This window comes from Girardinichthys multiradiatus, chromosome 23, assembly GCF_021462225.1.
Source record: "Girardinichthys multiradiatus isolate DD_20200921_A chromosome 23, DD_fGirMul_XY1, whole genome shotgun sequence".
Taxonomy (NCBI): Eukaryota; Metazoa; Chordata; class Actinopteri; order Cyprinodontiformes; family Goodeidae; genus Girardinichthys; species Girardinichthys multiradiatus.
The window spans coordinates 33,889,191-33,961,279 of NC_061815.1; the positions used below are offsets into that span (position 1 = coordinate 33,889,191).

Consider the following 72,089-nt stretch of genomic DNA (forward strand, 5'->3'; position numbering starts at 1 on the left):
CAATACACCTGAAATGGGTTCTACAGAATCTGGCTAATGACCCAATCATTAAACTGCAGAGACACAAGCTGACTGATCAACAATTGAAAAATCTTGTGGAAAAAATAAGAACATCCCAAAAATTCTAGATACATACATACAAAGTAAGTGAAAATATAGGATCTAAAAGGGGTTTACTTTCTTTTTACAATGACTGTATTTATTGCTAGGCAGAATATAGTCAAATCACATGTTGGAATACTTTTAGGGATTTTTACCACAAGTGTTTAGTGAATAGATTCTAATGTAAGGGATTTAACTTGATCAGATGAACTGGCACTTTAGTGTTCAATAAACATGATGGTAGTAACTTTCTGGTGCATTTGAAGTGTTATGGTTTACCATTGTACATGAACTTAGTTAAAACTGGGTCCCCAGGTATCAGTTCTTAGAGGGGCCCTTGATCTTCAACGCTCAGGGGCCCCTATGGGTTTTAAATCCTTATCTGAAATTAGGCTGACATTTCAGTTTGTAAAAATATTTTCTTTCCTTGGTTTTATGCAACATTATGATGTTTTGAGAAACTGATTTTAAGGATTTTATTAACTTTAAGTCATAATTATCAAAATTAACAGAAATGAACACGTAAAATACATAAATCTGTGTGTAATGAATGTATGTAAGAGTTTCACTTTTGAATTCTAAGTACTGGTATAAATTCACTTTTTAGTGATATTATTATATTGAGATCAACCTGTTTTTCAAGCTGCAAGGATTTTTCTAGCAATCAGTTGTCCTTTTTCGTCAAAACAAAACTGGAGCTGAAAACAAAGAAGTCTAAAGGTTCTGAGGCCCACACTGGTCCGAGGTACACGACTCAAACTAATTGATGTCTCTACCTATTCCCTGTTTTGTGATAATGTGAACATGGAAGCAACACTTTTCCATATAATTTCACCTAATTCTTCTTTTCTGAACATACACTGAACATCTTCAGGGTTTTCTCTTTTTCTTTTTGCTAAACTGAGCACAAATCAGAAGCTGCAGTGTCCCGTTGTTGCGACATGCCTGTGTGTCTGTTTGCTCTGCCTAATCTGAACAAACACGTTGTCTGACATTTGCATCTCAATTAGGAGTCAAGTTGCAGACTAAAATTTAAAGGCTCGTCAACAAACATAATGAAGAACTGCAGAAACTTGTGTGGATTCTCTTCTGGAGTTCTGGTTCTGGATCCTGTTTTAATCTGATTTTACTGAGGTGTTCTACTGGCTTTCATTTCTGCACCAGAAACAAGAAGGGTTCTGATATAATTATGGGACCTCAGAGGGAAGGTTTTATGTGTGAAACCTTTCAAAATTTTAGTTTTTTGAGTTTAAGATTAACATAATTTGTCTTTAAGAAAGATGTTTAGAGAAGATGAATCAGCAGATGTACGTCCACTTTTATTGTCCGCTTTTATGCAAATGAACAAAAACCCGAAAGCTGTGGAGTCTGTTTCCTCATCATCTGTATTGATGGAAAATAAATCCAGTGGAGCTCCAGACATGATTTCTTTTAAATGTTATAAATTAGATCTGCAGCCAGCATCTCAATCTGAGACATGGTTGGCAAAAAGTTCAAAAGTCCAGAAAATTAAAAGCCTCTGGTGAAAAGACAGAGAAGGAAATCAGTTGCAAAGTCAGCTTTTTTTTTTTGCAGTTTTTTGTCAAATAAATATTTTTGGCATTTTGAATTGTTTTTTAACCAAATGTTTTGGTTTAAGCCGACTTTCTGATGTACAAACCTCAAATGAAAAACATTTCAACCAGGTTCAGCTTTGCCGACTCAAGCTATCTGAAAACATGCTCTTTAAATGCTAATTGACTTTATTTCCATGCAGGTCATTTCTGCATTTTTCCATTTCGGTTTGTGTGATTTTACTGAGGTGTTAAAGTGAGTTTCACCTCTGGAACAAACACGAAGCTCATTTGTTTATGAGACGAAGTGGTTGAAAAGTACGAGCGACAGCGACGTTGAAACGGTTTCTCTTTGTGTCTTCGCTCCAAACTGACGCGCAGCTTCTGCTTTTATTTTTCCTGACCGTGTATTGAAATCGCACGTAAAACTGTCAGTACATTTTTACATAAAAACAAATATGTGCTTGGGTTCTTTTTAGCCGGCTGAAAAGAAGCCGTGGCCACCGTCACGTCTACGCAAAAGAGCGGGCTGAGCGACAATGACGACCGGCAGACAGCCGGCATAATCTAGGCACCTTTTATTTGGCGTTAGCCACCTTTTTCACATGCAAATTCAGAGTCGTCACTGATGGCTGTCATGGTTTGCAAATATTTCTGTTCAGTGTCAAATGATACTTTAATGTAACAACTGCTCTAGTCAAAAAAATGTATACGATAGGCTGCAGAATTTAATAGCTAGCTTCCTCCTCGTCTTCCAGTTTTACTCTAATCAAAGCGGTTAAAATGGAACTGGAGACGTTTGAAGGGTTTTAGGTTCATGGCCAGTTGAGGCTAACTGTGCAGCGGCTAATCGTTGCAGTTAAGGGACATTTTGATTTTGATATGGAAATGGAGTGAAAAATCAGATCAGAACTAGAAATCCAAAAGAGTGGGAATGACTTTGAGGATTCAGAAACATTTAAAGATGATCCGATGTACAGCACAAAGGGCAAACAGTTAAATTGGGTTTTAGATCGATTTTTGTTGGAAAAAGCAAAGCATTAAGCTCCCTGTAGAAGATTCCTCGGTATGCCTTCTTGAATTAAGCAAACCGGGAGGCCATGAAACTTGATACTCAGTTGGATCTGAATTGAGCTTCACAGATTCAGAACATAAGGATAAGAATCAGCAGACAGTCAGAGACCAACAAGGCATCTCTGCATCAGAATGAAAACACTTCAGGAGAAATTTCTAGGGAATTAACTTTATTGCCATTTATATTCTTTAGCTTAATAGTTTACAGCACATTTGCTCTTCATCTTGGAAGCTTTAACAATAACCCCAGGACCCCTACAATTTGTTGATGCATTGTGTTGATCAAATAAAGCAGTTGATCTGGCTGCATACTAAACCCTGCTGCATTTTAACAGCCTGCAGGACAGGAAGCAGGTGCTTCTGGCCTTTTCACAAATAAGTTCTCACAGTAATCACCAGGTTCATGTCTCATCAATGACTTCTGTCTTTAACGTAGTAAAATATTATCTGTAATAGTTCTGACACAAAATTTAAACATTTGCCTTTCTGTACAGCTTAAGATGCAGAAGATGAAAATGGAGCGCAGAGTGGGGAAAGCCAAAACCTTCATAACTAAATCCGACCTGTTTGCCTTTGAGCTTTATGCACACTTAAGGCAATTAAACTAAAACTGTTACAATGAAACATACTTTTGATTACATTTTTCTGACATGTTTACTGTTATCTTAATAAAAGTATAAGTTATTGAACAAAAACAATCACCCAGAGATCAGAATTGGACCAAATTTTCCTTCCTTCTGCTGATCAGAAGGTCAAGTAGCAAAATATCTGATTTCTTTTCAGTTTGTAAAATGCCTAAAAACTAAGCACTCCATAACATAGAGTTTAGGGACAAAACATATGCTCTGACGCATATCTTGTATTTGCTTAATTTAGATTTGAAACTTCTACCTCTATTAAATAACCTACAGCCTGTTTCTATTCTCTGCTTTAAGTGTTATAGTCATTGAAATTGACTAAATCAGTATTGACAGGTGAGACCCCAAAGAAACTGGTAGATCAGTATTGGTCAAAAACGCCTTATCTGTCCTCATTTAAAACCTTAATTCTTAGTTGGAGCAGACAAATTAAGCAGTTGTAGCAATGATTTAGCAACAAACAACATAAAATCAAGCTTTGGTACATTGACTCTGTCATCATGGGTTATCTGCAAAAACTCATCCATGCATTTATCTTTAGCTGAATTGATTACTGCAACAGTGACTTCGTAGGTCTTCCTAAAAAGTCAGACAGCTGCAGCTGATCCAGAACACCCGCATCCTCACATCACCTCAGTACTAAAATCCTTACAGTAGCTCCCTATGCCTCAGAGAATAGACTTTAAAATACTTCTGTTAGTTTATAAATCACTGAGTGGCTTAGCACCAAAATACATAAAAAATGTGTTGTTGTATCAACCTTCCAGAATACTCAGGGCTTTTGGTTTGAGTCTACTGTGCATCCAGAATCAGAACCAAACATGGAGAAGCAGCATTCAGTTCTTATGCTCTGCTAATCTGGGACAAACTTCCAGAAAACCACAAAAATGGTGAATCCTTGAGTTCTTTTAAATCAAGGTAAAAACCCATTTGTTTAGATTTGCCTTGTTCTATTTAAACTGTTAACTAAAACATCATTAGTCTCAGTCTGTAGTCCAATCTTTCATTAATATCCTTTTTTTTATGCCACTGCAATGTACTTTTTTCTACATGTTTTGTCTTTTTATGTTTGCATTATGTAAAGCACATTTAATAGTGTTGTAGCTGAAATGTGCCATTCAAATAAACTTGCCCTGCCTTGCCGAACTTCATTTAACAATGAATATTACTGTAGTTTTCTTTGCATTAAAGGCACACAATAGGGCCAATTTCCTAAAACAAACACAACTATGGCTGTTTATGCATTGCTTACAATTACAATGCAACTTTTATTTCCTTGAAGGTACTTTCTAAAGTTATCATTATCCTTATGTTCTAGCATCCAAACCCAAAGGCACTTTTCTCTAAAACCACAAGCAAAACGGATAAAGTGAGCTATTTAAAGCGGTTTACCAGATTGTAAATAAAATCTGACAAAATATCTTGAAAATGTAGGAAGGTATAACTGATCCTCACTAAACAACATGACATCACACATCCTACATTATTTTTTGGGAAAAACTGATTTAAAATGTAGAAGCTGTAAGTGCTGCTTCCATATGATTCAAGAGGGAAAATAGCAGCCAGGTGCTGCTGGTCAAATGCATTTATTAGCTGACCATAAACAGAATTATCAAGGGTTTTAGGCAGTTTGCTGCTTTCTAGCACACAGAAGTGAGCTAACATAATGTGAAAACAGAAAGATATCATCTATGGCCTTAGAGAAGCAACTCTATCCATCAAACTGGTAATAAGAGTATTAAGACCATTTCTTAACAATTTGAAGTCCATCAATCAATAACAAAATACACAAGAGCTTCATCTCAGACTCTGCAGGTCTAAGTTAGCATGTTAAATGTTAAAACTCATGACAGGGCAAGTCAATTAGTAAAGACTAAAAGTGAATCAACTGTTAGGCACGGCAGTGGAAGGGTAATGATTTGGGCTTGTTTTGCAACCACAGGACCTGGGCATCTTGCAGTCATTAACCTAAAAGTGAACTCCTCTGTATATCAAATATGAGGCTTCCTGTCTGACAGCTAATGCTCCTTCCAAACTGAGTCAACAACAGGACAATGGTGTAAAACACAGCAGCAAACTACAAGAGAAAGAAAAGAATCAAAGCCCCACAAAGCTGTGCAAAGATCAATGAACTGAAACAATGCTGGAAAGAAGACAGGGACAAAATTCCTGCAAAACCATGTGAATGCCAGATAGTCATTTAGAAGATGAATCCATAGACTTATTGCTGTAAAGGTGGTTTTATCATGTTTAGATGATGAGAGGGGTGAATTTCTACACATTGATTTTCTATTTTGATTTAGTTTCTGCTAAATAAAAGCTGTAGTATGTCACGTGATTTTATATTTAGTGACTGTTTCATATCAAACAGAAACAAAGACAAGGACATTTAATCGGTTCCCAGTGATAAGTTGGAGCCACAGAGACAGGAGCTGCAGAAGTGAGGCTGTCAACTGCCACCACATAGTGAAGAAAAATGTGTCTGCATGAGAGGAGGTGCAGCAGACAAAGGAAGAGGAGGAGAATAAAGAAGGGTTAACACGACTACCTGAGTGGGACCGAGACAGGTAACAGAAACTCCTCAAGCTGACAGCTGAGAACAGCTTTATTTCTGCTGAAGGTAGTTTTTGGCTGTCATTACAGATCGATCCCTCATCAGTCAAACGTGTTGCAAAGCTCAAGTTAACAGACTACATATCTGATATATTTTACTGTGAGACAAATATATTATACAGTACAAATGTTAAAGGAAACAGAAAAGCTATAGTCCCTTCATAAATTTTAATATCTGCCTGCCTATACTTTTAAAACACCTAAAATGATAATGTAAACTTACTAATCATCTTCAACTTCTTTAAAATATTTGAAAATTCCTATTGAAAAAATAAACTTTTCAATTCAGATTTGATAAGCAACAGATCCTCGGAAAGTGTTAACTTTACAAAGACCTTTCAAAAAATCTTCTAAAAAAAGGTGAAAAAAATTACTAAATTGACTCAATCTTTTATGTGAGTATGTTGCAGCCTGACATACCAGAATTTATTCATTTTAACAGCTAAAAAAAGGCTGATGACATAAAAGATCATTTTCTGTATGCTTGCTTTATATAGGCCGCCAAAAAAAAAAAAAAAAAACACAAAATTGATGTCTTTTGTTTCAAATAAAATATTAAATATATTATTATTAAAATTTAAAGAGTATTTATAAATATTTCCAAAATGCATTCATTTAAAATCTGATATTTTATTTGTGTTGTGTCTTCACTAGGTGAATGACTGCTTTTTGAAATGTATACATATTTACCAATCTTGCTTTTTATATCTTATTATTAAACTCCAAATTTTTTTAAAGAAAACAAAACAGTACATTCACTTTAAAATGTGGCAACTTTACTAAGAATTGCTTTTAGAATAAAATCATAGATTGCTTTCATAAAAATTTAATTTTAACAGAGAAGCAATTTGAATAACAACTTAATTGTGGTATAATAAACTGCTCGTATATATATATATATATATATATATATATATATATATATATATATATATATATATATATATATATATATATATATATATATATATATGGCAGGTGTTTGTTTTCTTCAAGTAGATTTAAGTTTTGATTTATTTGCTCTGACATTCTGTCTAAGCATTCTAAGCATTTTACACGAATATATGTGCCAGAGTTCTTCACATGTTATTAAAAAAAAATCACTTCAAAATTTTTGAATTAAAAAAGTTCATCAAAAACAGAAAAGCTGCCTCCTCATAAACAAACAATAACAATCAACAACACGACGCAGGTGTGAGATGGGTTCACGGCATGTCAGGAAATTTTGTTCAAACTCTTATGATTTTAAAGCGACAGCTGAAGAGAATTCAGTCCTGTCGTGATTTTCATTTACTTGTTTTTTTTTTTTTCTAAAACGAAAACTCGTAAAGAAAAAATTCTGTATAAACTTATCAAATTGATTCTTATGTACAATACTATCAAATCGATCACATTTTATTTTTAGAAAAGAATTTGAAAAACTTTTTGAATTTAATTCAAATAAGATGTATTTACTTTTCCTTTTGTTTGCTGTTTTTGTTTCTTAGTTTTGTGGTTTCGTGTGTTTTCTTTTTTCTAATATTCGAAATTAACTTTTTTATTATTTTAAGATCTGTATAAACCAACAAATCAAGGCATTTGCCTTCATTTTAGCAGTTTTATCTTGAATTATATCAATCCATTGTTTTACGTAAATAATTATGTTAGCTGTTTTATAATATTTCTTAATTTGTGTTGTTTTAAGGTTAAAACGTATTGATTGTTTAGATTTTTAATAAAATGCATTTAAATCGTCATTTGGTGAAAATCTTATCTTATTCTGAACTTCTGAGCTGCTGCACTTCACCACTCTGAAAGTGTTCACGCTGCTTTCGACCACAAACAACAAAGAAATTATTTGAATGAAAAAAACAAAACCATCTCCAATAAAATAAATATTAATAACAATAACGGATGGTGCAGCTGTAATGGTGAACGCCATTCACATTCATTCTTTACAATAAAGCCAAGAAAACACTCCAGTTTAGGAAAGAAGAGAGAGACGTTTAATTCTGTGGGAAAGAGAACATTTTTTTATAAATTGTAGAATATGAAACGCAACAAACTTAGCTTTAATCTGCGCACATGAAATGTTAAAGCGCGCAAATGACAGCCTGCAAGGAAAGTTTATTTTAGTGAGTGGATAAATCTTAAAATATCAACAGCGATAAAGCATTGACAAACTCAATATGAAGGAGGAAAAGTTGTGAGAGGCAGCAGCGGGTCGCCCTCGGCTCACCTTGGAAGCGGTGTCCTAGGAAGCGGCTCCGCAGCACCCAGGGGTAGAAGCTGAGCGCGTCCCGATGCTGCGGGCTGAAGAAGCTCTGCGGGGGGATCTGCAGCGGGTGCAGCGGCAGCCCGCCGGGGCTCTGCGTATGCGTCCCGGTCTCCTGCAGCATCATGTCCGGCCCGGCAGAGAACAATGTCCTCCTGCTGCCCCCATGGAAGCAGGAACCGAAGACCCCGGTGGCTGAAGCCGGGTGCAGAGAGTCCGGGAAGCGGAGCGCAGTGGGACGGATGGGTTCATCCCCGGAGCTGCCGCCGCCGCTGCTGTGACTGCTCGCCTCTTTCCCCACCAGAGACTCTATGGTGAAGCATTTCTTGTTACTGCTGTGCTGGAACATGGTGAGCACCTGAAGCTGAGAGGATGAAGAAGATATTTAAATATTCGCGTCCAGTTAGTCCAGTCTCTCGGACTATTGGGGTTCAGATTCCCAGTTCCCCCATAACTCTTCCAGACAGTTGGCCTGTGCGCACCAGCTGTGCGTAAATTCCAGATTGGAGCTCCTGCGGGAGCGGCTGAAGTTTCCTGTCTCCTCCGCCTCAGCGCGTAAACAAAAATCACAAAGTTTGATCCGGATCCGATTCTGGCACCGCTCGGAGTCTCCGAGCTGCTGCGGACGAGTCTGACCGTCGAGCGTCGGTAAAGTAACCTCGGATCAGTGGGTGTCTCCACGAACCTGCTGCCTCCTCATGCTGGAGTCTGATTAACCGGGAGAGTCCGTACAAGCGCACATACCTGCCGGAGGTGTGTTGTGAGCATGCGCAGAGGCAGCCGCTGCCACAGCCATTTTGTTAATGGGGTGGATGAGGAGGAGGGGGATGTCAAAGGTGATGATGATAATGACTGACAGTGATGATGAGGATGATTAATATGAGGTCATAACAAATATTATTAATAGACACGCTAATTAAAACCCATCAGCAATCATCAGTGTCGCTTTACATTTTAAAGAGAGCTGAAAAATATCGTTTGTTTCTAAAAGAACAAAAATGTGCAGGTTTGCGTTTTTGCCAGCCTAAGATCTAGCTTTGATTTTCACTTTCATTTCTTTTTAGTGAAGTTCTTTAGGTTCTTTGTGTAATTTTTGACCGCAGGATATATTAAGCACCAGCTTAGTCTCCTTTGTGTACCTTTGCATTTTTTGAGCTTTCATTTTTTTACTGTTTCGTTTTTGTTAAATTTCTTGGTGCATTCGATCTTTTGTGGTCAACAAATTTTTTTACATTTACAATTTTTATACGACATATAAATCGCGTGGGTTCTCACCGGGTACTCCGGCTTCCTCCCACAGTCCAAAAACATGCCTGTTAGGTTAATTGGTCTCTCTAAATTGCCCTTAGGTGTATGAATGAGTGTGTGCTTGGTTGTTTGTGTGTTGCCCTGTGATGGACTGGCAACCTGTCCAGGGTGTACCCTGCCTCTCGCCCATAGACTGCTGGAGATAGGCACCAGCTCCCCCGCGACCCACTATGGAATAAGCGGTATAGAAAATGACTGACTGACGACATAAAGCTCTTTTTATTTATTTTGCATCTTCGTTAGTTTTCTTCTTCTCAGTAGTTCTTTTATACCCATTTTTCTTTTTGTTTTATTATTTTTTTATGCCTTTTGGTCATTTTGTTGTTTCTAATATTTTCTTTCTTTGCAATTTGTTTTCCCTCTTTTGTAATTTTGTTTTTCTTTGAGGTTAATTTTCTGTGCCTCTTTGAAGGGTTTTATTTCAGTATCATATTTAAGTGGTCATATGTTTGCATATTTTTGTTCCTTTGTACTTTGTTGCTCCTCTCTGCCTCTCTGTGAGACCTCTCTCTTTCTTTTGGTCGTTTTATACTTTCACAGTATTTTGTGTCATTGCTGTAAAATTTAGTTGCCGTCTTCGCCTCCATTTGTAATAGGTTTAATCAATTTTCTCTCTCCTTGTTTTTGTCCTTTTGTTTGTTTCTCTGTATCTGAAAAAAAACCTAATAATTCAAGTAAAATAATTGTCAACACTTTGACAATAGCTGGGCTGTTTGCGGACCTATCACAACTTAGAAGGCATTATTATTATTATACTTTTTACAGTTTTGTGTGGTTCTGCTTCTATTTTTTTCTGTTCTCCTGCTTCGTGACTGGAGCTGTGGTTGGGCATCATGTTTTTATCCTGTTCATTTGTCACTTACAAACTAAAATTTGTTGAACTCAGACATCCATGCCAATCATTACATTTTAGTTAAAAGGCACTGTAATGCAGATTTAAAGTTGGATGTAAAGAGACAGCAGGAAAACTCTGAGCATGTCTGTGCATCCCTCAGTGACCCTGTAGGTCAAAGGTCAGATCCATTTCCTCCTCCAGTTCTTGTTTTCTTGTTAGATTCTTGTGTTGTGGCTAATGTCGACAAATTAACTTCACATCAGTCAAAATTGACAACAGCCAACTCGGCTGGAAGTTATCCAATCCTTCGATCAAAAAATTATAAAAGACATTAAAAGAAAAGAACAAAGTGAACTAAATTTAAAACTTAGATATTCTTTAATTGATTAAAAAAATCCGATAAATGTAATAAAATAAAACAGAAAACGAATCCAATAAAAACATAAAATGATACAAAAAAGCAGAGGAAGAGTCTTGAACCAGATCTAAGCCCCATAAAAACATATTTGAGTCTTCAGCTGGTTTAGATTTATAACTCCCAGTAGAGCTTTTCTGCCCTTGAAAATATGTCCCACAACCTAAGTCGGTGCTTCAAGAACGAGTACCAAACAGACAATTTATTAAAATAAATTTAATTTTATCCACATAAATTGTTAAAACTGATGTGGCTTTTACTGATTTTTGTTTAAAAACTTTGCATCACATTTTTGCAGTGTGTAACAGCAACTGAGTACTATAAACCAAAATCACATTACAATACATAAAGCTCCAGGTAAAAATAATAAGCAAAAATTATAACACATGAAAAATGTGATTTATTAAAAGTAAAATGAAAAAAAAATCAGATGGCAGAGGAAGTCCTGAAAGAGATTCATTTAAAGAAAAAAAAAAAAAACACAATATCATATTTTGGGTCTTCAGCTTGGATTTATGTATTTAGACCATCCAGCAGAACTTTTCTGTCCCAGCTAGAAAAAAATGCTCCACAAACTAGGTCCCAGGTTGTCAGAGCGACTAGCCGCCTTTATTAGAATACAGTAGAGCTAATTCTATCCTCTGAAGTTGTGAAAAGTTCCCTAAAGTGTTCTCAAGACGAGGAGGAGTTTTACGTAAAAACTTGAAAAAAGGGAAGATCTTTATAAGCAGGTGGAGCTGCGGGTTTTTCTTTTAAAACTTTAATCTTTCTTTAGTGTCAATTGTTACTGAGATCTGTATATGTTAGTTTAAATGACCCTCTAATAGATATCTGAAAAGCCTAATTTATAGAATAAAGATTATTTATGCGAGCTGCTTTCTAATAAGAGGAATTTCAGGTTTTGCATGTTGTTTTGAGGGGCAGGGGAAGAATGCAGTTCTCAGAAATAAACACTGATGAGTCAAACAGGGTGCCTTAAAAATGGATGTGTCTGATGAAACTTGTAGTTTTGGTTATGCTGGTGCACAGACACTAGGGGCGCTACGCTAAGGAGTGATTTAACAGTTTGTGCTTCTGAAGTTTTATTTTTAGCAGTAAAACAATTTAAATGTTGACTTTCTGTCAGAACAGATATGGAGCTCTTATTTGGTCATGAATGTGAACACCTTTGGTTCATTCAGCCTGGATTCAAACATTACGCCAAGTTTTGACATATTCATGAAGTTCAACGTTATTGATCCCTAATTCAGCCCGTGCAGCCCAGACCCAGATGTTTGTTTCAGCCCATGTAGCCCAGACCATGCCTCGACTTGGCCCGGACCTGTCTCTTCCTCTGCAGCTTTGGGACCTGCAGGACAAATGCCAGCCCATTCAGGAGCCGCTAATTGTGGCCCGGGAAGCCCCTCAAAGGCCCCCTGCCTCCAGTCTGAATGGGCTGCCCTGCAGAGGCCCGTGTGAACCACAGTGCCCCTTTTGCCTTCCCATCCTGCTTCTCCTAACTCTCCCGCCCGCTCTACATGTTAATTAATAGGCCTTACTGGCATATTTGGATCCTGCTCTGCTTTAGTGGAAGGCAACCATTAGCATCTATTAATTTTGCCTCTGGCGTTCCACAGATAGCTCTGAAAGGGAGAATTAAGCAGTGTGAGTCATTGTGAGGCTGAGTTAAAGTGTGATTATTGTCCTGCAGCCTGGAGCTGTTGCTAACTGCTGCTAAGCCCTCTTGAAAGTGAAGGCGACTCCTCCTCATTAGTGCCCAACAACGGAAAGATATTAACAGGAAATAGCTGCAAATTTCTTTCTTCCACTTTTTAATCCTTCCTCTGGTGCGTCTTTGTGTAAAGGGCACTTAAAAATGTGAAGATGTAAACTGGAGCACAAGTGCTGAGGGAAAACTGCTGCTGTGATGATATTGGTGTCCAGCTGATGGATGTCAGATTGCAGCTTTGATTATGCTTGCTGATCCCAGTTTCTTCAGTTCTGGTCAGAAGTTTTCATAAACCCATCAAGGCCATTGTTCTCATATTAACTTTGGACTTTTAAATATTTATTGGTTGGAAGGCTTATACCACAAACAACTACAATGAATTTTCAAAACAAGGGTGGACAAGTTTGAATTAAACTTATTTTTTCTTCTTTTTCAAATCCACCGTGGTTCATTAAATTCAAGCAAAATGAAGCCATACGTTTCAATACTAAACCAAGGTCTGTAAGAAGACCCTGACTGTCCCACTCTGATGAACTGAAACTGGTTAGAATTGGAACAACCACCAACGGCATGAACTGGAAACAGCTGCAACACCAGTGTCACAATGATGACACTTTGACTCCATGGTGTGAGAGGATGCCAACCAAGAAAGAAGCCCCTGTACAGGACTGCCCTTCTGCAGAAGGTTTTGTAACCAGGCAAGAGCTACAAAAATGTTCCAACTGTCAAGCATAGTGGTGGTGGCATCATGCTGTGGGGCTGTTTAACTACCAGTGGGACTGGGGCACGGTGCAATGTGGATGAAACAATAAACGTTACATTGACCTTGTAATTCTGCAGCTTCACCTTAGATCAACAGCTAGATGCTTAGAACCTGGACACAACTGAATGCTCCAGCAGGACAGTGATCCCAAACACACACCCAAGGTGGGTCTGCAATGGATAAAATAGGGCTAACATTAAGTTTCTGAAGTGGCCTTCTCAATGTCCCAACCTAAACCCTTTTGAAGATCAGTGGACCATCCCTAAAAGTGGACTATCTTAACTAGAATCAATCAAACTAAATGAATTTAACCAATCCTGACTTGAAGAGTGGTCAAATATCCATCCAGAATTAAGCCAAAAGTTTGTTGATGTTTACAGAAAGGGTGTAGTTAAAGTTCACCTTGGTAAGAGCCATTTAATCACATTTTAGAGGGAGTTTATGTATACATTTGAGCCTGTAAGCACAATATTGTCCCCCTGTGGACTAGAGAAACTCTACAATAAATTCAAACCTGTGCACTTAATTCTTGTTTTGCAAAATGTTGAAATTGTATCATCATTCAACATTGGAAAAAGAATAGTTAGAACATATCCTCAAAAGCCCAAAGTTAATGTGAGGATCATGCTCATCATTAGTGGATTAACACTTCTGACCAGAAATGTTTGGACCCAGACTGAAGAAGGTTTTACCAGTTTGATGTATGTCTACTTCAACTCCAGTTCTAAGGCTTTAGAGGTCCAGCAGTTTATGGTCCGGATTTACAGAACCAGCAATCCTGGATGTAAATCTGACTGTATGTTAGGAGCTTATATATCTCATAAATGCTTACCGGGAAGATGGTAGAAAAGATAATATTTACGAGTGTTACGTTTTGAAGGATTTATTTTTCATGATGTTTTTAAGCACAGATAAAAAGTCTGTTTAGTCTAAATGAGCTTTTGAGCACTAAAATACACAATACAATTCCAGATTGTTGTAACAATTGATCTGCTTCTGATTCTGATTATAATAAAGCGTCCAACACAAACAATTTCACTGGATTAATACAGATGAACTAAAAAGAAGGTTGTGTGGGTCTCAGTTTCTTTGTCTCATCTGAGCGACTCGTCTGTCCTCCCCTTTTCAGCTCTTCAGGCGTTTCCAGGTGGCTGTGAGGTGTCATGGGAAAGCTGTGACATAACAGCAGAGGCTTTGACCCATAGCTACAAAAACACAAACACTTCAGTGGACAATATATTAACTTCCTGCTGACTTTTCAGTCCAAGCAGTCCAAACCTTTTATTCAGCTGCATTTCCACACCCAGGTGCATCACAATAAATCAGGATAACATCCAAAAGTTTAATTGTTTCAGAAATTTAATTAAAAAAGTAAAATGACATATCGTATAGATAGATTACATGTATATTTTAGGTGTTTATTTCTGTTAATTGTGATATTTATGACATAAAGCTAAAGAAAACCCAAAATGTTGTTTCTTACATTTAATAAGAAACGCTTTTGACTTATGGCCTACACTGTCATGTAGGCTGCGTCCACTAGATAGTCATCGACTATAGATCGACTATAGAAACAGCGCAGAGCACTGTATCTATAGTCTATAGCCCTGTATCTGAGCATAAGGAAAGTTTGGTGGAAGGAAAAGGTGTGGCAGAAAAACGGTGCACAAGCAACAGGGATAACCGCAGTCTTAAGAGAATTGTGAAGCAAAGCCCATTCAAGCCCATTAAAGTCCTCTCATAAGATTAACTTTTGTATTTTATTCGGAAATCATCTTGAGGTAAACTGGAGAGCTACATAGTGTTAGCTGTTTGCGTCCATTGTGAAGTTTCCACAATCAGTAATGATTTGGTGAGGTCTGTTTTTGTTTGCCCACTGTTTTATCAAGTCTAAATTCAGCACAGATGTTGACCAGGAAATTATATGGGACTTAATGCTTCCCTGCTGACAACCTTTACGATGACACTGATTTAATGTTCAACTAGACCTTGGCTTCTACTCACACAGATCAAAAGTATCAACACTTAGTTTAATCACCAACAATGAAAGTGAGCTCAAAGCCACTATCAAAGCAGCCTGGGCTTCCTTAAGACTTCATCAGAACCACAGGCTGATTGCCACCATGATGCTTTACTGATGCTGTAATTCATTCAAAAAGAGCATAGACCAAGTACTGATTCCAAACACTGTCCAGTGCATGGACATACTTTTTAAAGACCTAACATTTTTGTTTTATAAGTCTTTATTATCAAATGGTTATGGTCAATCTGGCAGAGAGAGGTATCCCAATCGTTGTGGTTTTTAGTAGAACAATGGCCATCACTGGGCTCTAGATGGACAAACTGTCTACTTTTAAGGCTAGGCTCTAAACTTTCCTTTTTGATAAAGCTTACAGTTAGAGTGGCTATCATGAGCTATCTGTGTAGTTATGCTGCTATAGGCTTAGGCTGCTGGAGGACATAAAGACCACTTTCACCCTCTTCGCTATATTCTCACACTACTCTCCAATTTTGCATTATTTGCTGTTATTTCAGCTTTTAACTTTGTTCTCTCTCTTTTCTCTTCCTAGAAGCTACACCTGGCCTGACTCTGTGTCTACCTGTGACACCTTTCTGGAGAGGGGCATCATCCAAGCTTCTGCTGGCAACAACTTAATGCTCACCCTCTACCGATGATCCACATGGCCCTGTCTTTCAGTTTTTAACCCTTTCTCTCTCCTAGACATGGAAATTGACTGAGCTTTTACTGTGACTAACTCTATGTGCTCTCTTTCAGACTCTAACCTTGAAAACTGGCTCAGAGTTTATCTGTTCTTTCTTTCTAGATGAAACGACTAAAGGAGTTACATCCATTAACATTTACTTTTCCTTCCCATAGAAAGTACTCCTGGATCAGTGCTTCTTTGTTCTTTTTGTGTCTCTGCTCTGTTCTCTCAAACCCCCAGTCGGTCGTGGCAGATGGCTGCTCACACTGAGCCTGGTTCTGCTGGAGGTTTCTTCCTGTTAAAAGGGAGTTTTTCCTCTCTACTGTCGCTACATGCATGCTCAGTATGAGGGATTGCTGCAAAGTCAACGCCAGTGACTTTCCACTGTCTCTACATGCTCATCCAGGAGGAGTGAATGCTGTAAGTCTCTGACTGGATGCAATCTGCTGGATTTCCTTTGACAGAAAAACTTTTTATCCAATTTGAATAAACAACTGAATCTGACTGCACTGTTCAATGGTTAGGATTAATTGGAATGTATAAACCTGACTTTTGTGAAGTGCCTTGAGATGACATGTGTTGTGATTGACGCTATATAAATAAACTGAATGGAATTGAATTTATTATTGGTCTAATGTAATTTTTTAATTTTCTGGATGACAGAAGGTTTTGTTTTTATTAGCTGTGAGTCATAATCATCAAAATTTACAAAATATGCTATAAATAGACTTTTCCCTGATCTTCATATTTATTAAGGTGCTCCTGTGTATGTGCTGGTTCCTTCTAAACGGAATACACTCTAGGGTTTAGTTCTTTCTGCGGGGGTCAGGTTTGGTCACATCACAGGGTAGGATCTAAACCAATCAGAGCTTCAGCTGTAGCCCCCTACAACCTGTGTGATGTCATAAGAGGGAAAAGAACAAACAGTCTTAGTAGTTTTATGCCTCAGGATGTTGAAATAACCTGCTGGCGGCATGCAGCACCCCTTGGAGGCAAAATTAAACTAATTTCTAACCAAAAATTATCAGCACGAGTCAACATTTTTCCACTTTGGATTCATTTCCAACTGTAAAGACAGGATATAATTACCTGGTTTAAAAATGCGTCTTCTAATTTATACACTTTGCAAGCAAAGCCATCCTCCATTATGTTACTCTGACTCACAGACAGACACAACATAGAGAGCACGGCTTCATGCACTGTTTTCCTTTTTAAGGAAGACAACACTTGCACAGTTCCTGTGAGGCTGCAGGATCTGTCTTTTTACCACAGCTGCTGGGAAACAGAGAGCTAATGCTAAAAGGTGAAATTCTGAGACCAAATGCTCAATGAGTAACTGTCATTTGCCGCCATCTAGCGGTCAAAACTGTGTATTACATATTTGTGAAGTCTGGAATTAAAGAGGATTGCTTCCAAGTTAGGGCTGCACGGTGGCGCAGTTGGTAGCACTGTTGCCTTGCAGCAAGAAGGTCCTGGGTTCGATTCCCGGCCTGGGGTCTTTCTGCATGGAGTTTGCATGTTCTCCCTGTGCATGCGTGGGTTCTCACCAGGTACTACAGCTTCCTCCCACAGTCCAAAGACATGCCTGTTAGGTTAATTGGTCACTCTAAATTGCCCTTAGGTGTATGAATGAGTGTGCATGGTTGTTTGTGTGTTGCCCTGCGATGGACTGGCGACCTGTCCAGGGTGTATCCTGCCTCTTGCCCATAGACTGCTGGAGATAGGCACCAGCTCCCCTGTGACCCACTATGGAATAAGCAGTAGAAAATGACTGACTGACTGTTTCCAAGTTTAGCATAATTTAAATCAGAATTTTTCTTAGCATGAAAAAGTTATGTTATTTTGTTCCTTTGGAGTCACTTTCTGGTCCTTTAAGTTTACAATAATGCTTTTTTTTTTTTATAGACACCAATTGAATCCTATGCCTTCCACCTTTGCCTCATTCACATAACACCAGAACCTTACAGCTGGTGCTGGAGGTTGTAGGTTCTCAAGACGGTGGATCTATTAAACACATTTTATTTTTAATAGGCAAGAACCTATACAGGCAAAGATCTGGCCACAAGGTGTCCAGGTGTTGTCACTGTTCACCCTATACTGATTTATCTTGGGTGTCCAGAAAAGTCATAAACCTTGATCATCTGAAGGTAATTAAACTGATATACTGTACATCAATTCAAATAAGGCATTTTGAGGTACTTTGAGGTACTTTTGCTTTGATCATGTCCTGTAGGAAAATGTTTTATTGTTCACAAACCCTGTTCTCAATGGAAATGTAGCTTCTGTAGCAACAATCAATTTATTTATATCAGTGTACATAAATGAGTCTCAGTTCAGCTCATAATTTTCCAAAAATCTGTAAACAATCTCATATTATGAAATTCAATAGAAGGAAAGAGATTTTGAATCATTATCAAAATATATATTTTTCAGTCAGTCATTTTCTACCACTTATTCCATAGTGGGTCGTGGGGAAGATGGTGTCTATCTCCAGGTGAGAACCCACGCACGCACAGGGAGAACATGCAAACTCCATGCAGAAAGACCCCTGGCCGGGAATCAAACCCAGGACCTTCTTGCTGCAAGGCAACAGTGCCACCAACTGCGCCACCATACAGCCCAATGTATATTTTTGATCTATCAAAATAATTACACACAATTAAGAATTAAATAATTTTTTTATAACACTAAGGTCAATTTCCTAAAGTAAATCTGGACACAAAATAGGATACCAACACTGATAATCACTGAACAATCTACAACTACAGTTACCTCAATAAATTTTGATATTAAAGTTCATTTATTTCATTAACTCAATTCACTCCAAGTGAAACACAGACTGGTGTTTTCAAGCCTTTATTTCTGTTTAATATGATGAATTTCCACCCACAGCTAATGAAGGTGCAATTAGAATGACTTCAAATAAAACATTTTAAGAATCAGAATCAGAATCAGAATCAGAAAAGCTTTATTGCTAAGTACGTTTTTGGACATACAAGGAATTTGTTTTGGCGTAGTCGGTGCAATACAGTACAAATTAAACAGTATAAACATATCTACAATATAATATAAATATATGTGCACAGTTTTAAGTGAGTGAGAGTAAATATAGAGCAGTATAAGATGCAAGAGCAATAAAACAGTGCAGGTGATCATTGTGCAAGTAAAGCAGTGCAAGTAAAGCAGGAGTCCATGCTGAGCGTTAATGTAACGCATAGAGTTACAAGTTACAAGTGTCCTGTCAGCAAAAAAAGGGGGGGTGTGGGGGAAAGGGACAGTGTCAGGGTGGTTTCCGGGCTTTGTTAACCAGGCTGGTGGCAGATGGGAAAAAACTGTTCTTGTGGCGTGAGGTTTTGGTCCGGATGGACCGCAGCCTCCTGCCAGAGGGGAGAGTCTCAAAGAGTCTGTGACCGGGGTGGGAGGGATCAGCCAGAATCTTCCCTGCCCGCTTCAGGGTCCTGGAGGTGTACAGTTCCTGGAGCGACAGTAGACTGCAGCCAATCACCTTCTCAGCAGACCGAATGACACGCTGCAGCCTGCCCTTATCCTTGGCTGTAGCAGCGGCGTACCAGATGGTGATGGAGGAGGTGAGGATGGACTCAATGATGGCTGTGTAGAAGTGCACCATCATAGTCTTTGGCAGGTTGAATTTCTTCAGCTGCCGCAAGAAGAACATCCTCTGCTGGGCTTTCTTGATGAGGGAGCTGATGTTTGGCTCCCACTTGAGATCCTGGGAGATGATGGTTCCCAGGAAGCGGAAAGATTCCACAGTGTCAATTGTGGAGTCACAGAGGGTGATGGGGGCAGGTGGGGCTGGGTTCTGCCTGAAGTTCACAACCATCTCCACTGTCTTTAGAGCGTTGAGCTCAAGGTTGTTCTGGCTGCACCAGTCCAACAGATGGTCCACCTCCCATCTGTACGCAGACTCATCACCATCAGAGATGAGTCCGATCAGGGTGGTGTCGTCCGCAAACTTCAGAAGCTTGACAGACTGGTGACTGGAGGTGCAGCTGTTGGTGTACAGGGAGAAGAGCAGAGGAGAGAGAACACAGCCTTGGGGGGAACCGGTGCTGATGGTCAGGGAGTCAGAGACGTGCTTCCCCAGCCTCACGCGCTGCTTCCTGTCAGACAGGAAGTCAGTGATCCACCTGCAGGTGGAGTCGGGCACACTCAGCTGGGAGAGCTTCTCCTGTAGCAGAACTGGGACGATGGTGTTGAAGGCAGAGCTGAAATCCACAAACAGGATCCTGGCGTAGGTTCCTGTGGAGTCCAGGTGCCGGAGGATGAAGTGAAGGGCTAGGTTGACTGCATCATCTACAGACCTGTTGGCTCTGTAGGCAAACTGCAGGGGGTCCAGGAGGGGGTCGGTGATGTCTTTTAGGTGTGAGAGCACAAGGCGCTCAAAGGACTTCATCACCACAGAGGTCAGGGCGACGGGTCTGAAGTCATTAAGCCCTGTGGTCCTTGGCTTCTTGGGAACAGGGACGATGGTGGAGGACTTGAAGCAGGCTGGCACATGACATGTCTCCAGTGAGGTGTTAAAAATGTCTGTGAAGACTGGAGACACCTGATCAGCGCAGTGCTTCAGGCTGGCTGGTGAGACAGAATCCGGACCAGCAGCTTTCCGGGGGTTCTGTCTCCTGAAGAGTTTGTTGACGTCCCTCTCCTGGATGGAAAGAGCCGTCCTCGGCGTGGGTAGGGGGCTGGTGGGGGGGAACTTCAGGGTGGGGGTTGGAGGTGCCAAGGCCCCTCTTGAGGTTGGAGAGATGGGGGTGGTGGATTGTGGCTGCAGCTGTTGGGGGGCGTCGTGGGAGATGGTTGCAGGACTGTCCCTTTGTCTTTCAAAGCGGCAGTAGAACTCGTTCAGGTCGTTGGCGAGGCGTCGGTCGTTGATGGAGTGGGGGGCTTTCGGCTTGTAGTTGGTGATTTGCTTGAGCCCTTTCCAGACAGACGCAGAGTCGTTGGCTGAGAACTGGTTTTGGAGCTTCTCAGAGTACAGTCGTTTGGCCTCTTTCACTGCCTTGCCAAACTTGTACTTTGCCTCTCTGTATATGTCTTTGTCCCCACTCCTGAAGGCCTTTTCCTTATCCAGTCTTAACCTTCTGAGTTTAGCTGTGAACCAGGGTTTGTCGTTGTTGTAACTCACCCTGGTGTATGATGGTACACAGCTGTCCTCACAGAAGCTGATGTAGGAAGTCACAGCCTCTGTGTACTCGTCCAGACTCGCCCACATTTTTTAATGCAAAAATGTGGGCTTAATGAAAAGCATGTTAATACCTTTCTTATGGTTGTTATCAGAATCAGCTTTACTGGCCAAGATTGTGTGCACAAACAAGGAATTTGACTTTGGTTTCAACCCGGTAGGGTATCTGGGAGGGTGGTAAGGAAGACACTTTGACACGTTAGTATGCCGAAATGAGCTTTGGCTGCGTTCAGGGAAGCCAAATTGTGAATACAAGAGCTCCATCAAGGATAAATTGAAGATAATTGAACAGAGCAGAAAGGTCAGATTTTTACAGTTCACAGCCACTACACTTTTAAAGCAACAGAAAAAAAAAAAAAAAATCAAACTTGGTTTTATTTTTTATTTCGAAAGCCAAGAAAACTGTATCTACATGAACATGAAAACAAATGCTTGCACTATTCGCTGAAAAAAACACTTTTGTACCAAGCAGAAATATTATTCAAGACTGTACAACACACCACAAAATAAGTCTATAGTACAATTTCCTGTAAAATCCTGGTCAAAGTGCTGGTGCATATTGACAGAGCTGACAAAACACTGACAACTTCAACTTTTTTTGGCAACATGTGTCAAAAACATCTCACAAAACAAATGAAGAATAATACAGTAACTGTTATGATTGCTAACAAGTATGTCCTGATCTCAATTAAACTAGAACAGAAAACATGAATATAACTCAAATAAAGAGTAAAATAAAAAGAAACAAAAAAAGTAAAATAAGGGAAGGTAGCACGCTAACCTTAAGCTGCTGTGCTGTGTTTAATTAAATTAATTGAATAAACTTGTAGACAGTCAGGTGAAGACATACAGGCTCATCACTGACCTCAGCTCTGAAACGAACTGCTGCTGTTGCTGTTAGCAAGTATTTACCGCCCCGAAACCTCAGAGCTAGCAGGTTAGCATAATTTAAGTTGGTTCAATGAAGCTGGCAAGAAAACAAATCTTGATTTATGTTGCAACTTGCTTTCCAAAGTCACGTAAAACAATGTCCACAGTGATACCACAAATTTAAACATACTGCTTAATTGAAATAACCAGTTGTTTGACAATATGCTCTAAATATATCTTCTGCTATGAAAAACAAAAAGATCTCAAGAGGCACATGGAGGATTTGGAAAAATAGTTGTATGTGGACCTGGGGAATGAGGATGAGTTTGCAGAAAAAAACAAAACACTAAGTATGTCAAGAAAAGACTAACTACAGTTGTTCAGTTTATGGTAACAAACCTCCCAGCATGGCATGAAGGCACAGATTGAAAAGTTCAACATCTGTATGTAATATGGCAGATCCTTGGGGGGAACAAGCAACCATTCCTGAGTGAAAGAACTCCATCCGTTACATCTGTCAATCTTTTGCAACGCAAGTCCTAAAATACTTTCTGACATCATCAACAAAGGACTCCAAAATGGATTTAAGTGACAACTGATTCCTTTAAAACCGTCCCTGAGCTCTGCAGAGAAGAGCCACACCCGCTGGTGGGAAACTAAAGTCGAAACTCTCTACGTTGACGAGCAAGGCACTTCACTTATGAGCCCAGAAGATGGCGCTACAGATTTAGACAATTCCAAAGAATCTATAGATGTTTGAGTCCAAGTGTCAAAGTTTAAAACCCTGACTGATTATTGTGATAATTAACACAATTTGAAAATTAGCATTTACTCCATCAAGAAAAAAATAATTGTGATCAGTATGTAGGACATCTCAATGAGGAAGACCTTACATTATCAGTTTAAGTTAGTGGCTTATCACGTTAATGATTGACAGAACAAAATGAAAATGTATAATTATGGATTTCCAAAGCTTAAAGCTAAATGACTTCTCATATTGTAGGATTTTGCTGATTTTCATCAATGTTTATGAACCAAAGCTTTACCACCAATAAGAAACAGTTGTGAGTTTTAGCACTAAGTTTAATCCAGGCTATCTTGAGGTTTTAAAGAAATGAAACCCCTTTACCGGGTTGCTTGTATTATCACATACTGAATGGTTTTCTTCTGTCTCTCAGTTTCAGAAACCACTACAATGAAATGAAAAGATAAAATAAAAAATAAAAAAACCTGCACAGCTCTAAACACAATGTTCTCAAAGCCTCAAAAATACCAGCCTGCCTGACAGCACACTGCAGAGAGACTCAGCCAGACATATTGAATCCAGCTTTTAGCATCCTGCACTGATGCAGCTCCAGAGATTTTAAACTGGATCCCAGATGGTTGTCAGATCAGTCTGAGTCTTGCACCCTGAGCAGTAAACCAGGCCATATGATTCAGAATCACACTTGGAGACCTGTGTGCGATCAGGGTCATCTGGGGGCGATCTCCTGCATCATGGCTGGCAGGTGGATCGCTGGACATGAATCTCTGTGTCTCAGTTTGAACATCAGCTGCTCTTTTTCCTGAGAAAGATTCTGGTTTACTGCCAACTGTCTCTCCAGCGCCACCTTCAGATCCTGTTGCTCCTTCGAAAACTGCCTAGAAAACAAATATGCAAGGAAAATTAACATGAGTTTAAAAGATAATTTAGGTAGTTTTCAAATGGTTCTAGCTTTACAGGTGCATCAAAATAAATTAGACTATCATTGAAAAGTTAATTTATAACAGTAATTCATTTACAAAAAGCGAAACTCATCTATTATATCAATTCTTTACATTCAGAGTGTTGTACTTCAACTAATGAAAACCGAGACGTTATGTTCTCCAGATATCTTACATAAAACCAATTACAAAATAATCTTTCATAGATAAATGTTAGGTCAAGGCCTACACAATCATGAAGAAGACTGTTGACAGTGGTCCAGAAGGTCATTGACATCAATCATAAAGAGAGTAAACTACAAAAGCTCATTGCTAAAGAATCTGCCTGTTCACAGAGTGCTGTATCAAAGCATATTAATGGCAAATTGAGTGGAAGGAAAAACTGTGATAAAAAAAGTTGCAGAAATAATTCAAGAGTTTGGGGAATAAAAGTAAATTTCAACCTGTTCTTCTTTTTCAAAAACACTGTAGGTATACATATTTACATTAAATAAATTTTTTTTTTTTTTATTTACCACCGAATTTACACATTTATATTTAAAACACTGAGAGCAAAATGGAACTGAAGCCAGAACGTTGTTTGTGTGCACAAAGCTGATGTTACATTTAATTAGGAAAATAAGGTCCAACTGACAAAAAGAAAAGAATGGAAAAATAACATCTAACTTCTATGAACTTTACTTTATAAATTTAATTACTAAAATAAATAAACACTTCAATGACATACACCTGTATAGGAACTTTTTTATTCTGAATAATTGAATTGAGCCTGCCTGTATGAAAGTGTTATTATAAACTGACAGCTGTTGAATCCTCTTTAAAAGAAATATTAGTTTAGTTGCAAGCTATCCTGGCCAGTAGGCAGCACCATATTCACACTTACTGAATGAGAGCCTGGCAGTTGTCAATTCGAACTTTCAGGTCCTCGTTCTGCTGCAGGATATAAACGATCTGGTCCTCCAGGGACAGATTCTTCTCCACCTGAACATAGGAAAAGCTCATCTTTAGTGAGATCTTTAAAAGCTTCAGGGATTTCATGTAACCCATTGCACCTACCAGGTCACCCATCTGCCGCAGCTTCCTGCTTTGCTCCTGCACACGCTCAGCCTTCATCTCAATAACAAACAGCAGAGACTCCTGCTCAGACTCCCAGAATGCACCTGGGCTACCATGCTCCTGAACAAAAGGATTTTGATAATGACCAATATGTAAAAATCTCCAAAAAGTACTTTACTCCAGCGGTGTTCAAGGCTACCTGAATATTTCTTTGCAAATCCTTCTTAAAGGTTGATTGTTCGACTCGCCTCTTCAGCTCGTTGTAGACCTGCAGCTCAGCTGTTAACTGCTCCACCGTAGCCTTCAGGTAGAGCACAATTACAAACATGAGTGGTGAAATTAGTAAAAACAGACCTGGTTTCATGTAATGATGTACTATCCTCTCCAGAAACACTTTGCTGTCCTGCAACTGGCCTGCTTGATGTCATGGTTCTGTTAAAACTAAATCCCTCTCATAATAATAATAATAATATATATATTCATATGTTTTTCTGACCTATAAAACTGTTTTTCTCTTCTGCTTATTTTAAAATACCGTTGCTGTGACTAAAGTCATTGCTACTACACAGGTTCTGTTTCTGTCATGCTGCAAAGGAAGTCCAAATTTGACCAAGCCATTGCTTCAGTTACACCAAAGTCCACTGATGATTAGCTAACAGTCCATTAAAGATGCTGCACCCACCGTGGTCATGAGGCCCAGTGAACCTTTGCATATTGAAGCAGGAATGAATGTTTGTTTGCATCGTACGCTATGCAACGTTGTCTATTTTTTGATGAAAGCTTTGGAAGACTGTTTTGGATTTTCAAATCTGCACGTGTTTAGATCTCTTAACATTTTCAAAGCGTATCATTTGGCTCTAAATCCAGTTTGAGGAGACTCCAGGAAGTTTTTTAATCCTGTGCCAAAAAGAAGCCCCTACCACTGGTCCATCCTATAAGTGACCTCCATCTGGCCGAGCAACTGTTTGTTCTGAAAGACATTCAACCATCATTGGTCGATGGGGAAACCGTACATCTGCAAAAACCGACCAGGCTATAAAAACAGAACTGAACAATGGTATGACTCGGACCAAAAGTAAGGCATCTTTTACCATCTTAGTGCTGGTGGTCTTATACTGATAGCTGGTTGTATCGAAATCCTCGTCTCATTTTCTTCCTCCATTAATCCCCTGTCTTTGATTCAGATATGTCATAAAAGTCCAAATTTAGAAAATTAAAATAACCTACCTCTTAACGTATGAGAACCAAACAGGTTCTTGATAACTTTCATTACCTTATTCAGCTTTAATTCGTACAGAAAATAGTGTATTTTTATTAACTCTTCCTTATCAAAATATGTGCAGCAGAGAAGTAAAATTGTTTGTCTTACAGATAAGTAGATACAATTCATCTTATTGTTTTTAGCTGAATCATAGTTGACTACAATCTTGGTAACTTAGGCTTTATTTTCCCCCTACAATCTTTAGTAAACTGTTTTCCATGCTAATTCTTTCAAATGAACTTTAAACCAAAAAATAAAAAGAAGTCTCTTTTTGTGAGAGCAATTTTTACTGTCAAAAGTAAGAATTCATGTTTCGGTTTGATTACATTTTATTGACAGGTTACAAGAATGGTTTAATCCTTGATTACCAATAATACAGGGTATGGACATTAAATCCTATAAAGTAGCTGATATTTGCTACATTTATATTCTAACATCTAGTTTTATTAAAACTGACTGAGATGTTTAACATGCAGAAGCTGATGTGGACATCAGCTCTAAGCATTCTCATTAACGTTAACTTCTTAAAAAACAATCTATGTTTGGCTTTGTGCCTTTTGTATTAACATGGATACCTTGAGGATATCTTCAGCCGCCTGAAACTTTTCTGTCAGTTGACGTTTCTCTTGATCATGTCTTGCCTGCAGCTCTGCAAGAAGCAGCAGTTTATTCTCAGCAACATCACATGATAAAATACACCGTGCAAACACTGAAGATTGTATGAGAAGCTGTTTCACAGTGAATCAACATGTGACTGTTTGGAAAAAAAACAGCAAACAGAAAAATTCAGTCAGGAATTTGAAGGGTGCCAATATAGGAACTGCCAGAAAAAACAACTTCCTTTTTTTAGTCCCACAAAAAATGGAACGAATATGATGCTGAATAAATATAACAATGAATATTGCTGAGTAATGTCAGAATCAGAGAAAATGCTTCTATTGTGTTTCTCTCCTTTTGGCTAGCCCACATCACCATTCTTTCATCAAACAAGGAGCGAGCCAAACATGTATGCCCCAATTAGCCCCGGCCAGAAAACTTCAAATCACTCGTACTTGTAGTATCCGGGACCGGGTCGCAGGGGCAGCAGACTCAGCAGAGACGCCCAGACGTCCCTCTCCCCAGACACCTCCTCCAGTTCCTCCAGGGGGAGCCCGAGGCGTTCCCAGGCCAGCCGAGAGACATAGTCCCTCCAGCGTGTCCTGGGCCTCCTCCCGGTTGGACGTGCCTGGAACACCTCCCGAGGAAGGCGTCCAGGAAGCATCCGGTATAGATGCCAGAGCCACCTCAACTGGTTCCTCTTGATGTGGAGGAGCAGCGGCTCTACTCTGAGCCCCTCCCGGATGGCCGAGCTCCTCACCCTATCTTTAAGGGAGTGCCCGGCCACCCTACGGAGGAAGTTCATTTCAGCCGCTTGTATCCGGGATCTCGTTCTTTTGGTCATGACCCAAAGTTCATGGCAATAGGTGAGGGTAGGAACGTAGACTGACCAGTAAATCAAGAGCTTCGCTTTTCGGCTCAGCTCTCTCTTCACCACAACGGACCGGCACAGCGCCCCCATTACTGTGGCAGCCGCACCGATCCGTCTGTCGATCTTCCACTCCATTCTTCCCTCACTCGTGAACAAGACCCCGAGATACTTAAACTCCTCCACTTGAGGCAGGAACTCCAAGCTGAAGATGGTAAGCCACCCTTTTCCAGTCGAGAACCATGGCCTCGGACTTGGAAGAGCCGATCTTCATCCCACCCGCTTCACACTCGGCTGTGAACCGCCCCTGTCCATGCTGTAGGTCTTGGCTAGAGGGGGCAAGCAGGACCACGTCATCCGCAAAAAGAAGAGACGAAATCCACTGGTCCCCAAACCAGACCCCCTCCGGCCCTTGGCTGCGTCTAGAAATCCTGTCCATAAAAGTTATGAACAGGACCGGTGACAAAGGGCAGCCCTACCGGAGTCCAACATGCACCGGGAACAGGTCCGACTTAGTGCCGGCAATGCGGACCAAACCCCTGCTCCGCTTGTACAGGGACCGGATGGCCCCTAATAAAGGGCCTCCAATTCCATACTCCTGGAGCACCCCCCACAGGGCATCACGAGGGACACAGTTGAATGCCTTCTCCAGGTCCACAAAAAACCGGTTGGGCAAACTCCCATGAACCCTCGAGTACCCTGCAGAAGGTGTAGAGCTGGTCCAGTGTCCCACGGCCGGGACAAATACCACACTGCTCCTCCTGAAGCCGGGGTTCGACTATCGGCCGGACTTTCCTCTCCAATACCTTGGCGTAGGCCTTACCAGGGAGGCTGAAGAGTGTCTTCAAATCACACGAAAGATATTTCCTAACCCAAAGTGGCAGAACCTCCTGGTGGCCACACATGTACTTTTTATCTCTAAAGTTGTTTAAGGTAGGAGAGGACAGGTTAAGGAGACACTTCAATCTCATTTTGACAGAAAACTAACTCCCAAAGCTGCAGAAGACACTGAGGTGACAGCAGACAACACTGGCTTAGTTTTAAAGCATAAGCTTTCCATGTGAAGATGAAACTGTAGTTATGAAAGTAGTTTAAATAAACAAACAAGTGTCTAAATATTTCAAATAGTCTAAAACATTTAGTGAAATCACTGTCAGAAGAACTTTCCATGGTCAAATCTTAAAAACAAACAGTTGTTTAAATTTATTTATTGTACTGTTTTTTTCTTTTTTCTTTGCTACGTGATTTTTTGTAAACTAGAAATTGTGACAGAACTGGAAGGACAAACTGAAACTTCTCCATTCCAACACAAGACAGCTCAAATACACACAAAGACATGTTAACATCCACTGAACAGCTTCACAAAATATTCACAAAGAAATGTGAACAGACTGCACAGACACTATAAACCCTAAAGGAATGCAAACAAAAGGCAGCACAAATGAATGAAACAAAAACTGCATGCGTGGAGAAACAATGAACGTTTACCTTCAACGTGTCTCTCGTGCTCTTCTACGGCTGATTTACTTTTGCGTTCATGCAGAACGTTCAGATCAGCTGTTGTCTCTGTTCTCACCTGCAGGTCATAGAACGTGAGTCAGATCCATTACAGAAAGATGGGAGTAAAAAGAAGGGAGACAAGTGCTTTACTGTGAAACTGCATAGCAGAACATCTTTATACATCTCTTAAAGTGACCTGGATTATAGCTTTCTGAAGGTGTTTCATTGTTTTGGCAGTTTTTGTTTTACAAACTTTGAAAAGACTGGGTGTTCAAACCGTTTGCCAGAAAGGTTGTTTGAAAAGTTGACAAAATTAGTGAAAAGTCTGAAAAGTGTATGACAAAGACAACAAGCAATTATGCGTTCATTGGAGGCAAACTCTGAAGGAATGAATTACTGGATCAGGAGTTGTTCACAGTCTGGGTCAGTTAGTAAGCAGGCAGACAGAACAACGTGGCTGGGAACATAAATCACGTGCAGAATAAACAACCTCCTGGCTGCTAACTCAGAAGGACACTTGACCTAAGCTGCAGGATTTCAGCAGCTTCTGATCATCAAGCAGAGTCAAGAGCACTCAGGTTGTTTTTTTTAGAATGCCAACAGCACCATGAAGGGAAAAAAATGGAACCCAGCGACAGTCATGACCAGTTTTAGAGAAGCAGGAGTTGCTGACTCTAGTGTGGATGATACAGATCTTTTAAATTCAGTAAAAAGTCCAGACGCTGACAGAAATAACAAATGAGACTTAATGCATCAGTTCTGCCAGAAAAAGTGAAATATCTGTACTCAAAGCTTTGCAGTACATTGCATTAAATTAAATTAAGGATTACCTTTACCTAACTATGAAAAAGATTTTACCGAATAAACAGTGCTGTGAAAAATATATTTGCCTCCTGAGTGAAGACTTCGCTTTCTTCCCTATGGTTTAGATTAACAAACAAATTTTAATATCAGACAAAGATAAACAGAGTAAATACAAAGTGCAGTCTTTAAATGCTTGTGTAATTTAAGGTGGAAAGGGTACATAAACTAACCTGGCAAAATTGAAAAACTAATTGCTGGTTGTGTCAACCTTAACTGCCATCAAGCATTTGCGATAACTGTTGAGTCTAATACATCAGTATAGAATAAATTTTGTCCTTCCTCTATGCAGAATTATTTTAATGCAGCTACATTGAAGGGTCTTTAGGGATTCTCTGGTCAGTCCACACAATACTTACATAAAGATGTTTATTTTCTTGGCAAGTTTGAGACAGGCCCCTGAGTTTTATTGGGTCAGTAGTGGTTTGGTGCCATTTTTGTCCAGTCTTTGTCTTACTGTTGAATCATCAATCAACTCGGATCCTAAATGAGATAAGGGAGGCCAACAGTGCTTTAGATGTTGTTCTGGTTGTTTTGAGACCTCCTGGATGAGTCACCAATGCACATGGAGTAATTTCAGTCTGCCACTCCTGGTAAGTTTTATATTTTTTCTCACTTTGTGGATAATGGCTCTTGATGTAGTTTGCAGGAGTCCCAAAGGCCTTAGAAATGGCTTTGTATCGTGTCTTATACTGAAGCTGTCACCGACTCCGTTTCTCCCATATTCTTTAGATTGAGGCATGGTGTATTGCATCCTAAATTTCTTTTAGCCTACTTCATATTGTAAGACGAAGGTTCTGTGTAAAAGACTGTTGATTCTACAGGTCTGGCAGTAATCAGCACTGGCTATGGCTTAAGCTCTCAGCTATGCACATAGGTTGTTGATCACAGTTAAATCATGATTGAACCAAAGGGACAATTATACTTTCCCAGAGAGTCAAGTTGGTTTGAATGGCTATTTAGTTTTAATAAATAAAATCATCATTTGAAAACCTTTATTTTTACTCGGGTTATCTTTGTCTAATGTTAGAATTTGTTTGATGATCTGAAACATTTAAGTGTGACAACAAAGCAAAGCAGAAGCAACAATTAAAAGGGTCAAATACTTTCTTATAGCACTGAAACTTCTCACCTTATCGAGGATGCTCAGAACAAGGGCACACCCTTCTTCTTCAGTATGGTGTTTCAGTAGCTCTGCCCTCTCTGAGCTCCCATTGGCTGAGAGCACTTCCTTTAAAATCTTCAGTTGCCACTCAAAACGCTCCAGCTGCTTCTCCAGACACACGTCCAGGTCACTGGACAAACGTTTACCTGCAAAGAAACAATCCAATTAAAAAAGAAAAACCTAGTACCCAATTCCCACACACAGTTTATATACTGCCCTCTACAGGATTAGAGAAGAGAAAGTGTAATACTGCACTTTTTAGGATTAGACACGGAAACACAGCAACAGCTGAGAGACACTGTCCTCTACAGACTAAACTAATTTTAGTAACCTCTGCAGACTAAAACAGGAGATTCACTACACATTTTTAGCCTGTTCACTTTTGGGATAACTTAAGTGTGTTTAATTGCATCTCTTTCATTTAATGAGAGAGTGACACAGAAAAAACATTGTTAGTATGAACACCTAATCATTTCAGAATGTGTGACAACTGTAAAAGATGTGTAGTGTGTCGCCAGGTTACATTTTTTATGATAAATCCAATTACATTTATGGAAAGGAAACATTGATAAAATATTTCAAAAAGTAAATTCAAGCCACTGAAATGAACAGCTGTTGAGATATATGGTCATAAATTAAACCAAAAAGGCATTTTCAGACTACCTTTGGGATTTTGGTTGTGTTTTTTAATGACATGAAAGGGGAACCCCGACACGAAACTTACTGCTGCTACAATGGCTGACAACAAAGACAGTAGCGAACAACCTGATGTTTCTTTAGATATATTTCAGTCACTACCAGAAAGAGACGTAGCAGAGTCAGAAGAAGAAAGTCAGCTGTTATCAGATGGCAGAGTACAAGTTTTGGGCGTAGCTCCTTATATGTTGGAGCCACCATCAGGGCTGACAGCGCCACACAGCAGTGAAACAACCAGAGGCGATGCTGAGCAGCATGGAGCAGTAGCCGCAGACACAACCGATGTTTCAATATTTAAAGACACAACCTGATATGTAATTCTTAAAATTTTATATTACATTCTTTAGAGAAACATTTATTTAAATATATCGTATGCATGTTTAATTTATCGTATTTTCTTAATGATAATTTCTCCTGATGATTAATATTATTATTTTGGATATGAACAATAAATGCCGATATCTAAATTTACTTTTGTGACAAGAAAGTATTCTTATCTGCTGAGCCTTTGTCCGTTTAGCAACAGCAGCAACAACCTTTTCTTTGGTGATCTTTTCACATCAGGGGCTCTGAACAGCGTGGCTATAGAATCTGCTTCAACATTCTCCTTTGTCTGTCAGATATCCCGACCTCTGACATAATTTCTCTTGAATTCAGAGGTTTCTTTTTCAAAGCAGTTTGCTGAAAAGTACTCCGATCACAACTGGTTGTTCTTGGTGGGACCAGCCCATCTGTCCCTCGTCAATTTTCCAGCTCTGATCCTCTTACTTCAGGAAAATACTGCAGACTAACAACTGCTGTTGTTGCATTGCTGCCACCACCAGCAATGCACCGTTTCACCAAATTATTCCATCATATAATGGTTTTTTAAGGCAACTTGGCTTCTACCTGAACAGTTTACCATTAATGTTCACACAATGAATGACTGAAGATTTCTCCTTTTCACGTCACTTCCAGGCGACTTTGGACTGGCAAATTTTAACAACAAAATATGCCTATTTTGTGTCACAATTGTCTGTTTTCACATCATTAAGCCTAATATAACATCAATTACTGCCTAATTTCTTCAACACTAAGATGCTTTCTTTCAATTTCTGCATTTGTGGGAAAAGCGTGTCACTGGCACTTTAAGGCTGAGAAGAGAACAACAGAAACACTGCCCTCTACATGTTGAGAGAACAAGGACAATAATAGAAATATAGACATACATGCGATTTTACAAATTTTGACCTAAGCATAGTTACCATCATAAACATCTGTTGTCCAAATACCATGGTAAACAGCTTAGCCCTAAAACATTCAGGAAGGCACCCTGACTGTTATTGATTACATCCTGAACATGAGGGGACATGACTTAAAACACACACACACACACACACACACACACACACACACACACACACACACACACACACACACACAGATCATTCATTTTAAATGACGTAGTCTGTTTGGATGAACCTGATGAGCTCAACACAATCTGTCACAAGCTCAACCAGAGCTGTTATTATGACTGTACCACACTGAACATGAACTCAAAGAGTTCGTTCAAAATATGTGCAAAGTTAAAATACTAAAGTCCAAAACATGAACCTTAGATGGCTTTTAAACAGAGGAAGCTTCCACTACTTCTAGGCTCATATAATTAAATAATAGCATTTTTTTGATAATCCCAGAACAAAGTGAGGTGGAAACAGGTCAGAGCCTGTCTACAGTTGAGCTAACGGCTTCAAGTAGACTTCATTCTGAGAAGTATGAAGAGGAAGAATGGCTCCTGAATGTGAACATAGCAGAGATAAAAAATATCCTAATGAGTCTGTATTAAACTGGAACATCCTGCACTGTAAAAACAGGCCTCACAAAGATGTTTTTCTCTGTGAACATGCAGGAGCTGATTCACATGACGACATAATGTCCCGTCTGAAATGAAATGAGTGGTTTCTGAGCTGTCGCTTAAAGTGCTCATAAACAGCAGGAAGTTAGGAAACGAGAGGTTTTACTGACTGTGAGTCACATTTCACTGCAGATGGTTCAGGCTCCCACAACCCCCCCCCCCCCCCCCCCCCACACACAAAACCAACACTTATTCGTCGTTTGGTAATCATCTTCACTGTGCGGTGATGAGTGGGGAAAGAGAGGTTTGTCAGTAATTGTCCTCTGCAGACCAGGAAGAACTGATTAACCATTTCGTCAATGTTAAAAAGTCCAAACTTCAACTTCTGCATTTAGATTTCCTTAAACATATAGGCTTTTCTTCTTGGTGTTACAGGAAGTTAGCTAAATAAAACAAGTCTATTTCCCTCAATGACATATTTTAACCAAATCAATTCTCATTTCATTTCAGACGGGACATTATGTCGTCATGTGAATCAGCTCCTGCATGTTCACAGAGAAAAACATCTTTGTGAGGCCTGTTTTTACAGTGCAGGATGATCCAGTTTAATACACTCATTAGGATATTTTTTATCTCTGCTATGTTCACATTCAGGAGCCATTCTTCCTCTGCATACTTCTCAGAATGAAGTCTAGTTGAAGCCGTTAGCTCAACTGCAGACAGTTTGAAAGCTTAAAAATGGTCAAACTGATCATTTCAACTATCACCCTGTTTTGTTTAAACACACTAAAACATGGCACATTTTACTAACAAGTTCTATGTAAAGCCTACACTTGGTCTTCTAAACTCGTTATAAAAGTGTGTTAATAAACTTATACACAAATATGTAACGGGGGAGTTCTCATCACAGAAACATTAGAAACAGGAAGTGAAGAAGGTAAGCTAAGTGAAACCAGTCAGAGGAGGAAACCACCTTCTAAAACATTCTGAAACATTTAAAGTCATGGAGGAAGAAAGGTTCATGCTCTATCAGTTCCATGCCATTTTACAGTGTCATTATTTACAAAACAAAACTCAACGAGAATGCAGAAGAAGCAAGTACAAAACCAAGAACAATACACCTCGCTAAAAACATATTGGCAGTGGGCCAACACAATGCCAGGAAGGAGAGACATCAGCAATAAAATTAGTGAAGCAACTGCTGCTTCCAGTTCATCTGGAAAGGATAATGACGCCATTTTTAAATATACTGAATGAGTATGGCTTGATGGAAAGAGCTGAAGGTAAAATCCTCTTCTCTCAAAGAGCATGGCAGCAACACTTATCCAGAGATGTTTGGCAAAAATGCACAACACAATAAAAAATAGACACCTAATCCCAACCGTCAAGCACAGTTAACTTCATTTTAGAGCCACAGGACCTGTACACCTTGCATCACCAAGTCAACCATGGCATTTCCGTTTACCAAAGTATTCTAGAGTCAAATATGAGACCATCTGTCAAAAGCATGCAGAACCCTACATACACCAGCAAATCTACAATAGAATGGCTGAAAAAAGAATCAAGGTTTTGCAATGGCCTAGTCAAAGTCCAGACCTCAACCTGATTGAAATGCTGTGTTGGGACCTTAAAGGAGCTGTGCTAAAACAAATACCTGCAAATTTCAAAGAACTGACGCAATGTTGGAAAAAATGAGTGAGCCAAAATTCCTTCACAACGATGTGAGAGACTGATAAAGTTATTGCTGCTAAATGTGGTTCAACAAGCTGCTGGATCATGGGATTAACTTAACTTTTTATTTCCTGTTTGGGTTCAGTTTTTGGTTGGTAAATAATAAAACTGTTTAATTTTGTTCCTCTGATTGGATTTAAAACCTACAGAGAAAAGGCTGATTTTTGTTTTGTCTTGAAAAATGAAAACAAAGTTAAAGAGCATACTTTTTCACACTCCATGTATTTAGATATAAAAAGTCCTCTACCAGATGGAAACTCACCTCCATCTTGACATTTGATGTCCTTCTGTTTCTTCTCACCTTTCTTGCCTTTGCTCTTTTTCTGTAGAGAAAAAAGTGGAATATGACTGAGTAACATTTATTTTTCCCTTTTGAGACACTTTACTTTCTAAGGAGTGAGGGCTTTTTCTCACAGCTGGAAATATGAACCAGTTTTGACAGAAAGTGATCATGAATCAGATAACCATCAGCACTGTGGTGTCAGCAGGATGTAACCCTGCTGGTGTTTCAAAAGCAAAGCCGCCACATTACAGTATGAGTAAAAGTTTCCACTGTGCTGTAAGAAATTCAGGATTTTATTAGATCCAATAAAGGGGGATGGTTGCAATCATTCATCCATAAATTAATACGCATTAGCTTATTTGAAATTAGACTGCAGAGCCATTAGGTCTGTAAAGGAAATACAAACATTGCCTCTGCAATACTCTTCAGCTCCTCCTGGAGGCATTCCCATGCCAGAAGGCACATGTAGTCCCTCTAGAAAGTTCTTGGTCTGCCCTTGGGTCTCCTTCCCAAGGAACTGGCTGACAAAACACCCTAAAGGAAGCATCCAGGAACTATCCTGAAGAGATGAACCACATCAGTTGACTCCTTTTGATGCAGAGGGGCAAAAGCTATACTCTGATCTCCCCAGATGGACGGAGCTCTGTTTAGTAGCTTGTGTCCAGGAGTTCCCTTCATGGAGAGGGTTGAAACATAAATAGACCAGTGTTTCGAGAGCTTCACCTTTAAGCTCGCCTCTTCACCACAAGAGACCAGAACAACATCCTCAGACCAGATGAAGCCCTGATCTATTGATCCATCTTACTGATCCTTTTTGTTATTCTAATGGATGAGGGAATCTCAAGGTCTCATTTTTTTCTTTCTGCAGTTGAAGACGATCAATTTACTTAAATGATGTCCCTCATTGTGAATTAGGACTAGAGGCGGCCCCTCACAGTATGCGGTCAAGGTTCTAAACTGGAAAAAGGTTGAATGCTCCCCCTGCATTGGAGTTAGACTCTGGCTCAAACTAGGAGGGACTCCCAAACATTCCTCTCTATCCAAGACAGAAGGGATAGTCTGTATGGCAAGTGTGGGGTCTTCCCTTAACATACTTCTTTAATGTATAGAAGCAGCAGATACCCTACAGATTACATTTATTTAACATTTTGTTCCTTTGGTCATGGTCCATATTTTACAGGTAAGGGTCAGAATGTAGACAGAACAGCTCCTTCTTCTCTGTGACAGACAAGAGCCACACCCACATTACCACAAATGAAGCCCTGATCGATCTATCTATCCTCCGCCAAGATTCTTTAACTCTTGCTCCTGATGCCGAATCTGAACCTTTAACCTGGTAGGCCTCAGGACATCCTAAGACATAACCACATCTATTGCAAAAACCTTGAGGTTAGAAAAAAAAAAAAAACTCCAGCAGCACCTCTGGCATTGTACCTACGGTTAGGCAGTTATGGTTGAACAGCCGACTGAATCAACATCAGAGGGATTCTAAGTGTTTAAAACACATTTTAAGACCTCACAGTCTGTTACAGACAGATGCAAAAAGAACCGAAACAAAACTGCACACAAACATTTAACTCCAACAATTCAAAGACCCCAATGTCCAGCAGGAGGAGCTGAATAAACGCTGTTCCTCAGTGCCAAACTGGAGCAGGAGCTTTCCAATGCTCCACAAGAGTGATGCTGTAACTTTCCCTCTTTTATGTAACTTCAGTTGCTCAAGGACAACAGACCACTGTTTGTGTTCTTGATGCTGGCATTAGGTAATCACTTCGAAAGAGACACTACATAAATCACAATGCAATAATAAAGAAAAGGATTACAAACAAAAATGAGCTGGTATATTTATGAGATAGCTCAGCTTGTGTTTTGTGCTGCTAAGAGTAGATCTCATTACACCGTTTGTCAGACACATGACCCATTATACCAGTCGGAAAACAGTGTGGTTGAAGAATTGCAATTTTCTTTGAAATACCAAGATTTTATTGGATCAAACTGTATGTCAAATCACAAAAAAATATCGCAGCTCTGCTTGTTTTCTTTTTTTGTTATATTTTTATTAATGCTTGAACTGTTAAAGGCCTCATAATAATCTACTCTTGGGATGTTACGGTCATTCTCATCATTGTGGACTGTACTACTGCCCACAACAAATTTCCTTTAGGGGACAAAGTATTTTTATCTCATCACTTATGGAGTCAATAATTGCACAGGGAGAAAACAATATCTCCAAATGTCAAGATGGTGTTGATGTGCAGCAGGTTTCTTCTTGAAAAGCTGCCATTTCCAGAAATCCAAAAGTAAACGATCGCCCAATCAGAAGGGTGATGTAAGTGCCAATAATTTTGTGATTCGGACTCTTCCAGACTCACATGGACTGTCTTTATTTCAACCATTTCATTATATAAGAAGTTTTAACCAGCCCTCATTTTGCCCCCATCCCCAGCCATATTCCATATTTAGATTCTCATGTAATTTTTGAAAGTGGTCTTAACCAAACATCCTCCAGACTTTCTATAGGTCTTTCAGAGTTTTTCTTTGGACTTTCTCGCTTCTTCACTCTATTTCAGTCCAGTCTTGCGTGGGGTTGTGACAGCACAAAGTGCAGTGTACTCTTTTGCAAATAAAGATATCTGACCTTTTGTCTTTGAGAAACAGGAGAAAGAAACCCGGCAAAGAACCTGCACAGGCCAATCAGATCCTCCTTCAGTTTAGATGTGTTGGGTCCATTGCAGGGTGGTCCTATTTGGCTTATTTGGATCCCGTAATCAACAACCAGGCAACAGAGTGCTTGTTAACTGTAGAGGACTCCACAAATCTGACATTTATGGAAAAGTGGCAAGAAGAAATCCATTCTTGGAAGTAAGCCTTAAGAAGTTCAGTTTGCCACGAGCCAGGTAGGAGAGGCAAATACATGCAAGAAAGTGCTCTTGTCAGATGATATCAAACTTTAACTTTTGTGGCTGACGCTGAAAACAATGTTTTCTGTGAGGCAGAAAACTAACATACATATAACTTAGAACACAACTTAGAACGCATGGAAGCATTATGCTAGGAGAATGCTTTTTGTAGCAGGGACAGGGAAGCTGGTCAGAGTGGATAGGAAGCCGACCAGCTTTCCTATCCCTGCTAGAAAAATAACATCACGCTAAGACAATGTTTTTTTTGAAGATGCTGTCAACAGGGTAATGTCAGGCTGAAAAATGATTTAACTCCTTAGACAAACTAAATGAACAGGTGATTAGATCTATGGCTAGTCATGCTCTGTGGAGAACTAAAGCTTGTGATCTTTTCCCATTTACTGTAGCTAATAGTCAACTAATCAGTAGTAAAAATCTGCAGAGAGAGATAGGACTCAACTAAAAACCTGGACACTCCCACAGGTTCAATTTATTATTTTGCAATTTGTTTCTAGTTTATGCAGATTTCTAAATTTACCTCTGTGTTTCTCAGCCTTCAAGTCAACAGTTACATGAAAGTGTTGTTGATCTGGATTACTTCACAAAATACGGAATAAACATCTCAGAGCAGTGATAGATCCTGATGCCTAAAACCCACCCAGCTCTGCTCTCTGTAACACAAACACTCACTGAGGCATGGATCCAAACCCATGCAGAAATCACCTTACTAGTCAAACACAGAGAGGTCAAAAAATCACACCTTAAATCTGCTGCTCCCCTCATACACTGCATAAACACTTTATTCAAGCCGAGCTCGAACAATAAATATCTGTGGTTCCAACACATTGACTTGGAGTAGAAGGAAGGCGAGCAGGAGGAAGAAGGAGAAGGTGGTGGTGAGGAGAAGTATGTGTTCCCGCAGGGGCCCTCGCCTTCATAAAGACGATAAATCTCGGTAGAGGCTCCTCTCTTCTGTTTGAACATAGCTTAGCCTTCAAGACCAAACCTCACTGCACAGAAATGTACAACAGAGTAGAAACCAGGCTTGGCAGAGCATCCAGGCTGTCATCTGATTGGCTCATTTAAACTTCATGGGTGGGGCTAAATTAACACCAATTATGCCTTCAGAAAAAGCTGCTAAAATCTGTAAAATCATCACAAGTCATAAAGATTTCACTAAACTCTGCTTAAAAAAAAAAAAAAAAAATCATAAAATTCACTAGAGATATTTCTATACACTTATGAACATTAATCTCATTTCCATCATGACAGGATTATACACATAACTGCTAATCTCTATAAAGAACTGGGTGAGGGAGTTTGAATTTACTTTGGATTTTGTCAAATTCTCAAGTGTTTATAATCATAGTTGTGGGCTCAAATATAAACATACATTTATCAAACTCTTTTAATAGGGAGCACTTAAGGTTCTAGGGTGTCTAAACCTGATAAGTCTCAATGCCTATCAACTACTGGTCAGCAACAATAATGGAGTCCAGCTGGTAGTTTCTCTTTGCCAACAAAAGGATGCTTTGTTTGACAGCTCTTATTGGATTGGCAACACACAGTGAAAGGGGAACATACAAGAGACTCAGAGAAGATCTAAGAAGAAGAAGAAGAATTTAAAGTATTTCAGAGCCCTTTCTAAAGAACTCCAGATTACAAGGTCTTCAGTTTAAACAACTTCCATCAGCTCTTAGACGGAAACTTGGAGCTGCCCAAATGGGACAAACAAAATGTTTTTAGGAGAAAAGCTTCATGATCAGATGAGACATAGACTGAGCCATTTGGCCACAATGCCAAGAATAATGTAAGGAGTATGTATAGAGGACTCAAAGTGAGACTTTCATACCTAGGAACGCTGTACCAACTGTCAAGCATAGTAGTGGTAGCATTATGCAAATGGCTGGTTCAGTGCCAGGTCCATTGCATAAAGTGGATGAAACAATGGAGACGAACTACCACTAAATTCTTCAACTTTACTTTGAATCAACAGCTAGCTGGCTGACCCAATTGGGTGTTTCTAGTGGAACAATGATCAAAAACACACATTAAACTGGATTCAAAATAGATGAGGCAAACTTTCTGCTCAGCTCCTGCCTTTTTATTCGACACTTGCCTCTGTCCAGAGCGAATGCTGCATTAATTTTTATTGACATGCATTCTAAATATTTAAACAGCAGTGCATTTGTATAAACTGCAAATGAGAAGACAAGCATCTTAAAAAGGACCAAATGTGTCAGTCAGAAACAGCAAACGTAGAATTTCGAGGCTACAAAAAAACCTGAACCAGCTCCTGCTGAGATCTGATGGATCAACTCACCACCAAAAACACCAACAGCGACTCACAGAGGAAGCTCACCACAAAGAATTAAAGACTCTGGCTCAACAGGCTGTGAAAGGCTTTAGAGTTGGGTTATTAAGAGCAACACTTTAAGATGAGTAAAACAAACCTGAGCAGTACAAGCAGCAGTTTGGATTCATTCACAGCTCCTTTGAAGAGTTACGAGTTTCTCTGTTATGACCGACCAGAAGCTCAGCAAAAAGAGGAAAATATCTGCATGTGATTATTTTCTAGGTTTACAAGCAGCTATCTGTTCCCTGATTACTAACAGAGGTGCTGGTCCACGTCATGTACTTCTGACACATCTTTACAAACTAACCAACAACTCTGATGGATGTCTGAAAGCAGTCAGCCGATCGGGTGTCAGAGGTTTCACAATTAAAACCACGTTAGGTACAGATAAACTTTTAATGCAGTTGGCTTCAAAGGATGCAGGAAGTTTTGTTCCTGCTTTTTCAGACAGATAGCTGGGAAAAGTTAATTCTTTCTTGTTGGATTTAGACCCTTTTTTAACAGTTATGTGCAACAACACAGCAGAAGTTGGGGGTTTAGAAACTGATGCAGATGTCTGCCACTTTTTGTGGGGATAAAATCTTTGGCTTTAACAGAAGGTTTCCGATCATCTGGGCCCAGGGCGCCGAGTCCGGAGGTCCTGCAGAGTTCTCCTGCATTGAGGAAGAACGAAGAGGGGGAGCGACATGTTTCAACATGTAGAACGTATCATCATATCAGGAAGCAGCAGTGCATCTCCTCTGATTTCAGTTTTATTCTGAGATAACAGCTGATTTAAATTCCACATTTATCCGATTATTACATTAAACCATATACCCAAATCCTCTGACTAAATAATAGTTTTGCACGTCCTCTGAAATAAGTGCTGCAAAGCATGAAAGAATGAAGAACATTTCTGGATAGAGATTTTGTTGTTTGAAGCGTTGGACAGAAATTCCTGCCCCTCACAACACCAACTATGAAGATAAAATGTTTTCCATCTTGGCAGGCCAGACAGAAAATCAAAATACGTGAGAACATTACTTGCACATAACAGGCACCAAATGGTTGCTCAAATGGGCAACAAAAGCCATTTTCTAGAGTTGCCCCTTTGTCTCTGACCCTGTTTTTGTGTTCTTAAGCTGCACACTTCATTTGTTGTGAACATTTCTAAACCAGGAAAATGTGGAATGGTCCCTCTAGCTTGGGAATGAGTCCCTGCTCTAAGCAGAGGAGTATCTTGGTGTCTTGTTCCTCAGTGACGGCTGGCTGTAGCAGGAGATGATCATAAAATAAACCTTCTCAAAAATGTCAGAATATGAAAAAAAACAAACTGTAATTTTAAACAGTCTATGCGAACACCTGGTTTTCTACTGTATATATTCCTCTTGGCCAGAAAAAGCCTTGAGATCCACCAGGAGGTATTACGGAACGGGATCTCTGGAACCTGTTATCTGACCTCAGCTAAGCAGGATGAACATTAGGACACTTGAATGTAAAAAAAAATCTAATCCAATACAATCAAATCCAGTAGGTTGTGGAAAAGGCAGAAGGTTTAACAATTCACAAAACGTTTTATTTTTTGATTTTGTTTATTCAGAGGGCGAGAAACAAAAGGATTCAGACCTGCAAGAGTGTTTTTAAAGTAAAGAGATTTTTCTGATGATAAATCTGAAAGAAGAGAAAATGACTTTCTCTTTTGGATTGGTAGACATGTATCCTCTTAATAAGGACAAGTAAATAGTTCCCATTATCAAAATACCTTTTCTCAGAGGAGAGATGGGTCAGCACTTTCAGAATAAAACATAACTGTAAGACGTGAACTTTAGCTAAACCAGTTCCTCCATATAAGCTGTTGAAGCATCTATTCTCTAAGAAATGTCAGTACTTGCCGTTGACCTTAGTTTTAAGGTCATAAAGTTCAGCTTGATGTTCAGATATCCTCCGTCCTGCTGTTTAGCTTTGAGGCTTTCAGGCGCGCTGCTTCGTCTTTTTGTTTTAAATCATCTTCGCCATGCCAGGTCTTCTTTCTCCATAAACAGTTTGCTCAGTGAGCTAAACTGTTAGCCCAAACAGAGACTAAAGATAGATTTCAGTTTGGAAACAGTGATGACAAAGTCCCATCCAAGCAAAAGCCGGACAGGTCTGAACCTACCACAGTCCACTAATGAAAGATCTCTGACATCAAACAAGGCAGACTCCTGTAAGAGTCCTGCATCCTGTTTCCACACAGAGTGCACCTAATGAGAAAATACTGTCCAAGTGGGATTAAACTTCCAGGCTATAACTGTTCCTTGTGCATCTGATCAAGATAAGGTTCTCTAATGTGGTCTTGGACAAACTTGGGTTCAAATTGCTAAACAAAGGTGGACAGAAATGTCCCTGACCTGACTGGACTTGAATGTACCAAAACATGTAGCATAACACAGGCCTGACCTTATTAAAGCTGCAGTAATGGGCACTCAGTGTTTACATTCAAAATGTCAGAACTTATTTGGTCTGTTTCAAAGAATAATCCTGTTAAATCCATCAGGGTGGGACTCTCAGCCTGTTGGACCAACCTGCTTCTGTTCTCAGCTTATCAAGGATTTATGCAGCTTTCCTGTTACACAACAGCTTCTGGTGACGGCTTCTCTGTTGAAGAAATAAGCCTGGAGGAAATCTGATGGCTGCAGTATCCCTTTTTGTTCTCTTCAACTGAAATCTTCCCTTTGATTGGCAGCTCTTTAAGTGCCGAACAGAAATGCACAAATCAGGCTTTCCCTGGAATATACTGATTTCCACTTTTCCTTGATGTCCAACTGGTTGATTCTGTTAAATTAAGAAACTACAAGATCATTTCCATTTATGCAACAAAGTAACAGTACCGTAATGTTATTTTTTTTACTAAACTCAAAAATGTTAATGTAAATCTATTTAAAAATGCACTTAAAAAGAAAACGTTGAGTTCTTAGTTTTGATGCATTTAATGAATAGGAAAACAATTCTGTTTTTTTTAGTGTTCCATCCAATTTTATCATGAAGCAGTGCTGATCAATAGAAAATCTGCAGATTTGGATTTATTGGTGTATCTCTACAGCAGGTCAATAATCATGGTCAAACATCACTCACTTCGGACCTCAGATAACTGGATTATGAAGTTCCAAACAAGACATCTCGGCTTAAAGAGTCTGTTGGGATGGTTTCAGGAAATGTTTCCTGCTTATTCCAGCTATTAATCACAGTGCTCCATGATAACATTCTGGAAACTCACCACAGAAGCTCTTGGACTTATTGTCAAGAAACAGATCTCCAAAATTCCTGCCTGACGCCCCAATTAGTAATTATCAAAAAAGAGAAAGAGCATCTTGAACCAATCACAGCAAACTATGTCCTTAAATTGAAAGAAACTAAAACAAAGAGTTGAAACTCAAACATGACTCAAACATTGTGATCCTCACAATTTACTGATCCATGATATCTTGACAAAAACAATTCTGTTCCAAAACAATCATTTCCTCAATAGATCTCCAGAGATTTCTGCATCATCCTTCTAAAGTATAAAGCAGCTGTTCCTAATCTTACCCGCATTCTCTCTTATCAATCTGGTTCACATTGTAACATTCTTGATCTGATGATTTCAGAACCTTGCCATGCCTCATTGAGAGTACAGAGGCTTCCAGGTGGTGTCCAACCAGTGACTGTTCCTCATTTAGTAAAAGCTGTGGAAAACAATCCGTTTTTGCGCTGTTGTTCCCACAGTTGGTGGAGAAATAGGTAAGGGCTCAGGTGTAGGTTTCTCCTTGCATCTACAGAGCAACATTGGAAGCAATTCTGGCACTTTAAACAAATCCTGATTTTTACCTTTCAACAGAGAAACAATTATATTAATCCAACAGAATCTTAAACATGTCTCTGTCCATCTCCAACCACTTAATCTGACACCTATAAATGGTAATTATTTTGTCCCCAATGGAAAATTAATTTGCAGCATGTCCACACATCCAACAGCAAATTGCTGTACACGATACTGCAAAAAAAATAAAAAAAAAAGATCCAAAACCAGGTGTAACAACAAAACCAGAGAACCCCAGACCTCTTTAAAGGTAATCTGGGAAGATGGGGAGGTTCCCAGGAACGCTGTGAGATACAACCTCCTCAGCAACTTCTGAGTCTGCAACCAGATGGAAATGTGCACAATGTGTCCTTAGAAAGGCTATCAGAAGACGTCCTTATAAGATGCGGCTGTAAGATAAAACCTCTCCAGTGAGTATGGGGTCTGCCAAAAGGTCTCCTTCCAGAGGGACAATATAATTAGACTCGCTCCTTTTGATATTCCAGTGATTCTACTCTGAGCTCATCACCAAATCTCTAAGCACGAGTTGATCCACCCTGCAGAGAAAAGCTCATTTTAGCCATTTGCATTCTGGATCACATTGTCTCTGTGATTACCCACAACTCATAATCATAGGTGAGGGTTGGAATATAGATTTACTGGTAAATTAAAGCTTGACTTTCTGCTCAGCTCTCTCTTCACTACAACAGACCAGCACTACATCATCACCACTGCCTCTATCCAACAATATCAAGCTACATTTTAGCTCCACTCATAAACAAGACCCAGAGGTCCTTAAACTCCTCCACTTGGGGCAGTAACTCATTTGCAACCCAAAAAGGGGAATACAAACTTATTTTCCAGACTTTAAGGTGCTACTCTTTTTTGCAGCTGTCTCACACTCAGCTGCAAAAACATCTGGTACAGGCTAGAGCTCATGCTATAAAGCCAGCAGGATCTCCCCATATGCAAAAACAAGTGAAGAAATTCAAAGTCCTCTAAAATAAGAGATTACTTACCCTATGGAGGTGCTAAGAAAGTTAAACAATAAAAATGTAATCCACAGTATAATGCAGAATGTCAGAAGCAGTGAATTGGCAATAAGGACTGTGGACCTTCCCTAACAATCTAATCAATTTCAGCATTTTACACTAAGCCGATGCTGAAGCAACAGAGCTGGTGGACAAACCTGAACAATGCGTTGCACGCTCCTGTAACACTTGCCATTAGGAAGTATGGTTGTCAAACCAAAGTGCTTCATTTATGAAGCAGGAGATTAAGTCTTTCTTTAAGTTTTCTTTCCATACGAAATCCTGGAGTCCCCACAAAAAGAAAAAAAGAAACACAAACAAAAAATAAAAGCATGCTACGAGCCAAGTTATCAAGGCATCTTATCAGTGCGTCAATATGCAAAGACCATCAGCAGAACTGAGATAACCATCCTGGACATCATCAGTGACGAGCGAGTATAGCGGAACAAGGTCGCCATACTACTATAGGCTATTTAATAACACTTATTAAATTAAAATACTTATCAAGCATTTCAAGTTAATTTCAGAAAAGTATTTAGCTTAACAAATAAAACAGTTTCTTCCCTTTCAAATTAAACAAGTCCTATGTGTTTAAAATATTTGGAAACGTACAATTTCAACAACTTTATAAAAATTATTTTATTCAATTTAACTAAATCCCTTTGAAATTTAAGACAATTGCCTTTTTAGGCGTTTAAAAATGGCTAATTTTAAAACATGGAATATCGAAAAATAAAAGTGGAGAATAAGAAATTTGGGGGAAATAAAGCTGGCCTTTACTGGTCCCTAATAAGGGGCCAATGAAAGCCAGTTTCCTTCAGAATTTGATTTGTGTATTATGCTGCTTTTCAGATCATTTTACTAGAGGAAGAAGAACACTTTGTCTTTGTTGCTCCACTCCATACATCTTATTCTTATGAATCCTGCTTGGGTTATAAGGTTCTAAATTTGTTCAAATATTTTGTGTACAGATAGAACAATTTACTAAACTGCAACAATCGTTATGTGAAACAAGAACTGACTTACAGTCTGGGTTTAGCAATGCACAGCACTTCTACAGCAACAAGTAGTAAATTATTTTACTGGTTTTGTAGATAAAAAGCAACAGTGTGCAGCTCTTTTTATTGATTTATAAAAAGCCTTTGACACAGCTGACCATGAAATCATGCTGAAAAAGCTCTTTGACATTAGACTCTCTCAGCTATCAGTTGGTTTAAGAACTACTTGTTCAGCAGGTCACAGTGTGTACAGGAATAGTCTTTCTTACACTTCAGGAATCCAAGGGTGTTCCACAAAGCTCTATCCTAGGTCCCCTTCTTTTTATAATCTGGATCAACTGTTTAGATAAATATGTGCCACATGCTAATTATCATTTTTATGCTGATGACACTGTCTTTTATTGTGCAGTTCACACAGTAATAAGTACTTTAAATAGGGTACGAACAGCTTTTGATGCGGTTCAGTCCAATCTGGGTGATCTTAACCTTGTTTTAAATGTCATTTTGTCATTTTTTTTTTATATTAATTGAACTCAAAAAATGCATTGAAGTATATCCTGTTGGTTGATGAATTTACAGTTTGAAAATGGTGGTAGTTTTTATTTTTGTTGCATTTAATAAAAAGGAAAAATAAATTTGGATTTCTAATTTATCAGCCTTTGACTTCCTAACTAAGGGAAAACTGATTTTGTCATCTGGCCAAGAGGTTGGGCCATTTAATTTGATTTCTATTAAATGTCTCTAATTTGTTTGATCAGTATCAAACAGTATTGATTAAATCAACAGGAAGGATACTCAGCAGGTTCCTTAAATTCATGTATGGTTGTTCGTAGGACTTTTGTAATTTTTTAATTTGTGCTTGAAATCTTCTGACACCAAACATTGCTGCCATTTGGGCTCTAGCAGGAAATAAACATGATCCGGAAAAAAGTTTAGAATAAAAATGATGAAAATGTGTTTAAAGGAACAACACAGCACTACAGATCAACCTTGGAAGCATTTCAATAGAGAATCAGAATGCATTCAAGTAAATCCAAAACAAAGTCCGAGTCTGCCACAACAGGTCCACGGGCCTCATTTTGGACACCACATGCAGTCACTTTCTATCAATAACCAGAGGAGGACAGCAGCTGTCAAACTTCATGTTTTCCGTCTGAGAGAAGGAATTACAGCCAGGAGTCCTGCAGGACAGGGACTGCAAGCCATGACGGCTTCCTGTAAGAGACTGACAAAAAGTAGAATACTGAAAAGCACCTGATCACTCCAAATCGTTCAGATTTCTTTAAAAACTTAAAAAGGGCATGCTGGTTCAAGCCTGGGTTTAGATTTTCCAACTAAAATAATCCAAACAACCTGGTCTAAGTTAAATGTCATCCAGGTTCTGGCCACATGTAGTCCAAGCAAGACGAAATAGCCTGAATTCTGAGCCAAAAGTGAGCCAAATAACAGCCCGTGTGGATGCAAATGTGTCTGGATTATTTCTCATAAAAAAACAGGTAAACACATCTTATCCCGAACATGTTGCTTTTAAAGGTTTTAAACAAATCTGAATTGTTGTGTCTGGAGTGTAGAGAGAGGGGCCAGGCGTGGGAAAACCCTCAGATTCAAACAGCAAGCTGATTGAAAGCAGATGTTCACAGAGCTGAGGTCGCATTTTATCTGTTGGACAGAAACCGACCAAAGCCTCTGGCCTGTCCGTTTGGTCCTGGTCCAGAGGTAGGGTAAGATATGTGGGGTCAAGCAGAGCTCTGGAGCCGCTTAATGGAGCAGCGGGAGAAGCAGCCGCCGCTGGCCGCCCGCTAAGTAGCATCCACCGGATAAACAAACCAAACTCCCCCCTTGTAACTCTCCACAGTGTTTTATTCCTTTTCAGCGGAGTTTCTCACCTTGCTGTGGCTGCAGCCCATTCCTCCACCGCCTCGGAGCTCTGCTGTTGGCTTCTCTCCGGTGCTCCGTCCCGGTGCTCCAGATCTGCTGATGACAAACTTTCAAACTAAGCAAAGAAAAAAAAAAACAAAAAAAACTTAAACGCACCGCGGTAGACACAGACCGAGGGGTGGGGCTTATTCATGATGCCTTCAGAGACACTCAGGAAATTTCTACATAGTACGTTTATTTATTTCTTGATCTTTTTATATTATTTGCAGGTGCTTTGCATTTGTTTATTTATTTAATTTGTAATTCTTTCATTCTGTCGAATTATTTCATTTAACTCGCTTAATTATTTAATTTAGTGTGAATCTTTATTTATAGTTGATCTTATATTTTATTTCTGTATTTAAACGTTCTTTTTTAAATCACTTTATTTATTTGTTCATTTATTTTATGTTGCTTTGAGATATTTTTTTTAATTTACAGATTTATATTAATACTTCCCCTTTTCTTTATTTTAATTTCTTTCATTTAGTTTATTTTTTCATGAATTTACCAATTTCATTCTAGTTTATTTTTTTGTTATTCAATTTATTTGCATTTGTCCTCTCTTTTTCCAGCTTTTTCCAACGTTATGTTTATTTATGGTATCATCAATGTATGACGTTTTCAGTTTTTATATCATTTATAATTTACAGGTTTTATAATATATTTTTTAATATATTTTCTTTTCATATTATTCATCTATTTTTCTTTTTGTTAATTAACTATTATGTTTATTTGATTTTGCTACCACAAAGTCATCTTTTGAAGTCATCTTGGTTAGTATTTCTCCAGAACGGTGTTTTAGAGTATTTCTTTGAACTTTTGTTACTGTCTCATTCAGTTTCAGTTATTGTATATGACCAGGTTTAGATTAATGTATTTGTTTTTTTTTTTTTAAGTCAGGTATGAAAAATTCCTAAACTCAATGTATAAACCAGTGCTGTGTAAACACATAATAAAGTAATAACCCAAGTAATAGGACCATTCTGAGACGGTGTGAGAAACAAAGCACTTTAAAGGACTCAAAACAGAGACAATAAACTTAAAAATACCACATAGAAACAACCCCAAATGCTCATAAAATCGCTCTGTTAGATAAAATAAATACCGTGAATTCTTTCTATGTTGTTTTAAGAAATGTGAAGATGGAAAAGTTGTGTACATAACCATGCAAAACAAAATAAATAAATAAATAAACGTAATGTCTTCCCACATTACTAGCTTTAGTTCTACAGTTACACCAAAGTTTTATAATTTCTCACAGCACCTCAAGCAGCACGTCAAAATCAGGCATGCGTAGCAGCAACTCTTTTGTCTGTAAAAACGGTTATGGTAATGGAGAGAAGTTTCAGAGTCTTTTAAGGTTAAAAAAGTGTCCTAAAAACGCTCAGTTGGTTTCCTACAAACATTAAACTTATCCTAAAAACATGTGGATGGTGTGGCGTTCACGACAATAAAACGTTAATTAGGTCAACAAACCACCTGATTTGTCCTGATATCAAAATCACATGAGCAGCATCATCAAAAACTGGACTCTGAATTTATTTTTTTTAAACAGCAATGACATAAATAATAATCAAGATGATTATTATAATTAACATGTTTGTTCACGAGCCCTTAGAAAAACTCAAATGAATCTTTCAGTGGCCTTTAACAGCCTTTACTTTGATGGAAAATTAAAATATACAGCTATATCCACCAATCCATACATGAAATGAATCCTTTTAAATCATTTCCATACTAATGGATAGTTTCATGCGTACTAAATAACTAATATTCTCTTAAGTAATCAAATGACACAGAATGATCTCAGTCACTGGAAAAAGAACAAATAGTTTCCCTCTCTGAATGCTCCTGGAACAGCACTCAATGATCATTTCTGTTAAAGGTCCTAAGAAAAGATCCATGTAGGTTGTAATTTACTTCCATGTGAAGAGGCACCAGTTCTTTTCTGCTGTCTTCAGCCAGTCACCTGTCAGACTCTACTGTAAATATTGCTATCACACAAACACTTCATAGCTGAGTGAATCAAGCACACAGCCTTGAATAATGATGCAAATAACTGCAGCTTCAGCTGCACATTCAAGTTGGACATCTGTCTGCTTTGCTTCATTGAAACAATGACTTCACCAGATGTCTACCAACTGATGTCATAGACATTTCGAAACACATTTTCCTTATTGCAATTCAGTAGACATTACATAGTAATGTAATCTCTGTAGAACGACTCAGATTTATTGGTTAACTCTACCATATACATATAAAAACACTTAATAAAAAGCAAAAGTCAATTTATACTGAAAATGATAACAGTATTAAATTAAACGTAATAATATTAACCTATTGCTTTAACACCAACAGCCCTAGAATCAGCACTCACACTGTATCAATCACTATCAACCTTCCCCACAGATGATGGGTCCATGTTGAGTTCCTCTGATACCACTGTTCTTATCAGGGAAAAAGTAAAATTTTCACTACATTTAGGCAATAAACGTCTACCTTAAGTGGAAGAGAACAAGACATCTTGGTGTCTTGTTTCTGTGTTATGGCACCATGTAGCAGGAGATAGATAGATGGATCTGGGTTTCATCTTTAGTAATGAAGGTTTTGCTTTATTCTGTGATGAAGGGAGCTGTGCCAAAAAAGTAAAGCTCTGAACTTGGTGGTCCCTCTATGTTCCAACCCTCACCTATGGTCATAAGATATGAAACACATAACACAATCTTGTAAACAAATGGTTGAAATGAGCATCGTCAGTACAATGTGATTAGGATACAGCAGGGCAATTGACCATTTTGTACCAGCAAGTCTGCATGTTAATGGTTAAAAAACAGAATCAAAGTCCCAAGTTAAATCCAAATGAGACAATTGCGATAACCTCAAATTGGCCATTCTTGGTCAAACACTCTACAGTGTCTGAATCCCTCTTACTACCAGCCTGACAGCACAGGTGACACAGTCAAAAATACAAAGTAATAATAAACCAGGAAATTATTGAAGACCTTTTGATGGGGCCTGCTTCTTGGTGTGTGCTGCTTGGACCAGTCATTGGTTATGTAGCTGAGGTAGTCCCAGTGTGCATCAGGATTGAGGGCAGAATCTTCAAAAGCTTCAAAGAACATTAAATTTGTTTTTGTCTGTTTCAGTTTAATGAAAATCCCCAAACTGATTTCATGTGTCACGTAGGCCTTTCATAAAGTTCATCAGTCTGTTATACCATCTTGTGTGGGTCAGAGGTCACTTGTATATGAACATTTGTCTCTGTGTTAATCTGATTTAGCTGTCTGTTGATACACAGCATATATCAAATTCACCATCCGACTGTGTTTCTGATTTAGAATGAGAAAGTTGTCAGGGCTCATTATGGAAGGCAAAGACATTCCCCTACACTTGGTCTTTTTTCACCAGTTGTTTTGGGGCAAGTGTAAGATTGCATCCTAAGTATAAGAGCTATGCTAAAATCACATTATATTCCATTATAGGCTTAAAATGCAATTAGTAACTGTGGAATTTTGAGGCTTTTATTTTGAAATTAGCAATACACTTTATTTGGAAAGGATAAAGTAGAACCATTTCCAACACTGGTTGAGTCCCAGTAATTGTGTTAAACCCAATGCTGCAATAATCTGCTGTGTAAAATGTGAATTATTTTATTTTGTAGAGTATGGTTTGGTGTTATTTTGAAAGTCCAGCATGGTTATCTTTTAAGGACTGGTTTAGTTCCAGTTCCACTTGCAACATATGCTAAATTTACAGTGTACTATTCTATCATCTTTAAATATAAATAGTAACTATAATAAAATAGGCTTTTATTTTGAAAGGTATAAGAAGCCTTTTTTTAAAAGGCCAATGTATTCTTATTACCAACACTGGTTGAGTCCCAGCAGTAATGTTAAGCTCTGCAATGTGTGAAACATGGAGGCTTTTATTTTTTAGTGAATGTGTAGGCTTTATGTTGAAAGTCCAGCATGGTTGTCTTATAAGGACTGGTTTAGTTCCAGTTGTTATATGAAACTTGCTTCATATGCTAAATTTACAGTGTACTATTCTATCATCTTTAAATATAAATAGTAACTATAAAAAATAGGATTTTATTTTAAAAATTATAATAAGCCTTATTTTAAAGGGCCAATGTATTCCTTTTACCAACACTGGTTGAGTCCCAGCAGTAATGTTAAGCCCTGCAATGATCTGTCGTATGGAACATGGAGACTTTTATTTTTTAGAGAATGTGTAGGCTTTATGTTGAAAGTCCAGCATGGTTGTCTTTTAAGGACTGGTTTAGTTCCATTAGTAATATAGAACTTACTTCCTTAGTAATGTACTGGGTACATTTTGGAGGCTTTTAGTTTTTCAGAGTATGTCTAAACTTTATTTTGAAAGTACTGAAAAATGAAACTATGGAACTCTGTTAAAGACGTACTTGGAGCACATTATATATTCATTAACTGACAAGTATATGACCATGGCTCTGAATAGCGTTTGGTAGACTTAGATTCAAAGCATGACTTATAAATCCTGTTTTACAATGTTGGTTTGAGCTCCTTAGGACTTTGAATCCTCCTTTTGCTTCAATCTGTCCTAAAGCTGTAGGAGGTGTTATTCTGTACAGTATCTGTAACCTTGACCTTTAAGGGCCAAGCATTGGCCTTTTCCTTCCTCAAAAGAGCCAGTGTTCTGTTGCTATGGTGAGCTGCTCCTTCACTGACAGCACATGCATGTGTGTTAGTGAGAGAGAGAACAGCTGCAATTGATTGTCTCCCACTGAGTCTGCATACTTTAGTGTCCCAAAAGGGGTCAGAAAAACGGGTCATTGTACGAAAACCATACATAATATTTGAAAAAGTTTTTAAAATTGGGCGAGAGCTATCCCTTGTCCCAGATCATGTAGATTTTCATAGCTCTATTTACAGTAGAAAAGAGGACCATAGAAAGAAATGTTGCCATTCATGGATTCCTGCTCAAACTGTCAGTGAATATACATGACAAAGAGATTTGGAATTCTTTGCCTCCTGGCAATTGGGACAGGTTTAACCAAAAACTGTGAAACCTAGAGCAATTACAAAGCCATTGTGGGAAAGCAGAGGCCCACATCTCAAGTCTAAGTCAGAGATTTTGATATAAATACATAGTGTATGGGTGCAGCCTACTGTTCGGGGTGCATTAATGAAGACAGAAGAAGAATAAATAAATAAAGAGTCGGCTAGTAATAGGTGCCACTATGAAATTGCAAAGGTCAGAGAATTCATTCTTTCGCAATGAATTCTCTGCCTCCATGTATTGTTATGGCAGGCCCTGATAAGTACATCATACTGGAAGTTGAAGCTGTCTTTAAAAAGAGGATGGAGCACTTACTCAATGGACATTGTTTTTTGACAATTGTACAGACATAAAAATATAAATTATTCCTTGTGGCATTTGTATAATTTAAACAATAATGCAAAGAAGAATGGACCAAAATTCCTCCACGGAGATCTAAAAGACTCTTAGCAAACAATATGGGTGGCACAACCAGTAACTAGATTCAGGGGATGGGGAATAGCTGTTTTTCCATCATTTAAATGAAACCATAATTTGAAAGATACATTTTGTATTTAATCTGTGTTCTTTTGGCGGAGCATAAAATTTAAGTACTTGAAATGAAACTATGGAGATTTATTAAAGAGAGGGATCTCTTGGTTAAAAGGAAGATTATGGATAGATGGATGGAAAATAAATTCTGTTTTAAACACCAATGATAAAAGCAACTGAACATTGAAACAGGACCCAATGTTTCCCCTAAGTTACTCCACACGTCCACTGGCTTCCTTTTTTTCAGCTTTTCTGCCAATTGCACATTTTCATGAGATACAGTCACATCCCAACATAAGGACATAAGACAAAAGGAACAGATAATAGTTTATCTGCCTCAGCAAATGTGCAATGAAATTCCTTTCTCGTTTTTGTGGAGAGGAGATAAGTGAGGAAGCAAAATCTTAAAAGTTTCCATGTGATATTATTTCAGCCTTAATGCCTTGAAGATTTTAGAGAGAAATGGGTTTCTTCTATAAACCTTATTAGAGGCATATAGGTTACAGATTTTCCTGTTTTTTTAAGATATGTGTCAGCCATGTTTTGTTAAACAAAACTGGACTGAAGATAAGTGACTTCAGCTTCCCCCATACATCCCTTTCCTCAGCTGATGCCAGAAGCCTGGGCGAGTTTGCCTTCTTCTCTATGTTGAACAAAATATCATGTCATTTCCAAGCCTTTTATAAAGCACTGGGAATGACCACGTCTACTAACTAATATATTAAACACATCTACCTGCTGTACAAACAGGTACAGTGCTGTGCAAATGCTATTTCCACTTACAGTACTATCATGGTTTAGTGGGAAGGGACTCAATTACAGAGCTGAACAGAAATCTGGTTGAATGCTTTAATGGTAAAAACAAGAAAAACTTGCAAAAAACGGTCTTTCACAAAGAGGTGAAATGGGCACCACCGGAAGCTATAAAGGAACAGGGAAGCATAAAGTCAACAGAAGAAACCAGTGAGGAACAAAGAGAACCAGTAATGTCTGGTGCACACGACAAGATTTAAAAATTGTCGGTTGATTTTCAAAACCTGAGAGACCCCACACATCATGATAAAAAAATCATACATACAACAAGTTTGGTCCTACAGTGTGTGGTGTCCAGCTACAGAGCAACCACAACACAACACAGATGAACAGATTTCCCTCATGAACATTCAGATGTCAGAGTGGAAATCTCGCAAACCCTCTCGAGAACCAACGTGAGTTCAGAGTAATTCCTCTCCGTGTTTCCATCACCTCGCTTTCTGATTGGCATCAGAAATATCTGATAAGATTATCTTAACCCCTTAACTCCGCACGGCCCACAGGGGTGCCCACTCGGCCACGCCCCTTTTTGGCAGTTTATAAAACTACATAAAACTCCACCAATTTTTTTTTCTTAAATATATCGCAAAAGGAGGCTTTAATCTTCACAAAACAATTCCCCAAATGAGTTTTGCAGAAATACCTTTTAGTTTTACAGCAACTTGAACACAGGCGATGACCTTTTAAGGTCCCTCAGACAATGCTGACTCGGTACAAAAAGCACCTTTCTCTTTGCAGCAACCCCACATGTCTCATTCCATAACAAACTCAAGTCACTCACCTTTCTAACAAGGCATACCTTGTCTTTCTAGCGCCTTCTCTGGTGATGTAATTTGCTTGCACATTAGAGTCTGCTGGTTGCTGTTCGCCGGCTGCAGGCTTGCGTGCTACTCCATTAGCCTACAGTTATGTTTGCAACTGTACATTTTGATGACACACAGAGTAAATGTCATAACCAAAGGCTACGTCATATGCAGAAGGACTCCTGCAATGGAAATCAGCACTTTTATTTGACCAGATTGCCTTTTTATTTCCTTTTCATTAAGTGAAAAACACATTGGGAAAGTTTTGGCACCCTTTGCCTAACTGCCATTTCCGCCTGGCACATTGTCCTCTAAAACTTTTGTGGAACATATATGCTTCAACTTATTCAGTGCAAATTAGCTGCAGTTATAGTGAAGATGTGGATGAATGCAACCTGGTGGTTCTCCTAGGAATTCCAAAGGATTTCCAAAGTGTTTTGCAGTGTTCATTTAGAAAAAAACTTTTGGCAAGGCTCAAACATTTTTCTTTTTTCTTTTTTTTAATCACAAATAAATCAGACAAGGTAACAGTTACAAAAGAGGTTCCACTGGAAAAAATATTCTTTTATGTCTTACCGTTACACAGGTACCAAAAGTTGCATGTAGGCCTTATAACTGTGGAGCTATACTTGATTTATTTAAGGTATGAAATTTCAGACAGAAATTGCTCTAAAACCCCTTAGGGCTTAACAGGTTAAGAGACATCAAGATGATCGGGGCATGTTGGAAAGCAAAGACTGAATCAAAAATAGACATACAAATCTTCCTGTGTGAACCAGGCATGAGTATAAATACTGAGGTAGGTGTAGAGAAATGACAGGCAAACCAGATGAAATAATCAGAGGGAATGAGTTGCAGCTGAGGCATAGAGAAGGCAAAGCAATCAGTGGGTATGTGGAGCAGCTGAGGAAGGAGAAAAGAACAAAAGCACAGAGAAACCTGGGTAGGTATCTGACAGAAAATAATTCCAAGTGTATAGAGAACAGAACACAAGAATAAACTATTGTGACAAGATAAAACTAACAATAATGATGACTGAGAGAACAAGAAAATGACTGTTTTTATTTTATTTTGTTTTTTTACTTTTTTCACACTTAATGTTTTAGACCATTTAACTAATTGTAATTTCTTCTAAGGAAAAAAAGGCTATCCAAATCAATCTGGCTCTTGCTGTTTTTTGGACTTGCTGGTGAACTTTGGATCATTGTTCTGCTGAATAAGTGCAGTGAAATGGTCCCAGACCTTCACACTATCCCCACAATGTTTGACTTTCAGTATTCTTATAACTAACAATGGTTTTGCCTCAGAACGCTACCATGGAGGTAATTTTTGGTTTAAATCTTTCTTTTTGCAGAATCACGAACGCTGAACATAATTCTAGCAAATGGTCTGGATTTATATAGCACTTTTCTTGTCATACCAACCAATCAAAGCACTTTACAATAGACCTCCTTTTGAGCTTACAAATGCACAAACATTCATACACCTATACACATTCCAGTCTCAACATGTGGCAGCTAAAATCAAACCAACAACTTTCCAATTGCATGACAACTACTCTACCCACTGGTCCACAGTCACCCCTCATTGACAACTGCTTTCAAGGGCAGCATATATGGAATGAAATCGTTTTAGTGATAAAATAGCCACAAATGAGCTGGTCCTCTACATCTGGGAAACCAAGTTGGTTTTTTAAAACACATTAGAATGCAGGTCAAGCAACAACCCCTCAAGCAACAGCCCTGGTTTAGCACTGGAAGTGATTTAATGCAAAACCCCTAATTGATCTCTGTTAAAACATGCAGTCTTAGCCTGGGATGATATTCAATTATTGTAATCCCAATCCCGCATTGAGCACAGGGAGGGAATGTTTTTCCTCCCAGGAGATGTTTCTGAGCACAGGAAATGTTTCTATGTTAAAATAGACAACAAACAGGGGTATTAGTTTCTAAACACATGAACTGAATCCATCTAGAATCTTTATTGATGAACACAATAACCAAAGTAGTGCATAATCCCATATTTGTTGAAAGGTTTTTTACTAACATGCGCTTGTTAAACCAATGGACCAATTCAATTTTAATTGAATTAGATGTAAAACTAACATCCCTTCCATTAATTTAGTTTAATGTTTGATGTTTCTTTTGATGGTCTGATGTAAAGCAGACTTCAGGCTGTTAAACAGAGTGATGAGGTCAGTTTACACGTAGCCTTACAGCAGCCATCAGAAAGTGAAGCAGCTGTTGTTGGATGGAAACTTCTTGTGACGCTGAAAACAACAACTGCTCCTCCTGATTCTGCCACGGCAATGAAAACATGCTAAAAATAAACGCAAATTCACATTCCAGCCTTGATTCAGTCCTAGTGTCTGCAGGAGTGGAACTCGTGGGGTGACAATGTTCAGACTTTTTCAGGCTGTACAGACTGGCTGTAGATCCCAATATAAACTCAGGCTCTGACAGCTCTATAAATAGCCCGCAGGTCATTGAGGAGCAGATTACAGATCAGCGTGAGAAAATCCAAACAGTTGAACCTGAGAGGCTACCTCAGTCTGCACCACTTTGACTGTTTGGAGACTTTGTATTCTGTAAAGACAGAAAAAAAATGAGTCTTTGACCCAAAGTAATATTTTAATGTAATAAATCCTGAAGACTGACCTCACATCCAAAACATGAATCTGAAAACCTGAAATAACTCAGAAAATAGTTATGTTGTCAGAAAACTTCAATTTTAGGAGGTAATACACAAAAAACATGTGAAAGAAAAAAAAAAAAAGCCATAACATATATCAACAGGTTAGCCATTGTTGATGAAGGTGTCACAGTTGGGTACAAATCAACCACCTTTCATGCCATGTTTTTAAGGGACTACATCCAGCATGCAACAAGTGAGAGGCAGAGTGTAGAGTAAAGCTTGCACAGGTCATCATTCCATCACAGGTCACTGTGATATCAAAATCTAGTACATTTAAGTTGATGATTTTAAAGAGTGAGGCGAAAAGTTCTAAGTAGGGCAGAAACAATCATATAAATCCTCAGTTATAGAAATAATCGTCAATTAATTTGTTAATCAAGTAATCCTTAATTGTTGGAGTATACATACTATAAAACATGCCATTTGCTGAAAGAACAACCTACTTCGAGGAGTAATTAAACCAAAATTGTACAAAAAATATATACATTTTACATTTATTACATTCTTTGTAAATATGCTCTATACAGAACTGCTCAAGTGGCACAGTTTTTGCTTCACCTGGTTCAAATAAAAAAGTCTCCTATTAAGCATGTTTTGCTATCCAATTATTAATCAATTAATCAAAAAGAAAAAAATCTATTGATTAATCAATTAGAAAAATAGGTTTTGCAGCCCTAGTACTAAGGTTATCATTATATAAAAAAAGAAAATTAGAAAATCAGAACCAAGAAAAGAAACAGGTAAATATTTTATTCTGGTCTGTATTTATCTCTGATTTGTTAATTCAAACAATACATCCCGCTGGATTTTCTGTCTAAATCTTGTAATTGTCAGTATTTTTAAATTATCTGACCTTAAATCTCAAACAGCTAATCTTTTCAGACAGATGCCATTGTATGACCATATGAATCAGTCGAACGGTGAAGCTCTCAATTTACTGGTCTGTCAACATTTCACTCCTACTATGGGAAGAGCATAGGAAAGGTCCATAACTCTCTGGAAGGACATCCTGGGAACATCTCGGGATCTTCAGGATGAAACTACAGAGTGTTTCAGTGAAGAACGATGACTTGATTTCTCCTTTTTTGACCTGTCACCTCCACAACCAGATTTCTAATTTGCAGAAGAAAACAGATACATTTAAGTAGAGTTAAAGGTGTAAATGTGATCTTTCTGGGATGGCTAACCCTAAAGCTGCTCAACCGTTAATCAGGGTTTCAGATGTTACATGTGACGCTGTTCTGGTGTATTAAAGGCTGTTTGTTTTTTTAGCCTTCAGGGGAAATTGAGCCTGAATGATTTCTGAGAAAAATATTATAAAAGTGTAATTAAATCTCTACCCGAGCCGCAGGCAACATATGTTGTCTTGTTGTTTTCTCCATAGATCACACTCCTTCTTTGTTTCAGCTCTACTATTGCTGAGTGACACATATTTCTTTAAAAGAAAAACAACCCCAGGCATAACAGAAACACACAAGTCTGTTTTTAAAAGGTTTATGGGTTCTGTTTGAACTAAAAATGACAATGACAGCATAATTTTCTCCTTTAGAAAACTACTAATCAATGATTCAAAGACTGTTTATCTTCAAATACTGTTTCAAAATCAGTTGCCGTTCGCCTTTAATCTTTACATTTCCTTACCTAGGAACTATTTACTGAAACGTCTTTAAATAAATGGTTCCATCTTGTGGAAAGAAGGCACAATTGTATTAAACAGTCTGCAAATCAAAGTGTTAAAAACTCTTAGATTTAGAACTAAAATCTTTCCAGGTGCCACCTTCTTCCATTGCTTGAGGTTGCCTATCTGTGAACACATACTTACCGTGTATGGAGGATTGTGTCAAAATGGAAATTGGGTGTAATATAAAGGTTTCCTGGTAAAAACCCTGTTTTCCACCTGCCACCAAAGGAGTGTGACTGTATTGTATTGAGGAAAGGACAGAACAATAAGACTGCGTGTAATTAGCCAGTTTGGTTATAAAACGCCACAACATGACATCCTTTCTAAAAAATTCACAGACTGTAAGGTCCTGACTGGAAAAGTTCATATGTGGCGCCACCTGCTGGTCAAACACAGGACTGCAGAACTTCATATCAAAAAAAGTGTAACTTTTGGATAATATTTCTTTACATCTGGTGTAAAACTAACCCAGGATTTCAACAATCAAACATAGGGGTGGTGGTGTGATGGTCTGGGGCTGCTTTGCTGTTTTAGAAGTTGGACAACTTAATACAATCACTGAAACAATGAACACTGCTCTAAAAGAAAACCCTGAATGAGAATGTCTGGCCATCAGTTTGTAATCTTAAGATCAAGCACATAGTGCAAAGCACACTAAAGTTCACCTTTGGAATGTTACAAGAAACAAAAAAAACAAAATGAAGGTTTTAGATAGGAATAGTCATTCCTACATTCAAATTATATGCTGTAACATGACGTTAAAGTATCTGTTCATGCTCAAAAACTCCTCCAATGTGCCTCAAGTCTGTGACAAGTATGCAAAGAAGAATGGGTGAAAATTCCTTCACAGTAATGTAAAACACTTATTGCCAGTTATGACAAATGCTTGATGCCAGTTCTTGCCACCAGTGATGAATGACCTATTTGTTAGGTTTAGGTGGTAATTACTTTTCACATTGGGTAGGGTTGATATCGATATATTTTTGTTCCTTAGTAAATTAAATCCTCTTTGAATATAACAGTTTGTGTTTACTCTGGATGTCGTTAAATTTTGTTTGATGATGTAACATTTACATGTGATAAAATAGGGAAAGAGAGAATAAACTTGTAAAGGGTAAAATACTCACAGCAGTATACACTGTTCAAAAAAATAAGGGGAACGCTTAAACAACACAATATAACTCAAAGTAAGTCAAACTTCTGTGAAATCAAACTGTCCACTTAGGAAGCAACACTGATTGACAATCAATTTCACAGCTGTTGTGCAAATGGAATAGACAACAGGGGGAAATCTTTGGCGATTAGCAAGACAAACTCAATAAAGGAGTGGTTCTGCAGGTGGGGACCACAGACCACGTCTCAGTACCTATGCTTTCTGGCTGATGTTTTGGTCACTTTTGAATGTTGGTGGTGCTTTCACACTCGTGGTAGCATGAGACGGACTCTACAACCCACACAAGTGGCTCAGGTAGTGCAGCTCATCCAGGATGGCACATCAATGTGATCTGTGGCAAGAAGGTTTGCTGTGTCTGTCAGCGTAGCGTCCAGAGCCTGGAGGCGCTACCAGGAGACAGGCCAGTACACCAGGAGACGTGGAGGAGACCGTAGGAGGGCAACAACCCAGCAGCAGGACTGCTACCTCCGCCTTTGTGCAAGGAGGAACAGCAGGAGCACTGCCCGAGCCCTGCAAAATGACCTCCAGCAGGCCACAAATGTGCATGTGTCTGCACAAACGGTTAGAAACCGACTCCATGAGGATGGTATGAGGGCCCGACGTCCACAAATGGGGGTTGTGCTCATAGCCCAACACCGTGCAGGTGCAGTTCCTGCAAGATGAAGACATTGAAGCTATGTACTGGCCAGCCCGTTCCCCGGACCTGAATCCAATTGAGCACATCTGGGACATCATGTCTCGCTGCATCCACCAACGTCACATTGCACTACAGACTGTCCAGGAGTTGGTGGATGCTTTAGTCCAGGTCTGGGAGGAGATTCCTCAGGAGACCATCCGCCGTCTCATCAGGAGCATGTCAAGGTGTTGTAGGGAGGTCATACAGGCACGTGGAGGCCACACACAACACTGAGTTTCATTTTGACTTGTTTTAAGGACTTTACATCAAAGTTGGGTCAGCCTGTAGTGTGTTTTTTCACTTTAATTTTGTGTGTGACTCCAAATCCAGGCCTCCATTGGTTAATAAATTTGATTTCCATTGATGATTTTTGTGTGATTTTGTTGTCAGCACATTCGACTTTGTACAGAACAAAGTATTCAATGAGAATATTTCATTCATTCAGATCTAGGACTTTATTAATCATGTTGCTTCTACAAGTATATATTAACTTCCAAATCAGATTTTTAGCTGTTTTCTTAGTGCCTTTGGCATTCATCACCATCATCAGTTGTGTTTTGTGTTGTTAGTTATGTGAACAGGTCCTGCATGAAGATGGGATTGTAGATCTCAGTGAGGCTAACCTGAGTGAATAAAAGGTGAAACAAAATAAAATTATGGTTTAGCTCAACCTAGGAAGTTGTAAATGTTGGGACCCAGGTATGGATTTCAACATTAAAACTCCGGTACAGACTTTCCTGGAACTTTCAAAATAAATTGCATTTAACTGACTTCCAGCAAGGCCCTGTCCCAATACCCACACTACACCCTACGCCCCTCTATGAAGTGTTTACTTTGTACAAGTGCATGTAGGGGTTGAAGTGCGCAGGTTATAAGCGTGCAAAATTAGAAAATTGGGACACTAGAGGTTACGTCATCAACTTGCACCTCTGCACCGTAACAGCAACATCAAAAAGGGCGGGAACCAGCGCTGTTTTGACAGTCTTGCTGCTAAAAAAACTATTTAAAACTCCAGCAAGCTATTGTTTTGAGGAGAAGGAGGCTTATACACCAGACTCTCGCTGCGCCAGTTTTTGTTTGAAAGGTAACTTCAGTGTTATGGCCTAATGACAGCCCAGACTCACTCTGAACCCAGTGGTTTCTTACAATGTTGAACCTGGAAAACCAGTAAAAAACATATATTTGTCGGCTTGCTGTCTAAATTTTGATGGCTGATTTGATGGCTGGTTACGTTGACGGTTGTGATTGGTTTTTGCTCAGAACGTCATCTGCAGCAGTGAATTGTGGGTAATATACTTCGGCGAAGTCCGCTTAGATGCGGGCTTCGCCGAAGGGCGGATGTGGGGCACAAATGGGGCGGGGCTAAGGACGACTCTGGAGAATTGGGACTCACTACGCACTCGAACCCATCAATGGGAACGCGCAATTCAGGGACACACGGGTGGAAGTGCGGGTATTGGGACAGGGCCCAACTGAGGAAAGGGGGGTAGCAGCAGACTTCCCATGATGCCACTGTAGGAATAAGAGCACCCCCTCTCCAGCAAGCCGACCTCTTCCACACGGCCTTCGAGAGGGACCGGATAGGGGAGACATGCATGCTGAGGTCTCTTTGCTGGCAAACAGACATAAACTCTTCAACTGGATCCAAGGATGTCATACGATCATCGATCATATGAAAAGTTAAGTACGAATGAAATACTGTCAGTGTATCTGGTATTTTCATTCATGAATGGGGAAATTAAGGTGTAAGAATTGCTTACTTTCTCTCTGAGGCCTGCAGAAGCAAACTGTCCCAGAGAAGTTCCCTACAGAGAAGCGGTCTCTATGAAGCCGAGCGGAGCGGTCTCCCAGTCTGGAAGGAAGACAGCAGAGACCCCATCACCGTGGTTATGGTAACGTGCAGTGTTGTTGGCGGACAGAACGGGCCGTCTTTCATCCACAGCTACGGAGGTTAGCTAGAAGCTAACCGTTTAAAGACTGTGGACGTTTCTCCAAACTTCTCTGCCTTTGGACATTTAAAAACAAAAAAGAGAGATGTTATTTTTAAAAACAGCCTCCACCCATATCTGTGTTCCCTCCCATTTGATAAAGTCAAATAAACGTAAGTGATTTGGTTGATCAGACGCCTCAGCTGAAATACCCGAACCATGATGATCATATTTTGTGTAATTCTCCTCTTTCCTATTGGAGGTGAGTCTTGTTTTAAACCCTAAATTATTTTGGCAGTTTACATTGACCTTTATGTCCATTTAATTTGTATTTCAGGATGCACACAAGAATGTACAACAAAAACTGTCTCTGTTGGAGAAGATGTCACTCTAGCATGCCCTCGAAAATCTAATTTGTCAGGTTACCTCTTCTGGATGAAAATTGTTGCTGGAAACCTACCTGAAATCCTAGGAGCAACTTATACTTTTAATCACGGCACAGAAAACAATACACCACGCATCATAGCAAAACAAGAACCAGGAACTTTTCTTCTCCAAATAAAACAAGCGCAGTTGAATGATACTGCTTTTTACTACTGTGAGGAAGTAATCGAGCTAAGGAAAACCCTTTTGAATTTGACTTTTTTGAGAGTTAAAGGTAAGTTTTTAGAAGTTTCCCTGTAGCAAGAAAATGTAGGTCGCAAAAATTTGTTTCATTTATGCCTACACATTTTATGTAGATCTGAAAATAATGTATTTGTTTCCGTTACTTTCCAGGACCAGAACCTCAAACTACCACAATTGTTCAAAAGCTCCCATCTATTCCAGTCCACCTAGGAGACTCTGTGACTCTCCAGTGTTCGGTCCTCTCTGATCCTGCCAACCTCTCATGTTCAGATCATCACAGGGTTCATTGGTTCAAGGCTGGCTCTGATGACTCTCATCCCAATGTTCTTTATGTTTGTGGAAACAATGGTGATAAGTGTGAGAGGATTCCTGAAGCACCGTCTGCACAGAAATGTATCTACAACTTCTCATGGAGCAACATCAGCCCCTCTGATGCTGGAACTTATTACTGTGCCGTGGCCACATGTGGGCAGATATTGTTTGGAAAAGGAACAAAACTGGAAATTGAAGGTAAAACTACAGGTCCTTCTCAAAATATTAGCATATTGTGATAAAGTTAATTATTTTCCATAATGTCATGATGAAAATTTAACATTCATATATTTTAGATTCATTGCACACTAACTGAAATATTTCAGGTCTTTTATTGTATTAATACGGATGATTTTGGCATACAGCTCATGAAAACCCAAAATTCCTATCTCACAAAATTAGCATATCATTAAAAGGGTCTCTAAACTTATTACTGTGCCGTGGCCACATGTGGGCAGATATTGTTTGGAAAAGGAACAAAACTTGAAATACTTGGTAAAAAAAAAAACAGTTGTGCATTTTGCATATTTATTTGCTAATTATAAGTAATAAATACTTGTTAAGCAGCAAATATGAAACTTGTAATATGCTCTGTCTAACTTCTGCTGTATGTTCTTAATTTTTAGCACCCAGTTCTGATTCTGTTTCACAGAGGACTTCCACGGTTCTGTTGTGTGCTGCTTTGCCTATGAGTTTGGTTTTGGTTGTCCTACTGATTTATAACATCCAAAAAACAAAGTGTTACTGTCTCAAAGCTAAAAAAGGTATTAAATTCTTTAAAGCAGAAGTTGTACATTTTCTGGGTTAAGTACTGTACTATGAGTCATCAAATATATTAATCTGTTCCAGATGCTCAGCTCGCAAATGCAAAATCGTCTCCAAGTATTATTCACAAAATACAGGTACGGTATTGCACAGATAGCACAATTTGTTATGCATATTCCCTGAAATATTTAGCCGCTAACATCTTTTTGAAATTATTTTCTCAGATCGCTAAGGAGACTCAACTTTATTCTGTCGTTGTCTTTGCTACGGTGAAAACTCGCAGCGATTAAACTGAAGAAACAGTCTGGATTAGATCAGACTAGGCTAGGACATCCTGGAAAAAGAGTCATTGCATATATATTGTTAAATGATGTCTGCAAAAATTTTTTAAAGTATAATAGGACAACCATTCCTACTAGATTTGTTTGTAGTATTATAATATACACAGCCTGCACTTATAATTTAGAAATAATAGGCAGAAAAAAGGCAAGGGTATCCAAACATTCCTGTTTTAAATTCAGCAGAATTGGAGTAATTGCATAAGATAATTGCAAAAAATCCACCCTTTCTGCAAGTGCATAAAGTATATTCAATAAATTTGAAATGCGTTCCAGTGAGACTCGTCTGTCAGAGTTAAAGTTTTCTTTGAAAATAACAGACTTTAAGAAGGTATTACACATACTCAACATGAAGTCTGCCTTTCTGTATTAAAATGTATTTTTGTCTGATGTGATATTTTATTCTTTAATATCATGTTTTCACCCTGTGATGGACTTGCGACCTGTCCAGGGTGTACCCTGCCTCTTGCCCATAGACTGCTGGAGATAGGCAATAGCTTCCCCACGACCCACTATGAAAGAAGTGGTAGAAACTGACTGACTGTCATGTTTTCATTAGCTTTAATCAGTAAATCGGAATTAACAAAAACAAAGACTTGAAAACATCAGTCTGTGTGTTGATTGTGGCATCAACTAGTTTGAATATATGTAATGTTTTTCACTTAGTAAATTGAGTTGCAGAAAGAAATTAACTCTTTAATAATGTTGTAATTTATTGAATATGACAGTAAACAGACACACACAGGACAAATAACCACGCACATTCACACCGAAGGGAAATTTAGAGAAACCAATTAACCTAAGAGTAATGTCTTTGAACTGTGGGAGGAAGCCGGAGTACCCGATGAGAACCCACACATGCACGTGGAGAGCAATGCAGAAACTCCCCCGGCTGGGAGTCAAACCCAGGACCTTCTTACTGCAAGGCAACAGTGCTTCCAACTGCGCCACTGTGCAGCCCTGTCCCTCAAACCAAATCTCAATTTCTTGTTGGATTTTATTTAAAAAATGTGGTCATTAAAATAAGGTTCAAGAGAAAAATGGTTGGAGAAAAATTTTGTAAAACCAAATGTCATGCTACAATAATGCAATTATTTCTTTAAATGTTCAACAGTTGGTCAAGTAAAGCTTGGTGAACAAAGAAAATCTCTAAAACGATTAAAAATAGACATGTCAACTCTAAATAAACAAAATAGTAAGAAGGTTTGAGAAAAATGTCCTCATGGCTTTTCTTTTTTACCTAAACTTGATTGGTTCAATGATCATTTTCTATTAATTAATATATTTCTAATATATATAAAGGTTTATGATTTTCTTAGACAAAATAATAGGACGTAATTGAACTGGCTTATGCGATAATCACCACTAAATTTCTGTTTAGAATAACTTCACTCAGCCAAATCTGAATAATAATATATTGCATTGAACATGCAGTGTGTCTTCGAGGTTAGACAAAATATCAGGCATATATTTCGGTGTCCATAAATGTCAAAATCATTTGATATCTAAAATTAACTCAGCAGTAACTCTGTTTTACATAATCACCATAAAAAGCAAGGAAGTGTTTTCTTATCACAGATGTATTTGTAATAATGACATTATTATTTTATTAGTATATTAGCTTTCACTGTCATCCTAACACAGGTGAAGTATCTGTCAGACAAATATGCCTTGATCTTGCCTTTAGACAGAAAGTCACATCCATGACAGGGTGTGCTATTCAGAAGTTATGGCAGCTTCATGTCAACTTGTGTGTTGGACATATTTACATCAACAACATAAGTTATTGTGACTGCATTACTTGTGAGGGGATTTTCTGTTGTGGGTCATCAGGCCCAGCATGAAAACCCAGATGCAACCATCTTCAGTTAATTCTGCCGGCTGTAAGGTCTCTTCCCAGTGGGAGGTACCAATAAAAAATCCAAAGGGAGGTGTCCATTTGGCATCCTAACAGATGCCTGAACCACAACCTGACCTCTTCTGATGCAGAGGAGCAGTGGCTCTACTCCATGCTCCCCTTAAATGAGCACAGCTGCCCTGTAAAGAATGCTAATTTCACCCCTTGTTTTTGTGATCTCATTATTTTGGGCAGAAACCATATCTCCTGATCAAATGTGATCAAATGGACTACTTTGTGTTTACTGTCACAAAGAAATCTGAATACAATACATTATAGTTTGCGGTTTTAATGTGACAGAAGGTGAACAAGTTCAAGAGTTATTATTTTTCTTGTAAGGCTCTGGATGCTATATCATGAGTTGACTGTCCCTAAAAGAAAATCCCAATTTCTTGTTGGATTTTATTAAAAGAATTTGGGACTTAAAAAATGGTTCAAGATTTTCTGTTTGTAGAAAAATGTAACACCAGATGTTGTTGGGGTCATCCATTTTGGTCGGGCAGCTCTGACGTCACCCAGGACTATAAAATTCACGGAAAATAAACGTTCGTTGGCATTTCCAATGTGTCTCACGGGACGGCGCAAATCTGGAGGGACAAAAGCTCTCAGGGAAACTTTTGCTCCACACGGCCATTCCCGGAAGAGCTTGAAAGCTGGAGATCTGTCTGATACAAGAAGGTCAAAAGATTCATATACCGATCGAAAACCACGCCGACACCTGGCGCAGGTGAAAACCCACAGAGGTTTTATTTCCAAGGAGATGAGTTTCCACTTGTGATTCAGTCGACTGAACGGTTTTTCATATATTCCCCTTTTGGACAAATGAGAAGTTTACAATTTGATTTAGAATCACCAGTAGTTAATCCAAGGTACCAACTTATGAATGCAATACTGATTGAAATGTTTTATGCTGAGCTGTTTTGATTTGCTGTGCGGCTGAATGGCGGAGCGCGGATGCGATCAGCAAAGTACATGTTCATGTTTTTGTCCGGCTGATCCCAAATCAGCCAGGAGTTAGAAGTTGGACTTTTAAAGTTTTTTCATTAAAAGTAACTGCCGTCTGAGCCTCGTGGCCTGATCACTTCTTTTGTCCCAGTTTTATTACTGGAGGTTTTCTACTGAGTTCCCGCCTCAGAGTTTTATGACTCTTTGTTCAAGATGTTGGCCAATCAGCTGCTATTGGCTAAGAGTGAAGCCCCACCGTTCTACCAGCTAATCGCTGCAATCGAGACATCAGCACACCAGGAGGGCTTCACTTTCAAGTTAACCCAAATTGCACATTTTGTCCATAAAAATGCTGGTTTGATCTTCATAGACACTCAATGCGCATATATTTTCTTTTATTATTTATTTTAGGTAGTCATTTTTATCCCTTTTGTGTAGAATAGTGCTTGTTAGTTAGGTGAAGGTTTTTGGACCAGAATAATGGTATATCAGGTCTATATGGCTTCAATAAATTTGCACATACATATTTATATATACACATACATATTTATATATATATGTATATATATATATATATATATATATATACATATATATATATATGTATATATATATATATATATATATATATATATATATAAAAGAGTGCAAGAATGATTTATCTGTCAAAATAAGGTCAAAGTACCCCCGCCTTTGGTGAAGCGGTTGAATAAACAGTGACATTTAATGATTTTGATTAATAATGATCAGTTATTAATGATAAATAACTACTTGTAATTATTAAGGGGTTTGAGCCCATAACTACAACACCAGAGGACATCTCTGATTTTTAATTGTAAGTAATTATTTTTTGGTAAAGAAATTATTTTCCTGAATTATGATTTTTAATTATAATTTTGATAAACATTAATTAATCCATAATCATAATCCTTACAGACTAATTCTCACCAAATGGTGGCAGCAGTGCAAAGTGTAAGGGTACATGCAGTGTTACAGAACAAAATTTAAACAAGGTTCAGACAAAAAGACTCATTTTACTGTTTTACATTTATCTGTGATAAATTGACTTTTTTATTATTTAACACAAATCAATAGAAGGTTTGAGAAAAATTTCCTCAGGGCTTTTCTTCGCTTTTACCTAAACTTGATTGGTTCAAAGAGCATTTATTGTTAGTTAATATATTTCTAAATACAGTATTCACAGTTTCATGATATGTTTAGGCAAAATAATAGGGCATAATTGAACTGGCTTATGCGATAATCACCACTAAATTTCTGTTTAGCATAACTTCACTCAGTCAAAATCTGAATAATAATATATTGCATTGAACATGCAGTGTGTCTTTGAGGTAAGACAAAATATTAGGAGCATATTTCGGTGTCCATAAATGTCAAAATCATTTGATATCTGACATTAACTCAGCATTAACTCTGTTGTACATAACCTCCATAAAAAGCAAGACAGTGTTTTCTCTATTTTGGCTTCAAGGTACTTTATTTGAAACATTCTTACTAACAACAGACGTTACAAAAAAAAAACTGTTTGTTGATCATAGCAGTGACTCATATTTACATGAAACACAATGCTAAACTATTTACACATCCACAACAGTAAAATTAATGGAGAAGACAGGGTGTCATGTGTTGTGAGTCAAGAGCTGGACCAACCTACAGACAGGTCGTCGGAAGCGGCATTGTGAGTCAAAATAGTTTAATGGAAAAAAGTTAGAATAAAACAAAATGTACATAAACACTAACATAAAGCAGGAGGTTCATCGTAAAAGAACAAACTAATAAGAAAAGCACCTATCATGGACATAGAGAAATGAAGAAACAGAAACTTGAGAAACTCCAACCACTAACAGGTCATGACACAGGGCGTACAAGGTATGATCATTTCCACTGTGGTAGTACATTTAAAAACAAAAAAGAGAGATGTTATTTTTAAAAACAGCCTCCACCCATATCTGTGTTCCCTCCCATTTGATAAAGTCAAATAAACGTAAGTGATTTGGTTGATCAGACGCCTCAGCTGAAATACCCGAACCATGATGATCATATTTTGTGTAATTCTCCTCTTTCCTATTGGAGGTGAGTCTTGTTTTAAACCCTAAATTATTTTGGCAGTTTACATTGACCTTTATGTCCATTTAATTTGTATTTCAGGATGCACACAAGAATGTACAACAAAAACTGTCTCTGTTGGAGAAGATGTCACTCTAGCATGCCCTCGAAAATCTAATTTGTCAGGTTACCTCTTCTGGATGAAAATTGTTGCTGGAAACCTACCTGAAATCCTAGGAGCAACTTATACTTTTAATCACGGCACAGAAAACTATACACCACGCATCATAGCAAAACAAGAACCAGGAACTTTTCTTCTCCAAATAAAACAAGCGCAGCTGAATGATACTGCTTTTTACTACTGTGAGGAAGTAATCGAGCTAAGGAAAACCCTTTTGAATTTGACTTTTTTGAGAGTTAAAGGTAAGTTTTTAGAAGTTTCCCTGTAGCAAGAAAATGTAGGTCGCAAAAATTTGTTTCATTTATGCCTACACATTTTATGTAGATCTGAAAATAATGTATTTGTTTCCGTTACTTTCCAGGACCAGAACCTCAAACTACCACAATTGTTCAAGAGCTCCCATCTATTCCAGTCCACCTAGGAGACTCTGTGACTCTCCAGTGTTCGGTCCTCTCTGATCCTGCCAACCTCTCATGTTCAGATCATCACAGGGTTCATTGGTTCAAGGCTGGCTCTGATGACTCTCATCCCAATGTTCTTTATGTTTGTGGAAACAATGGTGATAAGTGTGAGAGGATTCCTGAAGCACCATCTGCACAGAAATGTATCTACAACTTCTCATGGAGCAACATCAGCCCCTCTGATGCTGGAACTTATTACTGTGCCGTGGCCACATGTGGGCAGATATTGTTTGGAAAAGGAACAAAACTGGAAATTGAAGGTAAAACTACAGGTCCTTCTCAAAATATTAGCATATTGTGATAAAGTTCATTATTTTCCATAATGTCATGATGAAAATTTAACATTCATATATTTTAGATTCATTGCACACTAACTGAAATATTTCAGGTCTTTTATTGTATTAATACGGATGATTTTGGCATACAGCTCATGAAAACCCAAAATTTCTATCTCACAAAATTAGCATATCATTAAAAGGGTCTCTAAACGAGCTATGAACCTAATCATCTGAATCAACGAGTTAACTCTAAACACCTGCAAAAGATTCCTGAGGCCTTTAAAAC

The 72,089-nt window shown here is 38.6% G+C and overlaps 2 protein-coding genes across 2 annotated transcripts in view; both read right to left on the bottom strand.

Annotated features, from left to right (window-relative positions):
* The window catches only part of emx3 (empty spiracles homeobox 3), an 18,247-nt gene extending 9,226 nt beyond the window's left edge, over positions 1-9,021 (bottom strand). Inside the window, exon 1 of the mRNA XM_047352785.1 lies at positions 8,199-9,021. Coding sequence (XP_047208741.1) covers positions 8,199-8,583 — 385 coding nt within the window. The 5' untranslated portion in view covers positions 8,584-9,021. The remainder of the gene's footprint in view (positions 1-8,198) is intronic.
* Positions 9,022-21,539: 12,518 nt separating this feature from the next.
* ccdc69 (coiled-coil domain containing 69) lies at positions 21,540-48,686 on the bottom strand. The gene is made up of 9 exons (XM_047354495.1): positions 48,562-48,686; positions 35,577-35,637; positions 31,021-31,199; positions 29,016-29,103; positions 26,638-26,711; positions 25,001-25,102; positions 24,802-24,921; positions 24,629-24,726; positions 21,540-23,682 (listed from the first exon to the last, which is right to left on the bottom strand). Exons 1-9 carry the CDS (start codon positions 48,580-48,582, stop codon positions 23,514-23,516), a joined length of 912 nt encoding a protein of 303 aa, XP_047210451.1. The 5' UTR covers positions 48,583-48,686; the 3' UTR covers positions 21,540-23,513.
* Positions 48,687-72,089: the final 23,403 nt, after the last annotated feature.

Excerpts from the sequence above, each read along its gene's own strand:
- ccdc69 (XM_047354495.1), bottom strand. The coding sequence starts at position 48,582 with ATGGGCTGCAGCCACAGCAAG. Across the intron at positions 31,200-35,576 it reads CATCAAATGTCAAGATGGAG|GTAAACGTTTGTCCAGTGAC; the intron begins GTGAGTTTCCAT and ends GTTTCTTTGCAG. Across the intron at positions 24,922-25,000 it reads ATTTGCAAAGAAATATTCAG|GAGCATGGTAGCCCAGGTGC; the intron begins GTAGCCTTGAAC and ends CCTTTTGTTCAG.